The following is a 72,089-nucleotide window of genomic DNA, read 5'->3' as shown; positions in this document are numbered from 1 at the left end:
ATTATGCAGTGATATTTTACATTTTAATTTTTTTGTTTTACGTTTGATTACTTTTAGATTTCTTTTGTAGCTATTACTTACCTGAACATTAATGTTAGTAGACCTTCATGGAAAAATGAAAGCACTGTTTATTTCATTTCAGTTAATTTGTATATTTGTTTTATTGTATTTGTTGGTTTGTTTTACTTTGTTTCTTTGTTCATGTTCTTACTGTATCTTATGTATATAAAACACTAAAAATGCCTGCACACTGGTGCATTTACAAATTGATGTTTTATATTAATTTAATTAAATATTTATTTTACATTTCAGAATATAAAGCAATGTTAATCCAGCTCCTAATCTGTCTCATTCATATATATATATATATATATATATATATATATATATATAAAACTAAAAGTACCGATAAGAATACCGTTAAAGTACCGGATCGATAAGCAGTATCAGTAAGAGTAGTAATACCGTTAATACCTTAACGATACCCATCCCTACGCACAACGCTGTACCACCCAATGGGTAACGGGAGCGTAGAACGCTTCAACAGAACCCTTGGAAATATGATCCGAGTTTTGTCACCAGATGTGAAAAGAGATTGGCCTAGATGGTTACAGACGCTCTCATTTCTGTACAACTGCACTATCAATGAAACGACTGGTTATGCTCCCTTTTATTTGATGTTTGGCCGTGTGCCTTGTCTGCCCATTGATATTCTTTTTCATTCAGTTTTGAATAATCCTGCTGTAACAAGCTGTGATACGTTTGTGACCACTCTGGTCAAAGATTTGAAAGAGGCATCCCTGATTGCACAAGAGCATGCTACAAAAGAGCAAAAAAGACATGCAGAGTTGTACAACCAAAGAGTGAAAGGATTGGTCATTGAAATAGGTGATCAAGTGCTCCTGGTGAACAAAACAGAAAGGGGAAAAAAGAAAGTCGCTGACAGGTGGGAGTCGACAGTTTATACTGTTGTGGATCATAAACCAGACACTCATACTTACAGGATCAGTAATCCTTCTACTGGTCAGGAAAAAGTGGTTCATCGTAACCTGCTGATGTTGGTAAATTTCCAAACTGTGAATGTGGAGAGCCCCCTGTCTGATCAGCTTTCTGTCGTATCCAACTCTTGTCAGAGGTCACCTTCAGTCCTTTCCTTGTGTGCGGTGGAGGATGAATCTTTGGGAAGAGATGCAGGAGTGTCTGAGCATGAGGAGGACAGCTACAGTAGTGTTACAATGGATGGATCAGTGATGACGAGAGGCAAGGCATCATTCACATGTGACGATGCTGGCAATGACTGTGAGATTGATTCTATGTCAGTTCAAGAATCTGGTGCCAGGGACAGAACCATTTGTTGGGTTACGGACCTGCCTGAAAAATGTGTCCAAAATTAGTCTGATCAAACCCCTAGTGGAATTCCGACAGATCCCTTGAATAGGGTCAATCCTGTTGCACCAGAAAGTCACACATCTGAATTGTCCAAAGATGCAAGAATGTCTGTTTCTGGTGACAATGCAAGTGGCAGTTCTGATTTGCATGATTCCGAGACAGTCCTGTCTGCCCAGCCACACTCACAGGCACCTGCCAACACACATGCAGCTGACGCTGAGAATGTACCACTAAGTTCTAGCTCAGTCACACAGGTTAGGACACGTTTTGGTCGCATCATTAGACCTGTCGACAGATTAATACATGTTATGTCAGCACAGGCTCTGGTTACCCACTGCGCAAAGACACGTCCAAACGACGTCTTTTGTACGTCGTTTTTGAACGTCCAATTTTGGTCCCCTGAAGGTGCAGACTATGACGCCAGATGACGTCTTTTTTCCAACGTCTACTGAACGTCCAGTATTGACGTCCACAGGACCTCTGTATAAGGGCTAATTGTAGGCCAAATGTGGTCGTTGTGGACGTCTTTTCTACATCAAACTTAAACTCATTTTAGATATAATTTTATACTACTTATAGCCTCTGTACATAATTGAAGTCCCATTTCAGAAGGTGGCATACTGTTCAAATTCATTTTCCTATAGCTTCATTTGATTGTCTCAGCAGCAGATGATAAATGGAAAAGGTGTAATGCATTTCCAATTCAATCCTGCTGCTGAGCCAAACGAAGCTACAGGAAAATTAACTGCTACAGGAAACAGGTCCTTCACCTTCTGGAAACATGGGTACTACAGTTATAAACAGAGGTTTACAAATAAATCACAACTCAATCACCACTCACTTATTTCCATCTTTATTGTTTTTAACGGGCACAAACGTCACTAATAAGCTTTGACTAGTTAAATTTCCTGCCAACTACCATTAAAATCTAAGAACATCAATTTAATGGCTTGCATACATTACTTCAATGTTGTGCATCGTAACCTAAAAACTTTCTAAAATCAACACTGGTGGTAAAATACAAAAAAAGTAAAAAATAAAATAATAATAATAAAGTTGCACAGCCCACCTTGCGTGGGTCTGTACCACAACAACAAATGTACAACAATAAAAATTAAAGTGCTTAACCGAATGTGTTTTGTGGGTCGGAACTGGGCCACTTAATTTCTTTATTAATTCCTCTGGATAAAGTTAATGTGTTAATATGCAAAATCATCTTTCAAACCACTCCAACTCTTAAGTTAAAATGTTTTTTGGGTTTTTTATTTGGAAACCTGTACCTGACCTATTTTGATGATTTTATGTGGTGCTCAATACATTTTAAATTACATGATAAAATATTGTGTAAAATAACTGTGAAGAAAATGACTTCAACTCAATCTCTAAATCACATTTTTTATTGGGTAAAACAAAATATTAAACAAAAATAGATAAAAACACTTGAATAGATCAGGATAAAATGATATTCCTAGGCCTGTGCAGACTCCTCAGATTCATACCTAAAAACAGTAAAGAAAAAAACAGAGAAAAGGCATTTATTTTAAAATACTACTAAACATTTACAAGAGCATTAAAGGGATAGTTCACCCAAAAATTAAAATTCTGTAATCATTTACTCACCCTCAAGTAGTTCCAAACCTGTATGAATTTCTTTGTTCTGCCCGAACACAAAGAAAGATATTTTGATGAAAGTTTGTAACCAGGCTGTTTTCCATAGTAGGGGAAAAAAAATACTATGGAAGTCAATGGTGCCCCAGAACTGCTCTGTTTCCCACATTCTTCAGAATATCGTCCTTTGTGTTCAGCCGAACAAAGACATTCATACAGGTTTGGAACTACTTGAGGGTGAGTAAATGATGACAGAATTTTCATTTTAGGGTGAACTATCCCTTTAAAAGGCGTGCGTGGTTATAATTAAGCCGTGCCAGTACTTTTTCCTATGTGACAAAACTGTCACTTAAAGGGATAGTTATTACTAAAGTTAATATGAACAAGTTAAAGGTGACACTATTCAGTTAAGAAATGTAATTATGTGCTAGGAGCTATTTTTGTTGTAAAATAGCCTACATGATAATGCAACAGTTTGATTTCAAAAGAGTGTATAATTTATATTTATATTTCCGATAAATGCTGTTCTTGAACTTTTTATTCATCAAAGAAACCTGAACAAAAATTCTACTCTGCTGTTTTCACATGAATAAAACTGCTTTTGCTGTATTTTGGATCAAATAAATGCAGGCTTGGTGAGCAGAAGATTCTTTAAAAATATTAAAAATCTTACTGTTCAAAAACTTTTGACTGGTAGTGTAGCCTAAAAGTTAAATCACTGTTAACAACACATTGTGCCAGTGGAAAATAAATGTATTAAATAAGAATAAAAGTTTGAAGAGTTAAAGCAACCAATTTTTTGTTTGTTTGTTTTTTTTTAAATGAGAAGGGGCGGGAAGACACGCACGCCAATCTTGGCCTGACACAATGACTGCATAACAAGTGATTTTAGATTATAAGAAAAAAAAAACTTGAGTAGGCCTACTTTTTTGGAGATGCTTATAAATAAATAAAATGAAATTATTCCTAAAATAAATGGTCATGGATTGTTGTAGCCTATATACAGTACATTATGATATAATTCTATGATATAATATGACATAATTGCATACAAATAAATCAACTGCAAAAAAACTAAATTTTTGTAACTATAAATATAGCCTAATATAGCCCAAATGTGGCCCATGTGGGACCCACAAATAAACAATAATGGGCAACCTAACTGGGGCCCACTCTGAGCCCATACCCAGTTGACACCCATATAGCCCAGATAAATCCCACGTGGGGCCCACATGGACATGTTGGCTGGGCATGTACTCAATAAATAAATAATTAAATAACAAGTTATGTTTCATCACAAATAACCTATATATTCATTAACCATGTTGATGATAACAATGTTGATATTTGTCTTAAATAAAATAAATATTACATTCATTAATAATGTCAATTTTCTGCACATGTCTTCGACGTCCAAAAAAGTTACCTAGTCTGACGTTCAAATGTTGAACTGCATATTGACGTCCAAATAGCAGACCTAGTTTGCACGTCGTGCAGACGTGCAGAATTGGTCTTGGACCGACGGACGCAATATAGACATAATGTGCACGTCCGTCAGACGTCTAATGTTTAGTGGGTAAAGACACAAAACACAATGTTCAGGCTGTTTGTAAGTCAGTGTTTAGGGCCTTCTCTGCTTAGAAGTCATATTTTATTTCATGTCCCTTTGTATATTAGTTGGAAATGTGTTTTATTAGTCTTGTCAGTTTCAAACTGAAAACAACGGATCAGAAAGACACATACCTGATGAAAGGTGTGCCTTCGCAAACTCTAATGAGATTCTACACCTTTTCTCTTTATTTTTTAAATTTTTTTATTTTTCTTTAGCATTGTAATGCGAAGTTAAGAATGGAAGGATATTGTGGAATGTATGTAGATGTTCTACGGTCAGTAGCTGGTGGGAGAGCTCAGCGCTACTCTCCCATCACTTCATCCTAACGGGATAATTGTATATTTGACTCACCTTTAATAGGAAATCCTTTCGTATTGTGTAGTTCTTTACTGAGAACTAAAGAGACAATAGTCTGTTGATGATACTCCACTTGTCATGCATTTATTTTATGTAATTCAGTGGGGGTGGATGTAACAGGGTTAAAAAGAACATTTAATTTAAAGAGTAAAGATGTGTGAATTTCATAAAATAAGGGATTTGTTTGTATTTGTTCGAAGGCTCCCCTCCTGTGGCTGTTAATGGTATTGCAGATGTTTTCGACGCAATTGATTGAATTGACATATTTGAACATGATATAACGTATTTAACACGGTTGTTGAGGCCATTTTAAATGTAGTGAATTTCCTTGTGCATTCATGAGTGGGAACGAGTGCATTTCATGTGGTCATCGTGTCTGTCTTAAAATTTCTGATAAATTGTAATATGAGTCGAGTGAAAGTGTCATTTCTATTTTTCTAGTCATATGTATATCTGCAGTATATTGTTTCCTTCAGCCAACCTGATTTGTACCCGTTTTTCTATCAAAAAGGTATGTTGCTTTCATGTTTATGATGTTATAAATTAACAAATGCTGTTTAGAAATGAAGTTATCATCTACAGTTTATTGGCCAGTATTATTACACGGTTACTATTTACAGGTGTACCGTTACAGTTTTCAAGTATCTAATTGTTATGTGTTTTATAGCAGCAGATTTGAGTGTCGCTGCTGTGGTCATATGTATATCTGCAGTATATTGTTTCCTTCAGCCAACCTGATTTGTACCCGTTTTTCTATCAAAAAGATAAATCAAAGCTGAAGAAATCCCATGTGTGAGTGTGTCCTTTCACATCCGTTACATAAGGTCTTATATAGACAGGTGTGTGGCTTTCCTAATCAAGTCCAATCAGTATAATCAAACACAGCTGGACTCAAATGAAGGTGTAGAACCATCTCAAGGATGATCAGAAGAAATGGACAGCACCTGAGTTAAATATATGAGTGTCACAGCAAAGGGTCTGAATACTTAGGACCATGTAATATTTCAGTTTTTCTTTTGTAATAAATCTGCAAAAATGTCAACAATTCTGTGTTTTTCTGTCAATATGGGGTGCTGTGTGTACATTAATGAGGGAAAAAAATTAACAAATGATTTTAGCAAATGGCTGCAATATAACAAAGAGTGAAAAATTTAAGGGGGTCTGAATACTTTCCATACCCACTGTATATGTGAGGGCACTGCAGTTTTTGTGTACACCAGCCTCCTCTGTGCCCTGTGAGAGAGTGTTCTCAAAGGCAGGGGAACCCAGTGGGCATTTGATGTCAAAAAGACGTCAAATTGACGTCAAAAAACGTAAATCAAATTGACGTCAAAAACTGGACGTCAATTTGACATCAAACGTTGACGTCAATTTGACATCAAACGTTGACGTCAAAAAACAGGTCAAAAATGCAAATCAAATTGACGTCAAAAACTTGATGTCAATTTGACGTCCACACATTGATGTCCTATTCTAGACCACCAAAATAATGACACAACAGTAATAAATGTAAGAAAGTTTTATTCATCAAGCAACAATTCAAAAATACAAATGTAAACTGGGTTTTGTATCCCCTGAATAGAAAGGACTAAAGTACAGTACACGTAAATCAGAGGTTAAAAACACTATGGATGATAATAAATTACAGTTCAACATTGTAAAAAAAAAAAAAAATTGAATTGAAGGGAAATATCCCAGCATTAATTTTTGTGCACAATTTTTACAGAATGAGCGTTAAAAATTGTATCAATATAGTAGGATTCATATTGAGTAATTTCCAAAAACAGTATTATTTTTTAAAATTTTGCTATAAGTTTGATCACAACATATAATCATTGCTGTTAATAGTGTTCACCGTCTGTTTGATTACATGACATTAACTAACTGCCGTAGTTAGTTTTTACTGTACATTTCTGCCATATGGACATCAACTTGAGACAGTCACCACTGTAATAGTAATAAGCTATTACTAAATATAAAATGTGGAAACTTAAACACCGTGTCCTAACTACACACGACAAAAGGTATCTTTTCCATGTTAATCAGAGTTTTTGTCCTAACTAGCCGCGACACGCAAAATTTCTAATTTAGAAACGATTTCTATTTCCGCGACGTCGTGGAAAAACAACATACAAACTATATGACAGTAGATAATCTCAGGTGATTATATGCTTTATTCAAAGTTAAACGTGTCTAATATGAGTTTAAATATCATATTGCGTGACCCATACTGAAAGCAACAACAGATAGTTTACCTCAGAAAAATAAATTAAATCAAAAGATGACCGTTAAAACTGTGAACTCACTGCGAACCAACGAGTGTACTCCATAACAAAGATGTTATCAGTCACTCAGTATGTATATTTAATGTTAAAAAGCTTTAAAATTTATGAATTAGATTATAAACGTATCCATTTCGTTGCAAGAGCAGTGCGCTTTCAGAGAGAGCCCGCCCACACACACTTCTGATTGGCTGAGATATTTGATTGATTCTGTCGCGTCGCGGTGTTGCGTCGCGTGTAGTTAGGACATGGTGTAAAGCTGCTTTGAAACGATTTGCATCGTGAATACAAATAAACTTGAATTGAATTATTTTTACTGTAACATTCATACCATTAACATTTTATCACATAAATTGGGCAATTTCACTTTTTCCAAAATTAGTACTGCATGTTTCATTTTAAATGTACAATTCAAGCATTCATGAGAATCACAATTTATCAACAACAGAGCATGTGTCAAGAGCCTGAAAGTCCAACTCCTGATTTAATTATACTCTATTCAGTTTCAACACATGGAAATATAAAGCATAAGACACTGAATTCAAAAGCTTACCACACAGACATCATATGGCTTTGACAAGGAAGGTATCTGGTCACATCATTGAATACACATTACACTGAATATCCAAGGCATTCACAGGAGGATGCATCTTCAATGGCAACAAGTTCAAATGCACAAACAATTCTCCTGATCTGACCTTACTTTTTTTTGTGGTGACCACATTGATATACCACATAGATATTCTGTCAAGACCCATTCATACCAGGAAAAATAACTATAACCATAACATTTTAATTGACCATATGCACGATTACTTCCTGGTTTTAGATAAGTCAGCTCAGTCATTTCCGGTCAACTGCACTGTGCCGAAAGGAGAGCGTCCTTTGCGCCCGTTTCTCTTCATAATCCATTCACAATTTGGAGAAAAGTTTTATTTGTCTAAGAGGACCAAATGTCCACGTATACTGCTTCAGGAATGACAAATTCGCTTACGCGAGTTAAATTATGCAGCGAGTCATTGCTATGATTGACAGTGGCAACAGAATGAATCATCTGACGAGCCGATTTCAAAATAGAGCTTTGCATTAAGTGATTCAGACTAAATTCAGACTAACAAAACTACAGCAGCAAGTGTTGTGGATAAAACTTAAACTATGTAGTTATTAAATTAAATCTTTCAAAATATTGAATGCATTATTGTTATACCAACTTATTTATTTTGTATTTAGGTATTTAAATAATGCAGCATTATAGGTTGTCGTCTGGCCTTATTTATATATTTCTTTAAATGACAAGTGACTTTGTGACTTCCTGCACTTGCTATACTTTATACTTAAAGTGCGATAAAGTACTAAATTCGTTATAATATTTATTTTATAATAAATCAGAAGACGTGAAAAAACTAGGCAGTTGAAATGGCAGCTGGAGCCAACGATTGATCATACTGCCATCTCCTGGTAATAACTGTAATTTCATTTTCTTCTTAAAAAGTCTTTATTTTTCGCCGAGACACGTTTTTGGCACATTTCTTCATGTCGTCTTCATGAATGAAAAGTGAACCTTTAATAATGTGAATTTTACTGCACAGAGTTGAGAAATAATAAAGGCTTTAAATTGTATAAGATTTAAAAAATGTGTTCATGGCTATGAAGGTAAGATATTGATTATCGAGAATACCATTAAGACGTCGTTTAAGAGATTAGCCTAACTGCCTAAACAGTTACGATAGTGTTTATTTGTCAGCATTTAAATGTACAGTTACGTTTCTGGGTACTTTCCTGGGATTACAAGACTCTGCATATAAAATTATAAGTTCTTTATTAACATGAAACTGTACGTTAATGCCGCTGTCATTATTTACGGTGTTGCAATAATTAATGAAATGTTGCAGAATAATAATTCTGATAAGAATGAGGCAGGAGAAGTTTCTGTGAGATTCTCTACCTATATATAGCACGTATAAAATGAGCTTCACCGGAAGATTATGAGCTGGCTTATCTTTATCCGGAAGTTCTAAAAAACGCTCCGTGCATATGGTCAATTGCCCCAGCTATAGTGACTATGATTTCTCTATTACTGAACAATACAAACACTAAAGAGGTCAAGCATTTAAAACAGCATATTATTTAACTGCAGCAACCACTTAGAATAAACAATGTTAACATCCCTTTTTGTGGATGCTAAAATATTTGGCATTAGTCATTGTTGAAAGAGTGGGACTTCAGGACAGGTTAGAGAAGCTCTGTGCTAATGTATAGGAATACACTTACACCTAACATAGATCTGGGACAGGATCCTGGGGTTTCTTGAGACAGCATCATTCTCCTTGCTCATTGAGAACTAGAGGTGCAGCTCCGCTTTGAATTTGTGTTTTAGGAACTGGTACCATGACTGCAAACATGAGGTGCGTTTACATGTACACTTTTTTGTCATTCCGATTAAAATCATTCCGATTGAAAGATTCGATGAACTGTTTACATGAGACGTTATCTAATCCGATATGGTGTTTACATGTGCCTGTGCTTTCGATTTTAGGATATGCTAATAGCCTACAGTGACAACAAAAACAAGTCACCAGAGGAAAAAACGCCCATATTTACGTTAATATTTTTAATATCTGTTTGCACTTGCTTAGAATAAACGGTTAATATTTGAATCCGTTGCGTTCATTCGAGCGCTCAGTCATATGACCAGAACGCGATCATAGAAATCATATGTCCCTCTGTAATGCAGCTGAGATTAATTGTACTCTGATACTACAAAGTTGTACTGTACTTAAATGGAACAAATACACGATTTCTTACCAAGAATTGCTGAACAATGAATCAAAGGAGCATTGCTTTATCACAATCGTGTTTCGTACAACATTCATGGTGTAAGCACGTATAAATTCAAGCAGATCGGAAATTATGAATCTGTCATCTATACAAATACAAATGACAAAGGCAACTTTTGGTCAAGTTGTTTATTTTCATTGAGCTACTTTCACTATCATCACTGTGTTGTTTCTAAGCTGAAAAGCAGAAAATTGTGCTTCATTTCAGATCTGTTTTTCACTCCGGACATGAGAGCAGTCTGTCACACAGCAAGCATTCTCCTTTCTAATGTGTTTTAACTGTATAATTGAAATTTTAACTTTATACCTCCACTATTACCCAGTCTCTACTGTAGTGTCGGTGTCCCCAAATCACAGAATGTACCGTTGCCGACATCATCACGTTCACGCTCTGACGACCCGACCTCTGGACGTGATGACATAGACACAAAGTAATCGGTTTAAAGTGTTTACATGGCAGGATTTTAATTTTGTTCGGTTTATAGAAAGGTTTATCCCACCCCTCTCAAACCGATTACAATTTCATTCGGTTTGGGCATTTTTATTCCGATTGAGGTGTTTATATGGAGCATTTTCATTCGGATTGGACTTTTAAACCGATTACAATGCTCCATGTAAACGCACCTATGGAGAGTAAAAACAGATCAGATCAAATGGAAAACCTCCAATTATAAAAATGTGTAAAAACAGAAATGACTTCTGATCATTAGATCTTCTGAGATATCTTACACATGTAAGGTCATTTCACATGAAATGTAAGTCTGTAAAGTAACTTACGTAGCCATTTCCTTCCAGATTCATAAGGAAAGGAATATTTCACAAGAAAAAAATCTACACATATTCTGCTTTGGTAAGAAGAACCTAAAAGATAAAATAAAAAAAAAAAAAAAGTTAGCCATAAAAAAAACTAAGATGTAATCAATTTGTAAACAACATTGCTTTTATTACTTCTAAAGTACTGTATATTTTAAATGTATATAAGTGAAGCAAGGGTGAACAAATTACAAACAAGTTCATGAAACTGACTTACACGTGTCCTATTCTTGGAGATTTCTGACGTTTCTTTATCGGAGTCTGGTCAGAGGATTTCTGGGAAAGAAGGAATGACAAAACCAGCATGCAGTGAATTCAACCTGAATTATTATATTTACCAATGTACCTATTAAGACATATTACTTAAAGTTAAACATACATTTCGTTTGTTGAAGGCTGCTGATGGCATTCTGTTCAAGAGTAACCACCTCCATCTCACTAAACTTTATCCCCATCCACCTCATTATATGAAGGACAATTGAAGACTACATTTCAGCAACACAAATAAAATGTTTAGTTTAATAAAAATATACATACATACACATACATATAAAATAATTCTGTGTCAAACAGACTGTGAGACGCATTAAAAATTCAAAGCTCATGTAAGTGTGACACGCCTCTTACATCTCATACAAAAATAAAGGCATTCAGAACAGGAACATTAAATACAGGCATGAACTCACCAGAGAGGGACCAGCACCATCACACCATCTGGCTGTGTTTGAGGACAGTTAGTTGTTTGGACTGTCAAACATCTCTTTGACCTTAATAATGGACACAATACTTAAATTATGTTGTGTATTATATTTTGCCATAGTAACACTATGCTTTATTTGGAATTTTTAATATTAACTAGGAAAATATAATACATACTCATATTTGTATGCTTACTTTTCTAATATTAAAGTTTCATTATGTACAAATCAAAACACATACTTGTAGTTTTGATTCGTGAAAGAGCTTTTACTGGCTTTAGGACATAAAGGACACTCTCTTGTACGTGGTTCAAATTCGACAGGGTTATGATATGAAAAACATTTCACTGAAAAAGAATTATCACAATTTTTGAATGAGCAACTTAACCTCGCATTTTGAAATGTGAGATTTCATTTGACACATCTTTCAAATCAATCAACATTGTTTTACAATTAAAACGTTCACATGTAAAGGATCCCTGTAGTGGCTCACACAGTGACACAGCGATGACTGCCAGTAAACATGACATTTAAAAACACTGTTGTTAGATATAATGAGATATATATCTTAAACATCTCTAATTTTTACCTTTTTAGCTTCCCCTTGATAACAGCAATTCACATAACTTATCTGCAGAGAGAGACAAAAACAAGCCTGTGAGTGCATGGGACATGATAATTAAAAATTCTACAAAAATCCAAAGAAATATTACACCATAAATTTACATAAATCCTAATTAATCATACTAATAATTGATGTCAATGTGATGTCAATATAACATCAATTGGACGTTTAAAACTTGACGTTGATTTGACGTAAACTGAACATCAAATATATTGGCCTACATATATATTAAACCAATTTCAGTGTGGGATAACTTCCTATTTTAACCCAATTAGCCACCAGAAGAAATTGCCGTCCAAGCTGAATTTAAAATGATGCTATATAGCATCTTGATCAAACCTTGACTAATATTTGACGTCAAATTGACATCAAGGTGCCCGCTGGGTAATACGTTCATGTTTAATGATTCCTGAATAATTACATACATAAAGAAATAGGCTATATTTTGTGTTGGATCAGTTAATATTACCTGTGTCGGCAGTGCGCAGCAGGCACACCCACCTAAACCATTTAAATATATTGCTTATCCTGCCCAAAAAGACCATAAACATTGCAGATAACATCTGAAGTAAAAATGAATTCACATACACATAACATAAAAACTAATCCCGTTTGACTGATTCGCTTCGAATCGGGTGATTTTAGGTCATCGGTTTGCATGTGACTCAATGGTGCTCTCCATAGATATATATATAAACACTAGATCTCTTAAGGCGGAGTCACTTCCGGCATCATAGGGCGGCCATCTTGCCACAGGGAAGCTTTCTGGCAAGTTCTGAGGTATCTGAGGTAAGATGAGTGATCAGCACGAACATAAATCTTCTTATCTCGCTGAAATCTTGACGGATTTACAAACGGTTTGGTTTCTTACAAACGTTATTAACGTGGCTATAATTCTGAATGCTGTAACATGTTGAAATTGCAGATTTTCTTTTCGAAAAACGACTTAATCGTGCAGCATAGTTGTGTATCACGGCTAACGTTACTTGCGCGCAAGTTATCAAGGCAGAGATCACAATCGTGCTGTTCGATTATAAAGTATTTACTGACACCAATAATGATTTTACTAATCTCTTTTGTCAAAAGTACAATATTTGTTGATGTGTTTGTAGTTAGTTGCTGGCCAATAACAATAAGCTTAGCTAACGTTTTCTTTTAAATATAACTCAAGTTGCACATGATTTTCAATCAGGTTGGTTAGTTAAAAACATCTTGCATTATGATACAGGATTATTAGAGAAGATGCCAGACTTTTGTACAGCCTACGGATGCTCCAATGAACGCGGAATCGAAACGAGAGCCCGTGGGATCACCTTTCACCTGTAAGATATGACAATATTATGATTATATTTGAGATAATCGTTATTTACTTAGTGTATGTATGTACAATACAGGTCCTGTTACACAGTAACATCAGGGCTATGACATAATAGTTTTGTTTTTGACCCAAAACTTTTTAAAGTTTGTTTACACAATCGCTGAATGTTTCTTTTGCACATCTTTTTATAACTTGTTTAGTGTGGTTTTCTTATTAAGTAAGTTACATACACGTACACATACATAGACTACATACAATTACCCTAAACATATGATAAGTTAGGTGTGTATTTTTGTCCTTACCCTTAATGTTGAAAGAAGGAAAAGGGGTTGGAAATGTAGACAATAATTTATATTTCTGGGTACATTTCTCACGTTTTTAAGGTTTCCCAAAACTGGACCGATAAGGAGGCAATGGGAACTTGCCCTGAGAAGGGACGGATTTGTTGCCTCTAAGAGGACACTGCTCTGCAGTGAACACTTCAGGAGCGAGGACTTTGACAGGACGGGGCAGACTGTCCGGCTTAAAGGTGGTGTTGTGCCAAGTATTTTCGATTTTCCAGCTCCTCTTCAAAGGGTATGTGTATCATTGGCCAACAATAATTCAAGGTGTATAAGATTGATATATCAATTTGTGATTAAATGTCACTTTAGTTTTTTTATATAATGTGTAGTTTATTACAACACATTTTAGACACTCAAAACTTCTTTACTTTATTTCAGCTGGTGGCAACAAGAAGCACAACCACCTCTAGAAGAGCGGAAGACAACCTGCCAATGGACTTGTCTCAGGATGTACCTCAACCTGATGTTGTGAGTGTTTGCATGTGGAATGTCAAACAAATGAGATCCTCATATGGCTTGTTGCAAACAAGTGAGAACATCATGTGTCTTTTTTTAATAAATCCATTATCTTGGTGGTACCCAGAAAGACATATGTTGTTAGTAGTCTAAGAGCCCAATATTATTTGAGGTGGTACTCTGTGTAAAAAGTTTGAGAACTAATGGCTATCTCACTTGCTTGCCGCTTCAACATTTAATTTCTTAAATGTATGCTGTTGTGTTTTCTGTTGGGGAATTGGAGAACCTAAACATGTATTAAGGCTCACATCATCTAAAAGTGAAGATTGAATTGTTAAAGTAACTTATTAATTTCCATATATAATTTGTATTTTTGGAAAAACAACAGGGAGAGAGGAGTTTGAACCATAAGCGGCAGGCCACTGACCACTTGTATTCATTGCCTGCTTGCCCTAAGGCTATAAAGGCCAAACTTGAAAAAGCCTCGGTGAGAGTGAGGAAACTGCAGCGGGAGAAGAGTAATGCCTTGAGGAGAGAAAAGAGGGCCAAGATGAACATGCGGGCTCTTCTGGAAGAACTGAAGGAGAAAAATCTCATCAACGAAGAGCTGAAAGACAACCTTGAATGCTACTCAGGTAAAATAAAAATATTATATTGAATATTTTGTGTATTTTATGTTCTTTGTTGACTTCCTAGGATACCTACTGACTCACTTTTGCTAATTGAATTTCAGATCTTCCGGTTCATCTCCTGTCAAGGCAGGGTGTAGAGTACACCAAGGCCCAGAGAGATTTTGCCCTTACGCTCCATCTGCATGGTCCAAAGGCATATCATTACCTGAGAGATACCTTGCATATTCACTTGCCACATCCCAGTTCATTGCAAAGGTATTCTACATGATGTCTAATTTTATACTGAATTACATTAAGCACTCCAGACAATATTATCCTGAATGGTTAAACTTACTGATCTAACAGCTCATGTCTCATGCTGATACATGTTGATATTTTAGCTATTTTTTGTATGTCCAGGGTCCACAATAGGGATGCTTGGGTTAGTGGTTAAATGTCTACTTTTTAATTTTACTAAGGTGGCTGAGCTCTCTTGATGCCAGACCTGGTCTCAATAAAATGATGTTGGACATGCTGGAAAGACGGTGTCAGGAAGATGAGGTCAAGTACGGATGTGTCACTCTGATGCTGGATTCCATGTCCATCAAAAATCACGTCCAGTATGATCCTCAGACACAAACCATGTTCGGATATGTGGACATGGGGGATCGATTAAATGAGACTGACGTGGCTTCCGAAGTTCTTGTGTTTATGGTGGTTGGGCTTCAAGGTTATTGGAAAGCTCCAATTGCGTATTATTTGACCAGGTCCCTCACACCACAATCACAGAAAGTCTTAGTAGAGCATGCATTAGAAGAGCTTCATCGTCGACAGATAAAAGTGGTGTGCATGACAATGGATGGTCATGCATCAAATCTCAGTATGTGCACTCAACTCGGGTGTGATCTAAAAGCAGACCCATGTGAGCCCTTGAAGACCCATTTCCCACATCCAGTAACCCATGAAGATGTTTTTGTCATGATGGACGCTTGCCACATGCTGAAGCTGACACGCAATATGTTGCAGGTACATGCTCATTGTTGCTTACATTTATGTGCATATTTGCTCAGGACTCTGTTCTGCTTTTTATACATTTTGATTTGTATTTATATAATTGTCTAGAATATGGTGCTTTACATTTTTGACATGTGCAGTGAAAAAAATTAATCTGATTCTGCAGGCATACAGCCCAATTAGAAGCATAATGGGCAGTATCAATTGGAAGTACATAGTTCATCTGAACAATGTACAAAAGAGAAGTGGACTACATGCTGCCAACAGAGTCACAGATAAGCATGTGAACTTTGCTAATCAGAAGATGAAGGTATGTTTGTATGATGATTAATGTAGAGGTTGCAATAGTAATGGAATAGTTCTAGGGCTTTATTGTGTTTTTTATTTTATTTTATTTTTTTACTTTTTTTATGATGTTTGTTGTATCTTGTAGCACTAGTGTGCACTTCATTTCTCCTTAACTCAATCAAGGTCTCCCTGGCTACTCAGACTTTGAATAGCTCTGTGGCAGTGGCGCTCCGCACGTTGCAAGAGTTGGGCTATGCAGAGTTCAACGATTGTGAGGCTACTTCAGAATTCATTGAGGTAATGCAGCTAGGGATTTGCATTATTGACGAAAATCATTTCTAACATTTGAGTGATTATTTGCTTTAACCCCTTTAACGTTAAAATGTGAATGCCACCAGGATTAACCCTTTATATTTTCTTTTCTTTTTTTCAATTTGGGCAATCAGGAATTATTCAACAGTATGCAAGAACTTGGATAAAACTGTTTATACCTACCAGATTCTTGCCTTAGAAGCACCCTTATTGTCACATCTCAAATTTTCAGGTTTAAAGCAGTGCAGCAATTTCATTTTAAAAAGCATAGCCACAGAGGAAATGGAGAGAAATCAACCTTTGTCTCATACTTGGTGTTTACTATCTGATACCTGTTGACACTGTTATAGTGATGATTTAAATGCTTCCAGTTAATTTAGATATTTGTTTATAGATGACAGACAGGCTGTTTGACATCTTGAACAGTCGCAATCCCAGAGCCAAAGGGTTCAAAGCTCCCCTTGGTTCTAGGAATTGGACAAGCACCAGGGAGTTCTTGTCAAAAGCCAGGGGGTACTTGCTCACTTTGAAGATGGAAGATGGCAAACCCCTTTTTTATTAGTGATGCAGTGAAACCATTTGTAGTTGCCAATACCCAGTACAAATTCTTTATTATAATTAATCAGAATGAGACTGCTGATTTATAAAACATAGGTTTATTTTATTCTTTGTTAGATGTATACAAGTAGTCAATTTACAAATCTTTAAATTATCTAAGGTAAAACTCTACTGGTTTCAGTGCATCCCTCAAGTTCATAATATAAGTTCATAAGATGCTCTGTTCTCTTTGTTTATCTATTTTCTGCATCGAGTTCAGATGCGCTGTCCTCCTATCTGCATCAAGATCATAAGATGCTCTTTCCTGTAAGATGTTCGGTTCTGTCTGCATCGAGTTCATAAGATGCTCTTTTCTGTCTACGCCAAGTTCATGGTGTGGTACGTATTATTATGATACTCCCTTGCTCCAATTTGTTTGCTGTCTGCAAATTTGTTTCAGTTCCAATTCTCTTGTATTCAGTTTTTTTTCTCCCCAGATGCCGGTGTCAAAATGGTATGTATTGGATGTTCTGCATGTTATGTTGTCAATTGATTCAAGTAGGTTTAGTGTCCTAAAAGTAATTTTAAGGATCCTAAACCTCACACTGATTATACTTGTAAGGTCAGGGATGCAAACTAGTCAGCTTTACTAGTCACCCTATACCATTAGTTTGCATTCCTGTTTTGGCAGGATCATCATAGTAATACAGTATCTGCTTTTGAAGGTTCCTCTCTGTCCTGGGCTTTATCATAAACATTGACACTTTGATGTCGTTGGTTCCTGTGCTGCTTGAAGGACAGCAATATGTCCTAACCTACACGTTCAGCCAGGACCACTTGGAGCTTCTCTTCAACTCCATCAGAGCATCTGGTAGGGTTCATAATTTATATGATATATTTAGGTAAAATGTGTTTTCTGAAGACATACACAGTACCTGGAAGTGTCACAAACCATTTTGAGTATTTAGTAAAATGCATGTGTGTTTGACTATTTGTAGAATTTATCACTGATACAGTCTGAATTGTATGATAATGCCATTAAACTTATTTTATGTTTAAAGATCATTCAGGGGTGGCTAGTTCTAATTTATTTTTATTTTAAGCATAAAACATTTTAAAGCATGTATTGAATATCTGTGTACTATACTCATATCTTTTATTTTTTTAAGGTGGCTGGAATAAAAACCCTAATGCCAGCCAGTTCAAGTACATCTTCAGGAAGCTGATGGCCCGGTGTGGGGTTGTTAAACCATGCAGAGGCAATGTGACGGCGCAGGATGACACCGAGTCCCTACCAGCTGTCATCGACACCACCTCTACAAGCCTGTCAACTGTAGAAATGTCCTCTGCAGCAGGAGAAGATGATCTTCCGTCCCCGTTTGCAGACATTCCTGCCCTTGTACATGACCACAGCTACCTTCCTGTCCGCTTCGATGGTCTTGTGGACAACGCTCTAGTGTACATTTCAGGTAAAGGCTAACTGAAAGTCAATTTTCCCTATAACCGAAAGTGCCAATAGTCAAAATCTGGGGGGAAACAATCTCATAATAGTCCAAAAAGTCTTCCCTTAATTTCCCCGTGCTTATTAATGATTATATTTATAAGTTATGATATTACTATATTAACTCAAATTTCAGGATTTGTTGTGCGACGGGCTCTGAAGAAGCTGTCCTGTGATGTCTGCCGTGCCAGCCTGGTGACACATGCTTCATCTGCCATCAAGGACCAGAGCTACCACCTGCTTGCTTTAAAAAACAATGGAGGTCTGGTGATTCCTTCAGAGGGAACCGTGAAGGTTGTCAGGGCAGCAGAGTGGGTCATTCGGCAGGCATCAGGCAGTACCAAAGATCACAGCCCATCAAACTGCTTGAGGTCGTTTACATTGTCCGAAAAAGGATCGGTCTAGAGGATGTGTTTGTGCTAGGGAGCACATTGGCGAGACACAGTATGGGATAGACAGCCACCACCATATGCTTTTAAAATTAATTGTGTCCCTGTTTTTGAAGCTAAGGCTGCACCATATCGCCAAAGTTACAAACCTCAGATTGCAGAGCAACAACATGCGACAGAAACATAATAAAACTGTCCTTTTTAAAGGGCATTAGCCAGTGTGTTTTCAAAGTTACTGTCCACTTTAACAGTAGTGTAGTTCTCTCTACAGTATTTCTTTTTTGTATATTTGTAAATATTTTGCAACTAAATTACACTTTTTATAATGGTTTACAAATAGAGACTTTTGTGCAATTATTCCATATTTTGTGTATTCATTCTATTTTATATATCAGAACCCCTTAGATACAATCCAAATAGTGTACAAGTAACATCAGAGTGTTACCTTTGATTTAATTTCATTATGATTCTACACGAAGAGGTTGCCAAACAGTAAGCCTTTTATTGTCAGTATGCATTTTGGGTAACCAAAAGTCCTATATGGGGAGTTTCCATTGGGCATTTTACAATACGCATGACCATTCCTTGGCAAATAATGGTCTAAAGTACTCATTTTCATTCTGTGTTGATCTGCTTTTGCACACAGCTTTACAAGACCTGGTACTAGGGCTCAGTTGTGTTTCTAAAGTCATATCAAGTAACTTAGAGGGTTGAAATGTGGTCAGTTCAGAGATGCTTGTTATCCGGCAGAAAGAGAAAACATAATAATTTAATTATAATAGTTTTATTATAATAGTAATATTCATGTTACAAAAGTGTGTGTGTGTGTATATAAGTCATGTCGCCATTCTGTACACTTAGTTTTATTAGCCTATATATTTATTTAACTTATACTTTATGTGTGTAATATTCATTGCACCTAACTGGTTCGGTGCAAGGATATTTTCATATGGAAGTCTATTGTTATAATTATTCATATGTATGCAGTGTCATAACTACATCTCTGACGTTGATAACAAATCAAACCGTTTGAAAATCGGTAGATAATTGAGCAAGTTATGGTTATTTAAAAAGTACATGCTTCATACAACACAATGTTACGAGTGAGCGAGCACCCTGTGGCAAGATGGCCGCCGTGTGCGGACGTCGACCTCCATTGGCCAACAGCGCGTACGAGGTATCTAGTGTTTATATATATATATATATATATATCTATGGTGCTCTCTGCTGGTAGGGAATAGTAAGATGGCGGATCGAACACTTCCGGTGGCTTCACTGCCTGTCGGCAGTTTAGAGCGCAACGAGCGATCTAGTCATTATATATAGATCAGTGGCTATACTGAGTCCAGCCGCCTGGAGGCGCTCGAGACGCTCTGCTTCACTCTGCAGCGCTCGTGAGGATCACTCGGTGTGCGCATGCGCGAGAGACTGAGAGCTGTACGGTGAGAGCGAGTCCTCTTTTTCTTCTCTTTCTTATCTATTATTTGCTTTTTGGTGTCGTGCATGGATTATTTTGCGTAATTAAGTTTGAGGGCAGCAGGAATGTGAGGTAAATGTCAGCTTCTCGTATGAATAGCGCTGGAGTGATTTACTTAACGTGTTTAGTCTGTGCAGAAAGAGACTTTTACTCCAGAAATGCCCTTCGTTCAACTGTTAAAAACGATCATATTGTGTATAATGTTCCTCCGTTCATAAAAGATGAGTTGAATACGGAGTTGTTCAGGACAAATAGTTTCACAAATGAGGGAAGACATGACTAGTAAACTGTGAGGAGGCTTTTGTTACCACAGATCTGTGTCCAGGTCAAACTGAAGACTCGTGAATGAACGGAGCAGTAGGCATGTCATCGGAGACCTGATTTCTGTCTATCACTGGTGCTGGCAAGTTGTACGGGAAACGATTAAGTAATGTAATTAATTAGTTTGTCTGCGTCTCATTAGATTAGATGGAGGGGGCGGGGTTTGTGACCTATACTGAGTCCAGCCGCCTGGAGGCGCTCGAGTAGGGCTGGGAATCGATTCCGAGGCGTTGGGAATAGAGAGTCGATTCCAACCCCATCAAGAGGAATCGACTCCTTATTCAGAGCCTTTTTCAGTTCAACAAAGCTTATCTATGGGTGCCTCTCAAATGGAAGGCTGCACACATTTAAATTCACGAAAATAAACTGAAAGAAAACGAGTCGGTACTGAGATCATCAGAATTTGAGGCTTCTGTTTGAGAAGCACCATTCGCCTCCCTCATGCTCGATAAAATCCGTAATTACGAGAGTTGTGAGATAAAAGATCATTCTTTTTATGTATAAAAGATCTATTTCATTTTTATGTTTTTATTGCCCTTCGCCTCATGCTCGCTTAAAGTGATTAGAAGTCTCATTCGTTTCCACGAAAAGGTTCTTTCGGATAGATATTTTTAATGAGTCAGTTCAAAAAAAACAAAAAAACACCGAATCAGAGGTTATTTTACGGTGGATCTGGCTTATGTTGTCCACAATTTTGAGCGCTGCACGACAGAATAGATTGAGGGTCTTGATCTTATTTCCATCAAAAATACTATTTTTTATTTCTATCAGCCAATGATAATTCTAAAAGAAAATGTCACGATCAGTGGCCGAGAGCGCATCTGATTGACAGATAAACCACGAGCTCTTTCAGTGTTATTTTTAATGTTCTGGTTATTTTGTTTGTTAATTTTAATTTTTTAAACAGTGAGCTATGACTAATTTCACGGGCAAAGCAGACAAAATTACAATTTAAAAATCAATCAGAGCTATAAAAATGTATAGTCATTTTTTTACAAATAAAGCTTCATATTATGAGAAGGATACTTTCTACGACCTTTATATCCTGCAGTCATGGCGAGATTAGGTTCCTTCAATCTAAAAAAACAAGAATCGAAAACAACAGAGGAATCAATTCTTGGAATCGAATCCCATCGATTCCAGAACCAGGAGTCGGAATCGGACTTGATTCCAAAAATTTCGGAATCTTACAGCCCTACGCTCGAGACACTCTGCTTCACTCTGCAGCGCTCGTGAGGATCACTCGGTGTGCGCATGCTCGAGTGACAGAGCTGTACAGTGAGGGTGAGTCCTTTTTTTCTCTTCTTTCTCTGTACACCCAAAGCACTTCACAATCATGTGGGGGGAGGGGGTCTCTCCACCTGGATGATGCGACAGCAGCCACAGTACAACCGTGCCAGTGCGCTCACCACACACCAGCTACAGGTGGAGAGGAGAGAGTGATAGAGCCAATCAAGTGGATGGGGATTATTAGGAGGCCATGATTGATAAGGGCCAGTGGAGGGAATTTGGCCAGGACACCGGGGTTACAGCCCTACTCCTTTATGAGAAGTGCCATGGGATTTTTAATGACCACAGAGAGTCAGGACCTCGGTTTGACGTCTCATCCGAAAGACGGTGCTTTTTGCCAGTATAGTGTCCCCGTCACTATATTGGGGCATTAGGACCCACACAGACTGCAGGGTGAGCACCTCTTCCAACAGCAACCTAGGTTTCCCAGGAGGTCTCCCATCCAGGTACTGACCAGCTCAACCCTGCTTAGCTTCAGTGGGCAACCGGTCTTGGGCTGCAGGGTGATATGGCTGTGGAACTTTTGGTGTCATGCATGGATTATTTTGCGTAATTAAGTTTGAGGGCAGCAGGAATGTGAGGTAAATGTCAGCTTCTCGTATGAATAGCGCTGGAGTGATTTACTTAACGTGTTTAGTCTGTGCAGAAAGAGACTTTTACTCCAGAAATGCCCTTCATTCAACTGTTAAAAATGATCATATTGTGTCTAATATTCCTCTGTTCATAAAAGATGAGTTGAATATGGAGTTGTTCAGGACAAACAGTTTCACATATGAGGAAAATACATCCACCTTACTTAAACTTGTAGTGACAACATTTTGGTGAATTAATGTTACAATTTTTTTTTTTTATTTCCAGTGGTAATTGAGGTAAAGTATTCAAGTATTGTGGTTGTGTACTTTGTACATATTAGTATTTTTTTCTTAAAGTCTCACCTGTAGTAAGACATTCTGTGTGTTTTAAAATTATTTTTAAATTCATTCTGTGAAAACATTTGAACAAAATGAAGATGTGTACATTTTTCTTATTTTGCCTATATATCATTTTTTTTTTCATTTAGTACTGCCCTTCAGAGGGTACTGAAGATAGTTACATGATTCCCAGAACTCAAAATAAGTTCAAATTCAAAAGTCCCCCACTGTAAGCTAGGCTGGTAGTTTGCTTTTTCCACAGACGAGGATAGAGGAGAGGGCCACGGTTCAAAAGTCACGGTTCACTACTGTAGTATAATATAGTAATGTAAGGATTTACAAAGAGACAACACTTAATGCCTCTTTGATTTATTGTTGATTTTGACAAATCTGCTTCTTCCACACAGAAATTCATGTTCAGTGAAACCCACAACAATCACACACTCAGCTATACAGCAATAAATGCTGGAATATTCCCATCAGTTTACGAGTGAAGACGAGCATCAGAGCATCAGGAAGAGCTGAAATCTGCAGAGACTGAGTTTATTAAAGAGGACAGAGAGAAGATGAGAGATCCAGAACCCTGCAGAATCAAACACACTGAAGATACTGAACAACAAACAGGTTGGTGTTTATTCTTCATTCATTTATTAATAATGCTGACAGTTAAAAAACTTCAGGCAGTTTTAGATTTGGGCTTGAAAAATATCTAGAGCTGTTGAATAATTTTGCTGAAGAATCAAATAATAGGGAACACTTCCTATGAACTGGGTACTTTATATTTTTCAACAAAATGTATGTTAGATCGAGTCCAGATAGTTAAGATCCAGTCCCTGATGCCAGATCTTGTCAGAAAATATCTATTTTTTTTCTGATATCTGAACAAATAGTCAGCAGGGTAGTTGATACCCAAAACTCATTAACATCAAGACTTGTCTGGTACTAAAACTGTATTAAAAGTCTTGCATCAACCAAGAAGTTGACTGAGCAAAGCCAGAGAAGAGCAGAAGCAGGAGACGAAGTGATGATGATAAAAAGGAGCAAAGTTTATTGAATAATCTTAGTTGTGTGTGTTTCAATGCTCAGACTTCATCTGACGAACACAAATCCAACAAGTAGTGTTTTACCAAACACAACAACATCCCATAATACACCTTGAGTTTCCATAAACATTCCATTTTATCTCTTATTTACAAAACAGTTAATGAAACCTCACAATCATCAGATTAAACAACGTAAATACATAAGCAAGGACAATAATAAGAAATATAAAAACATGAAATAATAAATGAATTAATTATCAAATAATACAATTATATAAATGGTAAATGATACAGTAAATTAATACATTACATAATTGACTAATGGTTATAAATGATTATATGAATAAATTACTATAAATTAATAAAAACAAGAAAAGAAAAACATAACACAAATGTATGGTTGCTCTCTTGATGCAACACACAGTTTGTATTTGTGGATCCTCAGATCCTTCATGTAGTTGATCAAACATACACTGAACAAAATTATAAACGCAACACTTTTGTTTTTGCCCCCATTTTTCATGAGCTGAACTCAAAGATCTAAGACTTTTTCTATGTACACAAAAGGCCTATTTCTCTCAAATATTGTTCACAAATCTGTCTAAATCTGTGTTAGTGAGCACTTCTCCTTTGCCAAGATACTCCATCCACCTCACAGGTGTGGCATATCAAGATGCTGATTAGACAGCATGATTATTGCACAGGTGTGCCTTAGGCTGGCCACAATAAAAGGCCACTCTAAAATGTGCAGTTTTATAATACAGCACAATGCCACAGATGTCGCAAGTTTTGAGGCATGCTGACTGCAGGAATGTCCACTGTCTCCAAAGGCGTTTCAGAGAATTTGGCAGTACTGTACATCCAACCGGCCTCACAACCGCAGACCACGTGTAACCACACCAGCCCAGGACCTCCACATCCAGCATCTTCACCTCCAAGATCGTCTTAGACCAGCCACCTGGACAGCTGCTGCAACAATCGGTTTGCATAACCAAAGTATTTCACTGTACAGGGCAGATGGCAGACAGCGTGTATGGCGTCGTGTGGGTGAGCGGTTTGCTGATGTCAGCGTTGTGGGTCGAGTGGCCCATGGTGACGGTGGGGTTATGGTATGGGCAGGTGTATGTTATGGACAACAAACACAGGTGCATATTATTGATGGCATTTTGAATGCACAGAGATACCGTGACGAGATCCTGAGGCCCATTGTTGTGCCATTCATCCACGGCCATCACCTCATATTGCAGCATGATAATGCACAGCCCCATGTTGCAAGGATCTGTACACAATTCCTGGAAGCTGAAAACATCCCAGTTCTTGCATGGCCAGCATACTCACCGGACATGTCACCCATTGAGCATGTTTGGGATGCTCTGGATCGGCGTATACGACAGCGTGTTCCAGTTCCTGCCAATATCCAGCAACTTCGCACAGCCATTGAAGAGGAGTGGACCAACATTCACAGGCCACAATCAACAACCTGATCAACTCTATGTGAAGGAGATGTGTTGCACTGCGTGAGGCAAATGGTGGTCACACCAGATACTGACTGGTTATCGGACCCCCACCAATACAGTTAAACTGCACATTTTAGAGTGGCCTTTTATTGTGGCCAGCCTAAGGCACACCTGTGCAATAATAATGCTGTCTAATCAGCATCTTGATATGCCACACCTGTGAGGTGGATGGAGTATCTCGGCAAAGGAGAAGTGCTCACTGACACAGATTTAGACAGATTTGTGAATAATATTTGAGAGAAATAGGCCTTTTGTGTACATAGAAAAAGTCTTAGATCTTTGAGTTCAGCTCATGAAAGTGTTGCGTTTTATAATTTTGTTCAGTGTGTTTAATAGTTCTCCCTATCCACAAGTTTCCGGGGGCGCTACTGTAAAAAAAAGAACGTGGGTAAAACTTCCGGTGAGGCGGCGGAAGTAGTATACCAATGGTATTTTGTGTGCTAATTAACGAAGAGGCTACATGTTTTTCGGGTCTTTTCCACTTCACTACAACCCGCCCTTTACACGCCTCTCGGGAACAATGACACGCAACCCCATCATTTCACCAACAAAGAGATGTTATCAGAAATAATTCACTGGAACTAGCGAGATCACAAAACGAACGCGATAAAAGCGGCCGTTTGTTTGCATGTTTTATTGTTTTCTTAAAGATTTAAAACCAAAGCATTTTACCAGTTTTACAATAATAAGTGTTGATTAATTAGTTTGTGTCAGCATTGATAATTAGTCACAGAAATAAAGTGGTATTTACCATATTTCACAAAAGAAAGACACGTAGCCTATTATTCAGTCGCGTCTGTTTCTGTTTTATTTTTAGCCACAGACAGTTTAGGTCTACATCACATTTAGAAAGAATGATAATTTCTTATTATTTTCCATAAAAAAATACGACCATGAGTAGCATTAGCACTCTCTCCAGTCCCAATACACTGTTATATTTTCAGTCAGAAAAACAGAGGGAGCTCCCGAACAAAAATTAGGACAGCAGAGCTGTATCTGAACATCGGGTATAAAGATAGATTTATTGACAGATAAAATATGTAAATAAATAAATACATCACTTGTCTGATTTTTTTCAAGCGGTCATGTTTATATGTTTACCATGGTAATGCGTGCATATTTCTGCTTTGTTGATAATCTACATTGGATCTCAAACAGAAGTTATTTCAAACACTCGCTAAAGTCTGAAAGTGAGTTTTGAGCTAAAATTATGTTACAAGTCTTTAATGTTTATGTTAGCTGGTAACTATATGAAATGATCCGCGGCGCTGACACTCTCCAGACACGGAGAAACTCCGAAAGTCCCACTTGTTTACTTCGAATCGGAAGACACTCCCACTTTTGACACAAGGCCTCATGGGGCGTAGGAAACTTGTGGATAGAAACATGAGGTTTGTGCCTATAATAGTTTAAAAATAATAATTTGAAGATCAGTGTACCTCATTGATGGAAAGTTTCAGGGATGTATAATTTATAAAATTGCATCAAAATGATACATTTTTTGATGCAGTTGTCTACTTTCTGCTGTTCTGAGTTACTGACAAATTTACTGTTTTTACTTTTGTTTCAGAGTTCATTGAAGATAATGAGGACAAAGACGAATTGAGTGAAGTTGAGGAGAAAAATCATGTCAGAAGTATAGAAAAACCCAAACAGAAAGATTTAAAGAAAAGAAGGGCCAAAAAATCTTTCACCTGCACTCAGTGTGGAACAAGTTTCACATACAAACAACATCTCGAGCTTCATATTAGAGTTCATACTGGAGAGAAACCATTCACTTGTGATCAGTGCGGGAAGAGTTTCACACGATCAGCACACCTTAAGGATCACATGAACATCCACACTAGAGAGAAACTGCACACATGTGATCAATGCGGCAAAACATTTTTGAGAGCTTCATACCTGAAGAAACACCTGAGAGTTCATACAAAGGAGAAGCCACATTCATGTCATTTGTGTGGAAAGAGTTTTTCGCAGCCAGACCATTTAAAAGAACATCAGAAAATACATACTGGTGTGGGAGAGTACATGTGCTTTGAGTGTGAAAAGACTTTTATTTCAGAGAAATATTTAAAACAGCACCAGAGGATTCACACTGGAGAAAAACCTTACAAGTGTTCACACTGCGACAAGAGATTCAGTGTGTCATCAAATCTGAAAACACATGAGATGATCCACACTGGAGAGAAACTGCACACATGTGATCAATGCGGCAAAACATTTTTGAGAGCTTCATACCTGAAGAAACACCTGGGAGTTCATACAAAGGAGAAGCCACATTCATGTCTTTTGTGTGGAAAGAGTTTTTCGCATCCAGAACATTTAAAAGAACATCAGAAAATGCATACTGCTGTGGGAGAGTACATGTGCTTTGAGTGTGAAAAGACTTTTATTTCAGAGAAATATTTAAAACAGCACCAGAGGATTCACACTGGAGAGAAACCTTATACATGTTCACACTGCGACAAGAGATTCAGTCGGTCCTCAAATCTGAAAAGACATGAGGTGATCCACACTGGAGAGAAACCGCACACATGTGATCAGTGCGGGAAGAGTTTCACAATAAAAGGACACCTTATGTCACACATGAGAGTTCACACTGGAGAGAAACTTTTCACTTGTGATCAGTGCGGGAAGAGTTTCACACAATCATCAAGCCTTAAGGATCACATGAACATCCACACTAGAGAGAAACTGTACACATGTGATCACTGTGAGAAAACATTTTTGAGAGCTTCATACCTGAAGCAGCACCTGACAGTTCATACAAAGGAGAAGCCACATTCATGTCTTTCGTGTGGAAAGAGTTTTTCATTACTACATAATTTGAAAGAACATCAGAAAATACATACTGGTGTGAGAGAGTACATGTGCTTTGAGTGTGAAAAAACTTTTATTTCAGCAAAGTGTTTAAAAGTGCATGAGAGGATTCACACTGGAGAGAGACCATACAAGTGTTCACACTGCGACAAGAGATTCAGTCAGTCAGCAAATCTGAAAAAACATGAGAGGATTCACACTGGAGAGAAACCGCACACATGTGATCAATGCGGGAAGAGTTTTGCAATAAAAGGACACCTTATGTCACATATGAGAGTTCATACTGGAGAGAAACCGTTCACTTGTGATCAGTGCGGGAAGAGTTTCTCACAATCATCAACCCTTAAGCATCACATGGACATCCACACTAGCGAAAAACCATTAAAACCTTACAGATATCCATCCATACTTATAAGTCAGTAGGAAAGAGATCCAGCTCATTAGTTTTCACTTTTACTTAGCTAATTTTTGTAGTTACCGATTAAATGTTGATTAAATGTAATTATTGATCAAATGTTACCTTTTTTATTAATACATTGTTATCTTTACTTTTTATATTTTATCAACAATTTGTATTGTCTGCTGTTTGTATTTAAATCAGGAAAAAGTAATTTTATAATTTTAGTTTTAATATCTAAAACCAAAAAGTATTATAATAGCTTTTTGGGCTTTTAAGTTTCTCAATAAAGCTTTTATTTTCCTAATAAACTATATTTTACTCCACACATGAGTGATATTGAATGAGTTTGTCTACATTAGTAACCCTTCTTCTTCTAGTGGTGGGCAGATTGATCCTAATATTGATAGTATCGATACAAACGTTGATATTGGTATCGGATCAATACGGGAAAAAAAACAAGTAATTCTAATCTAATCCCTGAAGTGCATTCTCTAAGTACAGTACATAATTTCTCATGAAATACAGATTTTACAGAGGGTGGTCTATACACTCCAATAAGAATGAAAGACATTTGTGGTGACAGCATGACGTCGAAATACATTTCTTCAAGGTACTTCTATTATAAATGCTTACATACATTTCATACAATTTCTATTTGTGGGGATTAAAGGGTTAGTTCATCCAAACATATAAATTAAGTCATTATTTACTCACCTCCACACTGTCCAATCCTTGTGTTTTTTTTTTTTCTGAACACAAAAGGTGATTTGGTCAAGTTTGTCCAGCTGGATTCTATTCATACTATATCAGTCAATGGGGCCTGACTTTCAGAAGCTTCACGACATTATTTGATGATGCTTTTGAAGCACCATCCAGTCCAGATGAGGCAGTAAGGTCAGGTGGAGTGATGGAGATGGTACTGGACCATTTCCAGGATGCTGCTGTGGACTTCTCCATCCTCACTGCTCACACCAGTCTGCAGACATTTCAGATCCTGCAAAGATGCACAAACACAATACAAAAGCAGTCATTTTAACAGCACAATGTCATTTGATTTCTGTGTCGGAAGTAACAAACCCAGATAGCAAAATTCCTGAGGCCCAGATCAGGCCCACACCTGACACTTTCATCTGGCCCACATACCGTATGGAATGATGGCACCTAGGCGGTCCGCTCCTGTTTGCCAGATTTGGGCCACAAGTAAGCCAAAGGAAGGCCCAATGTCAGCCATGAATAAGCCAAATCTGGGCCACATTTATTTTAATTCGGTCCCAGTTTCAGCACCTTGCTCCGGCCCACATACAGTGAAGAATGATGGCACTTGGGCAGTCTGCTCGCGTTTGCCAGATTTGGGATTAGCATTACTGCATGTAAGCCAACCAAATAAACCAAAACTAGCCCTAATGCGGGCCACAGTTGATTTTTATTCTAATCCTTTTTAGTCTTCCCCATATTCCTCATGTGGCCCACATGCTGCATGGAGTGCTGACATTTTGGCAGTGGTCCACAAGCAGGCCACTGCACAGCCACATTTTAGCTAATAATGAACCAAATAAACCATAAATAAACATTATCTGGGACACACTAAGCCTTAAGTGAGTTACGCATCAACAATACTCAACATATTGTAAAGAAAAATTAAAAAATATTGTCTCTAAATGTTCAAATAAGTTCCAGAAATGTGTCCTATTTGGTAAAAACATCCTGACCCAGGTTTTGCACAAGCAGCAATTCAAATGTCACAGATAAATATTTAAAGACACATTCCAATACTTTAAGTCCTTCACAAGTTTGAACCTAAATGCTTCTCACTCAGACAATAAGTCTATAAGTGTCACAGCTATGTTGTCTAAAAAAGAGCGCACAATGAAGATGAAAAGTTATGGCCTGGTTTCACAGACAGGGCTTAGACTAAGCCAGGATTAGGCCATAGTTCAATTAGGACATTTAAGTAATTTTTATAAACATGCTTAGAAAAAATTACTGGGGTGCATCTTGAGACAAAACAAAGGCACTAATATATTTGATGATCAGTCAGTGCAAGTTTATTTCAGATGAAACAGCTCAGACTTATATTTTAGTCTATGACTAGGCTTAAGCCTTGTCTGTGAAACCATGGGTATGTGATTTAAGTCTTTAATCCAACAAGAGTAAATCCAAACACAATGTAGACATGTAGACGTAAGACCAGACAAACTCAAAGTGAACATAATACTCAGACCAAACAAGGACAATTAACTAGGTACACCTGAACAGAATAATACAATCAACACAACAAGAGAAATGGTGCAAAAGGAAAACAAAGTTCAAATTAACAGGAACCGTGACAGTAAGAGCTACTGTATCATTATAGTTCTGTTTTTATGCTGCACAGTACACATATAAAAAAAATTACTGGATATGTAGCCTTCTTAAGACGCATGTCTAGATCACCCAGCATCAGTTAACTGTGTTGCATCCTACTAAAAGAAGCCAAATTCTGTTAGGCCATATTTACAATTTCAAACTTCCATTTCAATTAGCCAGTGTCAAGTGCAACATCCAAACCAGAAGTGGCCCTCATGATGATCTGACTCAATTTTGATGAAAATCGGACAAACGGTTAAGGGGGAGTTTAAAAAAGTAGGTTTTCAACATAAATCAAAATGGCAGACAGGAAGTTTGGCTGACTATGGCAACATTGGTATCACTGTTCTCAGCATGACCCAAGGAATCTATTACCAGTCTCATTACAATTGGCAAAATTCACAGAAAGCTATTAGCATTTATTTTATATTTCATTATAACTTTTGACCACAAGGTGGCACTGTCTCAAAACTTTTTAAGTACTTTCAGGTCATGGTCTCGATGGTACAAACAAAGTTTCGTAATGGTACACCAACACATTTGAAAAATATAACATTTTATATCATAATACTCTATTGTAGTCAATGGTAATTTCATGTTTTGTTCAATTATAATGCCACCAAGAGGCACAATCCCACCAAATTGTGTATGTGTCCTTAGAGTGTGCCCATACATATGTGTGTCAAGTTTGGTGAAAATATCTCATTTTGTTTTGGAGTTATAGATATTTTTATATAGGAGAAGAGAAGAAATGACTGATGGCCGACTTTGTTTGCAATTTTGTGCCACTTACTATCAAAATTTTGGCAATTGGGCATTAGCATGTAGCCGGCATGCTATGTTTTCGAATTTCCTACAGTGGTTTTGTGTCGATCGAAGTAACGGTTTCTAAGACATTGGCAAATGTTTTTTAAGCGCTAAAATGCAACGTTGCACAAACCATAAGGCAAAACCTGGCAAGTCTGGTATCGCTGGACTCGGTCAGGAGTCTAAAAAGCTGACTCCCGTGAAAATAAGTTGACCACACCCAAAGTTATAAGCATGTGAATATTTGATTTGAAAGATGTTTATCAATGCAAGCAAGTGTCATTTGGTCAGTATTTGTCTTTTGAATACCTAGGTATTGCCTAAAGGTGCTCCACACATTCTGTTTATCATTATTTACAGGCCTCCAAGATACTCCCCAGCCTTTGTTGAAGAGTTCACAGAACTGTTATCAATGATTATCAATGGTTTGACTGTTTTACTATTGCAGGGGATTTTAATATTCACATAGATAATGCAGTAATCAAAACTGCAAAAGAAATGATAACTGTTTTAAACACTTTTGATCTGATCCAGCATGTGTATGGACCCACACACAATCGTGGACACACTCTAGATTTACTCATCAGTAGAGGTTTAAACATTTCATCCATTGTTATTAAGGATGTAGCACTATCTGATCACTTCTGTATTTTCTTTGATATATTGATCTCTGTTACCACTGAATCTACATCTGTCTCTGTCAGAAAGAGATGCATTAACGAGAACACTATGCGCTATTTATGAAGGCTATATCTTTAACACCAAGCATTTCTACAGACTCTGTTGATCTTCTCCTAGATTCTTTTAACTCAAAAGTTAAGAATGTTATTGATGATATTGCTCCGGCAAGGAATGAATGGCAGACAAAAATCACCATGGAGAAAATCAACAGCAGCTCAGAGTATGAAAAGACAATGCAGAAAAGCTGAGCGGATGTGGCGGAAGACAAAACTTGAAATTCACTATAGCATCTATAAAGACAGCCTTCATGCTTTCAATGTGGAACTAGCCACAGCTAGACAGACCTTCTTCTCAAACCTAATAAACAGTAACTTAAACAAATCTCGCACTCTTTTTGCTACTGTGAAAATGCTCTCCGATAGCAAATGCAATGAGTTTGCTTCCTTCTTTTCTAAGAAGATCAATAATATCAGAAAGGAGATTGGCATATCTAGTTTTGCAGAGGTCACACAGATTCAACCACAATTTCAAAAAGAAGTGACTATGTCTGTTTTTGAAGCAATTGATAGCAACATTTTGAAAGAAATAGTACAGCACCTTACATCGTCAACATGCTATCTTGACACTTCCCACATCTTTTTTCAAAAGTGTGCTCACTTCTTTCTGGGACTTTTCCAAACTCCCTGAAAACTGCAGTTGTTAAGCCCCTTCTGAAAAAGCGCAATCTTGATAACACCATGTTGAACAACTATAGACCAATATCAAATTTCCCTTTATAGGTAGGATTATTGAAAAGGTCGTTTTTAATCAGCTGAACAACTACTTAAACTCAAATGGATACCTGGACAATTTTCAATCTGGTTTCCGAGCACATCATAGCACAGAGACCGTGCTTATTAAGATAATAAATGATATTCGCTTCAATTCTGATTCTGGCAAAATATCAGTGCTGGTACTACTAGATCTTAGTGCTGCGTTTGACACTGTTGATCATAACATACTTCTAGAGAGACTGGAAAACTGGATCGGGCTTTCTGGGATGGTACTCAAATGGTTCAGGTCATACTTAGAAGAGAGAGGTTATTATGTGAGTATAGGAGAGCATAAGTCTAAGTGGACGTCCATGACATGCGGAGTCCCACAAGGCTCAATTATTGCACCGCTCTTGTTTAGCCTGTATATGCTCCCACTAAGTCAAATAATAGAAAGAACCAAATTGCCTATCACAGCTATGCTGATGATACCCAGATTTACCTAGCCTTATCTCCAAATGACTATAGCCCCACTCTGCCAATGCATTGATGAAATAAACTGTTGGATGTGCCAGAACTTTCTTCAGTTAAACAAGGAGAAAATGGAAGTCCTTGCATTTAGAAACAAAGATGAAGTTCTCAAGGTGAATGCATACCTTGACTCTAGGGTTCAAACAACTAAAAACCAAGTCAAAAATTTTGGGGTGATTCTGGACACAGACCTTAGTTTTAGTAGTCATATCAAAGCAGTAACTAAATCAGCATACTATCTTCTCAAAAACATTGCAAGAATTAGATGTTTTGTTTCCAGTCAAGATTTGGAGAAACTTCTTCATGCCTTTATCACCAGCAGGGTGGATTATTGTAATGGTCTCCTTCCAAAGAAGACCATTAGACGGCTGCAGCTCATCCAGAACGCTGCTGCCAGGATTCTGACTAGAACCAGAAAATTTGAGCATATTACACCAGTCCTCAGGTCCTTACACTGGCTTCCAGTTACATTTAGGATTGATTTTAAAGTACTTTTACTCGTTTATAAATCTCTCAATGGCCTAGGACCTAAATACATTGCAGATATGCTCACTGAATATAAACCTAACAGACCACTCAGATCATTAGGATCGAGTCAGTTAGAAATACCAAGGGTTCACACAAAACAAGGGGAGTCTGCTTTTAGCTATTATGCCGCCCGCAGTTGGAACCAGCTTCCAGAAGAGATCAGATGTGCTAAAACATTAACCACATTTAAATCCAGACTCAAAACTCATCTGTTTAGCTGTGCATTTGTTGAATGAGCACTGTGCTACGTCCGAACTGATTGCACTATGTATAATCATTTTCTATTCTTAAATTTTAAAAATTCTTTTTAAATCAATTTTTAAATCACTTTGTTTTTATTGTTGTGATTATTATTATTTTTATTATTATTTTTAATGACTATTTCACTTCCTTTTATGTAAAGCACTTTGAATTATCACTGTGTATGAAATGTGCTATATAAATAAACTTGCCTTGCCTTGCCTTGATTTTACCACTAGGTGGCGCTGGCTCGAAACTTCTCAGGCTCCTTCAGGGCATTGTGCTGATGAACCATACCATGTTTCGTAACGATACGTCAATGCATTCGTAAAATATTGCATTTGACTACAAAATTCAAAATGGCTGACGCCCAAAATGGCTGACATGGGAAAATCAGATATGGTTCGACTCAACATGATGCACCAAATCTAAAGAGACCAGTTTTGTGATTTTTGGCCAAACCACTGAGAAGTTATAAGCAAAAATATGCAAAAGTATGTATTTTCATATCTCCTGAATATGTGGCACAGCACGGAAACACTGCAGGTAGTCTCAGGTCATAACTCACATAACAAACAGCCTCAGATCCACTTTTAGATCATTAGTAGAATTCATTCACATGTTATTCGAGAACGGTTTGACTAATCGACTTGAATTCCATAACTTTTTGCCAGCATGGTCTGTAGATGATCTGAGCTAATTTTAGTGAAAATCTGACTAACTGTTTAGGACGAGTTTGAAAAAGTAAGTTTTACGAACAATTGAAAATAGTGAAAAAACTAAACTTTATGATTTTTGAATGTTGGTGTCGACTCGGATTGAGCCAAGGATTCAGCAGCAAAAATAATTTTCCTTCTGTGCCTTACGGTTCAAGTTATTAGCATAAACATGAGTAAAACTTTGCACAAATGGTGGTGCTAGAGAGTTTGAGTTGGAGACTCCAAACTTGCTGTGGTTAGTACTGAGACTGTCCTCTATCAGTGTGACAAATTTCACACAAATTTCCCGCAAGCGGTTCTATGGGCTGCCATAGACTCAAGAGCGGAAGAAAAAGAATGCCAGCGGATACAATAGGTGCCATTGCACCTTCGGTGCTTGGCCCCTAATAAACAACAGCCTAAGATTTAAAAGATGTTTTATTGATGTCTGTAGTGTACTCACTGAGAGCCTTCGATGGCAGACATACGCACTTTTTATTGTCGGAGTACTGCAGGTTTTTGAAAATGTAAGCTGTTCTTGCAGCTCACTGTTCTAAATTATGATGATTGATTATATTTTATATGTTAATGACATTAATTAGGAGTCATTTACAAGGCAGAGAGTTGAAACCATTCAATTGTGCGCAAGTTTAAGATAATTTGCGATTCATTGATTTCACATCTGAAAGAGAGGGATACGCGCGATTTCTGTTCATAGGTTCATTCTATGAATCGCTCGTACGCAAATCTAAGAAATTATCGTAAGATCAAATTTAGGATGGTTTCTGCGCAACATTTTATAAATGAGGCCCCAGTAGTTCATAAATCATAAAAGCCGTGAAAATGAACCCTAAAAGACGTGTCTGTAAAATCACCAACAACTTCCAGAAAGCTGGGGCGATGCTCTGACAATCTACTGTCCTCAGGAGACTTTGACACAGAATTACAGATGCTACACAGCAAGATACAAACCTCTGACCAGCTCCAAAAATAGAAAGGCAAGATTAGAGTTTGCAAAAAAGCACAAAGGTGAGCCAGAAGAGTTTTGGAACTGTGTTTATGGACCGACGAGACAATGATGAACCTTTATCTAAGCGATGGGAAGGCAAAAATGTGGAGAAAAAAGGGAACTGCAATGATCCCAAGCATACAGCCTCATCTGTAAAGCATGGTGGAGGTGGTGTCATGGCATGGGCATGCATGGCTGCCTCTGGAACAGGCCTCTCAACTTTACTGATGACTTAATGTATGATGACAGTAGCAGAATGAATTTGGAAGGGTACAAAACCATCTTGCCTACCAATATTCAAGAAAATGCCACCAGATTCATTGGGAAGTGCTTCATATTGCATCAGGACAATGACCCAAAACACCCTGCCAGTTCAGTCAAGGAATTTATAAGGGCAAAGAAATGGAAAGTCTTAGATTGCCCAAGTCAATCTCCAGATTTAAATCCGATTGAACATGAATTTCAGCAGCTGGAGAGGAGAGTAAAGGCAGAAACTCCCCAAAACAAGCAACAATTGGAATTGGCTGCATTAAAGGCTGGGAAAAGTATTTCAAAGGATGAGACCAAGAGTCTGGTGATGTCTATGGGTCACTGACTTATTGCTGTGATTGTGCGCAAGGGATCTGCAACTAAATAATAGCTTTTAATCTTTTATATCTGCCTTATGTTCAACTGTCCCAATACTTATGCTCACATCAATGAGTGGGATGAACTCTAAAAGTGCTGTTCTTTTTATTTAGTAAAACATGTATGTGTTGAAACAGCTAATAATAAAATGTGACATTCTGTAGTTTTGTCTCATATTCATCTTTTCATCATATTTGCAAATGTCTTGACTCCACAGCCAACAGAGCAATTTTGTCTTCACTGTTCCAATACTTTTGGAGGACACTGTAGATTCAGCCCTAATTAAACACACCTGATCCAGCTAATCAAGTCCTTCAGGCTTATTTGAAAAGTGCATGGTTTGTGTGTTGGTGCAAGTTGGAACTAAACTCTGCAGAGCTGAGGCCTCCAGGAACTGAGCTTGACACCCCTGGCTTAGAATTTCTTTAAATAAAAAAAACAAACAAAAAAAAAACAGGCAGATCATTCCACCAGGAGGGAACATTTAATTTATTTGCAGAACGCAAACTCCTAGAGGCACATAGGTCTGAAGTAATGAATTTAGGTAAAATGACGCAGAGCCAGAGATGGTTTTGTAGGCAAACATTAATGCCTGGAATTTTATGCGAGCAGCTATTGGTAGCCAGTGCAAATTGATAAACAGAGGTGTGACATGCATTCTTTTCGGCTCATTAAAGATTAATCGTGCTGCCGCGTTCTGGATTAATTGTAAAGGTTTGATAGAACTGGTTGGAAGACCTGCCAAGAGAGCATTGCAATAGTCCAGCCTGGACAGAACAAGAGCTTGAACAAGGAGTTGTGAAGCATGTTCCGAGAGAAAGGGCCTGATCTTCTTGATGTTGTATAAAGCAAATCTGCAGGACCGGGCAGTTTTAGCAATGTGATCTGAGAAAGTCAGCTGATCATCAATCACAACTCCAAGGTTTCTGGCTGTTTTTGAAGGAGTTATGGTTGATGAGCCTAACTGGATGGTGAAAGTGTGAAGGGTTTGATGACAAGCAGTTCTGTCTTGGCAAGGTTGAGTTGAAGGTGATGGTCCATCATCCAGCAAGAAATGTCTGTTAGGCAAGCTGAGATGCGAGCAGTTATCGTCGGATCATCAGGATGGAATGAGAGGTAGAGTTGAGTGTCATCAACACAGCAGTGATATGAAAAGCCATGTTTCTGAATGACAGAACCTAGTGATGCCATGTAGACAGAGAAGTGGTCCAAGAACTGAGCCCTGAGGCACCCCAGTAGTTAGATTATCGTCGATTTGATTGCAGATAATATTTAAACTAAACTGAGCTAACAATGACATCTCTGAATTCAATAATGAAATGCCTTTAACTGAAAATTGAGTGTTTAATCTTATCATTATACATTACTGACACTCTATCCTCCAATTTGATACTGTTAAGTGCTTTGACACAATCTGTATTGTTAAAAGTGCTATATAAATAAAGGTGACTTGACTTAGATGTTGTGACTTGGAAACCTCACCCCTACAAGATACCTTGAAGGACTTTTAAATGCACTTATAAATGTGGCCCACTTCATGCTGATATAAGAAATACATCCACGCAGAAGAGAAAATTGAGTTTTAACTTCAAGTTATGATTTGTGTAACACACTTTCTGATTGTGATCAGAAACATCAAAACTAATAAAAACTGCCAGATAAAATGACATTGATTGATGGGGGGACATTATTATTGAGCTTCGGTTCAAGTCTGTGAACCCAAAGGAGTGAAAACTTAAGCATATATGTTATAATTGTATTGTGTTAAATGAACTGCACACAAACACAAGATGGTTCTTCAACGGCATCTGCAGTTTTATTACAAAAAAAAATTCAGAAAATGTAGAAATTCAGACAAACACGTGAACGCAAGAGTGAGAGCAGAAAGAGTGCATGTGACGGAGCTGCAGAGAGAGTTATTACAATTAGATATTAAAACACAACCAGAAACTTTAGATTAAATTATTAAAAACAGCAAATAATACACGCTCATTTTCAATGCTTTTTCTGCATTAACAGCTCATTGCTGATCATGTGCTCTCATAATAAAAGTCACGCTGTCATATATTCAAAAATAAAGAATAAAGACAAACTACCAAAGCAAAATAAAACAAACATCAGAAACTAAATCTGAAGTAATTGCACATGATGAAGCGTTAAGGTCGTCATGTGAAATAATAATTATATAATACCCTCGTGTGTCTCACTAGCGCTAGAAGACTTTGGTCTTTAAGACACAGTTCTGTACAACATGCGTGTGTGTGTTTGTGTGTGTGTGTTTGTGAGGTAGCTGCAGACACATGAGCAGTTTATTTACTAGCTGTTGCAGTAGATCTAAATGAACCGTGTGTGTGTGTGTGCGTGTGCGTGTGCGAGTATTCAGGATGAACTAATATACACCTAATATTAACATGATCATGACTAACATACAGCTGAAGAAGATTCAGTAAGTGTGTGTGTGTGTGTTATGTGGCCGCGATGGTAGTTCCTCCTCCGAGCTGCAGCAGTATCTGTGTGTGTGTTATGTGGCCGCGATGGTAGTTCCTCCTCCGAGCTGCAGCAGTATCTGTGTGTGTGTTATGTGGCCGCGATGGTAGTTCCTCCTCCGAGCTGCAGCAGTATCTGTGTGTGTGTTATGTGGCCGCGATGGTAGTTCCTCCACCGAGCTGCAGCAGTATCTCTGTGTGTGTGTGTGTGTGTGTGTGTGTTATGTGGCAGCGATGGTGGTTCCTCCTCCGAGCCGCAGCAGTATCTGCTGGCAATCCTGCAGGGATCTGCGGTCTCCGACTCGCTCCAGCGTGCGTTTGGCTTCAGCCAGAAGGCGAGCTCTGTGACCCGGTGGCGTTAGCAGTGGCAGAGGCAGGTGACGACACGCTAGCAGAATAGCATGAGCCCTCTCGCGCTCGCCTGGAGCACAGTCACCGTCTGCAACACAAACACAGCGTCAGCGCAACATACTGAACACACAGCAGCAGCTGCTACAGAAAGTGTGTGTGTGCGCGTTTTTGTGAAAAGTCAGGACATAGATGTGTATAATAACAAAGGTATGACAGGTATTACAAGGTGAAGGTGACATCTCAGGACATTGACCCATGTCCCCACTTTTCAAAACGCTTATAAATCATACAGAGTGGAGTGTATTGAAAATCTGAAATAGCAGAAAGTCTCCTGTAAGGGGTAGGTTTAGGTGTAGGGTTGGTGTAGGGCAATAGCACATACAGTAAGTACAGTATAAAAACCATTACGCCTATGGGATGTCAGCTGGTGTGTGTGTGTGTGTGTATTTACCTGTGCTGTAGTTGTGTGTTCGGTGTCGCAGCAGCTGGTGTGTGCGTGTTGGGCTGGCTCCTGCCATCAGTCGGACCGTCGTCTCGTGCAGGAACAGCTAAAAATCATACACACACACCGTTAATAGCATGTGAAGGTCAAGTGCAGAGGTCAGCTGCAGGCTGGGGTCAAAGGTCACCTTGTGCTGGGCCTGCCTGTGGGCCTGTCCCAGCTTCCGCAGAGAGCTCAGGTCCCTCTGGAATCCAGCCAGCTGAGATCCGGGGGCGGGGCCTGGCTCCCCATTAGACCCGCCTCCACGCTGCCATAGGCTGGTCCTCAGAGTCAGCAGGAGGTCACACACCAGAAGCTCCACCCCCTGAGAGAGTCAGAGAAGACGATTGGATCGAGAGAAACACCCGTGTGAGTGCAGTGACAGTGTGTACGTGTGTGTGAGTGCAGTGTGTGTGTGTAAGTAAGTGCAGTGTGTGTGTGTGTATGTGTGTGTGTGAGAGTGCAGTGAGAGTGTGTGTTTGCGCAGTGAGAGTGCAGTGAGTGTGCAAGTGTGTGTATTTAAGTGTAAGTGAGTGTGTGAGTGCAGTGCAGGTGTGTACCTTGTGCAGCCAGGTGTTGTTGTGTGACTGACACACACTGTAGTGCAGGTGAGCGCTGGAGCGCTGGCAGTGACTGAGGCAGCTGACCACTCCCTCGCCCTTCTGCGGACTCACACTCATCTGTACAGCCTTACACAGCGCCAGAACGGCCTTCGGCAGCGGGTGACTGACACATGCACACGCACGCACACACACACACACACACACACACACACACACACACACACACACACACACAGGCACAGGCACAGGCACACACACGCACGCATGTGGTTAGACTGGAGTTTGGTGACTATGAACACACACTCAGACGGGTGAACACTCACTCCAGTGTGTGCAGCGCTCTGGGCATCCGCTCCGCCTCCGCCAGCAGTGACCTCACCGACGCATCATCACCCTGCAGCCAATGAACCGCAGCCTTCAGCACTGACGCCCACCAGCGGCACACGGGGTCCCTCACTGCAGAGACGAGACAGAACCACACATCAGTGTGTGAGGACGCATTAACACACACCGCTGAGGCACTGACACACACCTGGTGCTGAGCTCTGATTGGCCAGCGCGGGGAAGGGGGCGGTGCAGGGGGCGGAGTCTTCAGTACAGCTGTTCAACAACTGCAGGAACTCCAAAACACCCGTGAACTCCCTGCAAAGAAACACGATGGCATAAAGATTACTCTCATCACTTATAAAAAATATTATAGTCGACGATTTAAATCTTTAACGAGACTCAAATTGACACAGGCAGAGTGGAAGACTTCATTTTTCTTTTTTCGATGAGGTAGGGTACAACAAGTGATTTCAAAATGTTTCACTGCAGGTGCTGGGTGATCTGAGGGGTGCATGGGGAGTACATTCTTTCTTATTCATTTTCTTAAAATTAGCTAAATTTCTGACAATTTCATGTGTCGCACTTTATTAGTGTCTGTGGTGTTATGTTGATATATTGCAGATTTGACACATTTTAATCAAAATTTTGATAAATACATTTATTTCCAAAATGTCCCCTGATCTTATAAATGGTGAGGAGAGAATTCTTCAAAAAACATTAAAAATCTTGCTGTTCAAAAACTGTTGACTGGTAGTGTATTCCCTTGGCAGATGTAGTTAGTTGTGGACTAAGTTAGGTGTGTGTTTTTTATCCAGCATGTGAACAGGTATGTGTGTGTGTGTGTTTTTACCCAGCATCCTCAGCATGTTTGCTGCTCTGCGGCTCAATCAGTGTGTGCACGGCTCTCTCCAGGAGCTTCTCACAGAAGCAGCGGTGCAGCTGCGCGATGGGATCCGCTAGAGACACACACACACGTGTTAGTCCTGTGTCCAGACGCTCAGACGGCCAGCACTCAGTCGCTCGGTCTTACCTTCATCTCTCTGAGACGTGAAGATCTGCTCGCTGCTCTCTGGCCTCACTGACCAATCACAGCTCAGGAAGAACTGGCGGCCCAGCGGCGTGAAGATCCAGCGCAGGCAATCTGGGAGGAGCTTAGAGTCTGATTGACAGGTCAGAGCCTCAGCACAGCTCAGCAGGTAACCCTGACAACACAGATTACCGAGACGAGTGAGACAGTGTGTGTGTGTGTGTGGGTGGGTGTGTACCTGTTTTTCTATTCAGGTGGGGACTTAAACCTGAATACACACAGACTCATGGTGACTCATGTCACGGTGGGGACCTAAATTGAGGTCCCCATGGGTAAACAAGCTAATAAATCACACGGAATTAAGTTTTTTGAAAATATAAAAGTGCAGAAAGTTTCCTGTAAGGGGTAGGTTTAGGTGTACGGTTGGTGTGGGGCAATAGAATATACGGTCTGTACAGTAGAAAAAGCATTACGCCTATGGAGAGTCCCCACAAGGATAGCAAACCAGACGTGTGTGTGTGTGTGTGTGTGTGATGCTCACAGGCAGACAGGTGAGGTGTTTCCCCAGCGCAAATCTCAGACTGATGGCTGCTGTCACAAAGATCTGGATCCGCTGAGCGACCGGCATCTTCCCCTCCGCGCTCTCGCTCAGATTCACAGCGCTCAGAGACACACACACACCCCAGAGCGGACGCTGCTCCAGCTTACCTGAAACACACACACACATTATAACACACACTCACTACAGGCGAGGCAAGTTTATTTATATAGCACATTTCATACACTATGGTAATTCAAAGTGCTTTATATTTTTTTATGATTATTTTTCTTCATTTTATGTAATCACAACAAAAAAAACAAACAAGGAATTTAAAAACTTTTAAAATGAATTAAAACTGTTAAGAATAGAAAATGATTATACATAAAATACAGTGCAGTCAGTTCGGACGCAGCACAGTGGTCATTCAACAAAGTCAATCTTTCCTAATTTTACTATGTTTGTGCAGTCTTTTAGTCCTCACAAAGTAGTAAAAGCAAGTTCACACAAACACACAGACACACACACACACACCTGTGAGCTGCAGCTGGTTGAGCTGGTGGTACACCAGTGCTGCGTCACGTGAGCTGGTCTGTGACTCCTCCCCCTCGTGTCTTCCTCCAACCAGACGCACCAGCCAGCCCAGGGGGGCGGGTTTCCGCAGACAGTAGCGAATCAGGTTCCAGGAGAGCGAGCAGATGATGTCGAGGGTGGAGGAGGGCAGCACTCTGGACAAGACGGACAGACAGGTGTGCAGACTGACCGTGGCCGCCGCGTAATCACCCTGAGACACACACACACACAAGATCAGTACAGTGTGTGTGTGTGTATATGAGTGTGTGTCATATAGTATGTGTGTGAGTGTATGTGTGTGTGTGTGTGTGTGTTATATAGTGTGTGTGTGTTTACCCGGTAGAGCTGCAGCTCTGCTTGTTTCCGGTGTCTCCAGAATCTGACCGATGTTGGCGAGTGAAGGGGCGTGACCGGCTCCCACAGGTACAGCACTCGGACACACCCCCAGACCACACCCACTCCGCTCAGGACCCACACCAGGAACCATGGCAACACGCACCACAGCCACGCCCCTGACAGACACATACACACACACACAGGTGAGGTTAGCGGCAGAGCGGCTGGCCGGCTCGTGTGATTGGTGCGAGCGGGTCACGTGACTCACCGAAGCTCTGCGTCTGCGCAGGCAGAGAGAAGAGCGAGCGCGAGGAACCGTGCGCAGCCGCCAGCCCGACGCTCTCCTCGGACCCCAGCAGAGACGGAAGAGGGTTGAGCGACAGACAGAGGAAGGTGAGTGTGCAGAGCAGCAGACGAGAGCGGTCCATCACTCCCACCGACGCCGGAGAGTCCGGCTCGCTCTTCACCTGCAACACACACACAGATCAGATTCATGACTGCGCTCATATTACAGCATGTGGGCGGAGCCTGTGCCATGAATCATAGCCCTGCCCTGACATGAATATGAAGTAAGGGGGCGGAGTCTGTGCTGCGACATGAATATGGAATAAGGGTGTGGAATCTGTGCTCGGATTAGTTTATGAATTGAAAAGGTGGAGCCTGTGTTTGAATTTTAAAGCCTCTCATATTCAAATCCAAGCACAGGCTCCACCCTCTCAATTCATAAGGTGGTCTGATATGCATATGAAATGAGGAGCTGGAGCCTGTGCTCTTATTTGTATATGACATGAGAAGGTGGACTGTGCACTGTTTTGATTATGTAGTAAGGGGGCGGGATCTGTGGAGCCTGTGGTCTTGTTTGAATATGAAAAGAGGGTGGAGTCTGTGCTCTGACATGAATATGAAATGAGGGGATTGAGTCTGTGCTGTTTTGAATATGAAACGAGGGGGTGGGGCCTGTATCAGATCAGACTGACGCCTGTGCTCTGTTTTGAATATGAAACGAGGGGGCGGGGCCTGTGTCTCTCACCGTCTCGTGCTCCAGCAGCGGGCTGCCCGGCTCCGAGTCGATGCAGAAGGGCGAGAGCTGAGGAGGAGAGCTGGAGCCAGAATCTGACGGAGGAGGAGAAATAAAGGCCATCTCCGGCTTCAGATCCACATCATCAGAGAGGCACACCGACTCTACGAGAGACAGACAGATACAGGACACAACCGTGAAACCAGCCATCAAAACCAAGTTTAGTGCACAAAGCAAGATTAATATTAATAAGGTAATTATTTGATGCAAGTTAAATAATTATTAATAATAACTTCATTTAACTAATAAAACGTATACCTTAAAACAATGCAAGTCACTTTGGAAAATGCATAAATGCATTCATTTGTGACCCTGGACCACAAAACCAGTCATAAGGGTATTTGAGAAAGCTGAATAAATAAGCTTTCCATTGATGTATGGTTTGTTAGGATCGGACAATATTTGTCTGAGATACAACTATTTGAAAATCTGGAATCTGAGGGTGCAAAAAAATCAAAATATTGAGAAAATCACCTTTAAAGTTGTCCAAATTAAGTTCTTAGCAATGCGTATTACTAATCAAAAATTAAGTTTTTATACATTTACGGTAAGACATTTATAAAATATCTTCATGGAACATGATCTTTACTTAATATCCTGATTATTTCTGGCATAAAAGAAAAATCTATAATTTTGACCCACACAATGTATTTTTGGCTATTGCTACAAATATACCCCCGCGACTTAAGACTGGTTTTGTGGTCCTGGGTCACATTTTATAAATTACTTATTAAATTTGAATACATTTATAAATCAAACATAAGGTTGAACAATTAAATCAAACTCAAATTGCAACATGAATATTATTAACAATGAATTTTTAATAGTATATAATAATAGTACATTAAAATATTTTATTTATGGTTATCACAAGATTTTTATCCATGTTTTGACTTACAAAACCTCTGTTGTCCAGCATTTGATTTGATCACATTTAAAAATATAAAATAAATTGATAAGATTTTAAGATTTTATATTAAGTCAAAAACACAAATTAAAACAGGCAACACAGAATTTAGGGGAAAATAAAAAATATTATTAAAACTGTAATAAACTAATACATTGTAATATAAATTGTAATACATTATTAAATTCTAACAGTTTTAATAACTAAATAAATTATACATGCTTTTTGATGATTAAAATTTAATTGAACCAAAATAAATGTAAAACAATAATAATAACAATAAAACTTTAATTAAAATTAAAGTGAAAACAGATAGGTAATAGAAACTATTTAAAAAAAGCTATTACAAAAATATAACAGTGTATCAATTATATTAAAATAACACTACTTTAAATTGAAAACAGAATTTCGGAAAAAAAAATCTATTAACATTTGAGGAAAAAATAATTTCATAAGTATTTCTTATTGTTAATTTTTTTTTTAAATAAATTATTAAATTATTAAAGGGATATGATGCGATTTCAAGTTTTGCTTTCTCTTTGGAGTGTTACAAGCTGATTGTACATAGATAAGATCCCTGAAGTTGCAAAGACTAAAGTCTCAAAATCAAAGAGATATTCTTTATAAAGTTAAGACTCTGCCACGCCCCCCTAAAACGGCTCATTCAAACATGCCCCCACGTCTACGTCACGATGTGGAAATATTTGCGTAACACCGCCCAAATGTTCACAGAAAGAAAGAAGGCGTGGTTTCAGTAACCGCAGTAGTGTTGATGCAGCCGCGTCAGGGAGACGCTAGGCAAAATCTGAATCATTAAGATTACTTAATCATTAAGGGCAGTCGTGGCCTAATGGTTAGAGAGTCGGACTTGTAACCCAAAGGTTGCAGGTTCGAGTCTCAGGTCCGGCATGAATTGTACAGCGCTCTCTCCACCTTCAATAACACGACTGAGGTGAGACCCTTGAGCAAGGCACCGAACCCCCAACTGCTCCCCGGGCTGTGTGTGTGTGCACTTAGGATGGGATAAATGCAGAGCAATTATGTGACACCATACTTGGCCACACAACCCAGATGTTCGAATTTGTGCAATGCATTTTATGGACGACCGTTTCGTGAACCTAGGAGAGGAGGTAATTCTGATTTTGCTATGACGATCTGGTGCTTCTGAATCAGCGACTGTAAGTATGATTTGTTATTAGTTTAAGTATTTGCTATTGACTGTTCAAATGCGGAGTTTTGCGCGTTGTGTGTGTGAGAGAGAGAGAGAGAGGGTCACATGTAGGGCTGGGTAAAAAAATATCGATATGTCGATATTAATCGATTCTCATTTTTACGTAACGATATCGATTCTTAAATCCCAAGAATCGATTAGTCTAGTCTGTTTTCAGTTAATGGACGGAACGCTGAAGGGCACCTCCCATCCAATATATCGCAATAAGCATTGTGCTTTGGTACTTTTAATATGGAACAAAGTCTCAGATTTCAAATTATGTCCATTAAATTGCAGTATTCAATCAATAAATGCCGTTTTGGCGCTGTTTAATGTGGAGTGACCGATCACTAGAGCGCCTCAGTTCAACAGACACGGCAGCGTGTAGCGTATGTGACCTGATCATCTCCTCCGCTTTAATACCAGTTTCAGCACAAAATAAACATGACCAAACATCCGAAGGTAAGTTAAAAGAAAGAGTACAACTTTACAATCCGTATCCTGTCTCATGTAATCGCTCAATCAGTGTTTCAGTGTTTGAGAGAGGCGGGACATAGAGGACCCACAATAATGTACAGTATTTGAAAAATAATGTGTTTTTTGAACATTAAAGCATGTCAAGATATTCTGTTACACCAAATACACAAAATAATGATCTTTAAAAAAATCATCATATGATCCCTTTAAAGTTTCATGAATTCAATTGATTAGACTTGCTTTTTAATTATTAAACTTCTTAAAAAGACTACACTGAATTTAAGAAAAACAAAGTTGAGCTGGGAAAAGAAGCAGAGGCGTCTGATTGGGCGGCCGGGGAGGTCATGTGACTCACTGTTCTTGTGATTGGCCATCTTGAGCGTTAGGTTCTCCTGCCGGAGTTTGTGGTTCACCTGCTGCAGGTATTTGATGTAGTCGATGGCTTTGCGCAGAACGCCAGACTTGTGCATCTGTCAATCACATCACATCAAACAGACCGTCAGACAGTCGCCTGAGCTCCAGGTGTCCCAGCATGCAGTGCGGCGCACTCACCTTGGCGTCGCTGCCCATCACCAGGTCGCGCAGCTCCAGGATCTTGTCGTTGATCGACGATCGGTAGCGCTTCTCGATGATGTTGTGTGTTGTTCGTCTCTCGCCCTCCTTCACGACTCCTCCCGTTCCCGTGGTAATGGCCAAGCTCTGCTCCATGCTCACCCTGGCCCCGCCCCCCGTGTGGGCGGTGCCTGAGGAGAGCTGTTTGATTGGCAGCTTGTCTCCGCCCCCCATCACCATGGGAACGGTGGTCAGAATGTTGCTGCTCATTAGCGTCTGTGTAAGAGAGTGATATATTAATGCATAAAAATATTTTTAGAAAATATGTTTTAAGGGCTATTATCATGGCAAATATCCTAATGATTTTTGGCATAAAAGAAAAATGTATTTTTGGCTATTGCTACAAATACAGGGTCACATATTATGATAATAAAATATAGCAATTGTGAGATCTTTCAGAACAATATTTTACTGAAAATCTAAACACTTCATGAAATTTTATATTAAATAATTTAATGAAATGTTATACTAAAATATATTTAAGGAAATTTCCTATACTTTAATAAATGAGTTTATTTACTTGCTTACTTAATGCCATATAAGCAGCAAATGCTTATCAATATTTTGAGTAGATATTGAAATAATCATAACATAAACTTCAATGAATAAAACTATATATCACTATTTAATAGTATTTTTAAAATTTGTACCAATATAAAAAACTATACAAGCTCTTTCAGTTTAATATTTGACAAAGTCACATATCGTCTCCTGCATTAATGAAACTTTTCTATGATGTTTCTGTCAGTGTATCCTGATTGGTTGATGTGTGTGTGTGTGTGTGTGTGTGTGTGTGTGTGTGTGTGTGTGTGTGTGTGTGTGTGTGTGTGTGTGTGTGTGTGTGTGTGTGTGTGTGTGTGTGTGTGTGTGTGTGTGTGTGTGTGTGTGTGTGTGTGTGTGTGTGTGTGTGTGTGTGTGTGTGTGTGTGTGTGTGTGTGTGACTCACAGGGACCTGCAGCGCAGTGGTCTGGATGGGTGTCGTGAGTGTGGTGATGCCCGGCGGGTTCTGGACAGTGGACAGCACCTGTGTCCCGTCCGGTTTGAGCGTGGTCAGAACCAGAGAGTCCGTCTTCAGGATCTGTGGCTGGTGCACCAGCACCTGAGGACCAATCAGAGCGCAGCGTCACACGTGACACCCACGCCTGGTTTACGTGCCAGAGAAATCTGACCCAGTTCTGATGTTTCGCTCATATGTGACACAGTTCTAGTGCTGCCAAACGATTAATCACATGCAAAATAAAAGTTTTTGTTCACATAATATAGGAGTGTGTACTGTGTATATTTAATATGTATATATAAATATATACACATGCATGTATATATTTAAGCAAAAATATTTGGTTTATATATTAAATATATTTATTTATAATATAAATTATGTGAATATAAATGTAAATATTTTCAAAATATATACTGTATGTGTGTGTATTTATATATACACATAATAAATGTACACAGTACACACATATTATGTGAACAAAAACATTTATTTTGGATGTGATTAATCGTTTGACAGCACTAATAAAAACTCTTATACAATGCTGCTAGGAATACGAAAATACAAAAGAATACAACCATCAACATATTTCATAATGTTACTTTATTGTAAAATATGTCATAAATTTTTATATTAGTGCTACCAGTCTTACAACATCAATATTGTAACTTATTTGTAAAATTTGAACTTTTATTTTAGTTCAATATTTTGTCATTGCAACATTTTAGTGCAGCTTTCACTAACAACTGCAACTGGATTGACATTGTAAACCTGAATTCACCATTATCCCACCGGTCACAAGATGTTTACTCATTCTATGACCACACTCAACAAAACTGAATATATGTGAATTCATATATTAATACTAGACACCTTAAAGATAATGTGTACCAAAAATATTTGTCATATCTTTATGTTAACATACTTTACTAGCCTTTTGCAGTCATCATCTTCTCGAGGTGCAAACTGTAAATAAACTGCTCTGGTCATGTGACAATCTGCACTAATCATGTGACACTGCGCATATTTAATTGAGACCCTTTATTTTTTCCATAATTGCAGGAAGTGCACTAAAACATCAGTCAGCAAGGTTTTTAGAGCTTTATAAATCAACATCTGTACGGACCGGCGGGATTTTAATAGTGTGGCTCTAGTGTGCAGTGTGTGTGTGTGTGTGTGTGTGTGTGAGAGACCTACAGGCACCTGCTGTGATACGGTGTGGACCGGCGCGGTGGACAGTGTCTGGATGGTCTGACCGGACGGAGTCAGCAGACGCTGGTGCTGGATGGTCATCTGCTGCACCTGCGGAGACGCCATGATGCTCTGCACCTGCGGCTGGAGGACTGAGAGAGGCACACACCTGAATCAGTGTGTGTGTGTGTGTGTGTGTGTGCGTCTGTGTGTGTGCAATATCGTCTGCCATAATATTTTAACTGTTGTTTTAAGGATGTGCGATTTGGCATTATCGGGTTTATCGTAAAAACCAAACCTCATTTTGTGATGAAGTCTAGTAGGTTAGACTAGTGCGTGTTCGTTCACTGCATGATTCAGTCTATTAAAATGCATTTAAAATAGGGGTGTAACGCTACACAAACATGACGGTTCAGTATGTACCTCGGTTTTCACGTCACAGTTCAGTATGGTTTTGGTACAGCAGGAGTAAAAAATACTAAACACATACACACATACATATATACATATATATATATATATATATATATGAAGAGTTTATTTGCAAAAACCGATAAACACCACTTTAAAAAAATTATTGCTGTGCATTATTATCCATATATAGCGTGATCTGATCCCTAAACACGATTTGTCAAAAAAAGCCGGTTTTGTCCACTTTCAAGACATCGCAAGTTCACGTTTTACAGCAGAAGCCGACAAGTGCCCTTGTTGTTTGTGAACAGAAGCCGATAAGTCCATTTTAGCGAATCAGTGCGCTGTATTCAGGTCAGGTGACAAGGCTTTCACTTTGATGTGCTAGCTGAGAGGAGTTTCATCAAAGCTGACTAAAAGTGATCGAGGATGGATAATTTCAACGAACTTGATGAACCTGTGATATCTTCTTCAGGGCGTAAAGGAAAATAAAAGCTGAAACAATGGTGAGGGAAAATCTATAAATCTATGATCACAACAACAACGTTTGTCAGGCATCTACATTGTCATCTGAGGAGATTAAAAGTGTTTTTATTTTATTTTTTTTACTCTAAAACATGAAATGTGGAGTTATCTGCTTTTGCTATAAAACAAACTTTTAATATGTAAAAAAAAAAAAACCTTTCAATGAACTTTAATTTAGCAAATTACCTGTATTTTTTTAAAGTTATTACTACTTAAAACAACCCAACTGCAGTTTGATTGATTGATTACTTGGAATGAGCAATAAAAAAAATAAAAAAAACGTGATTTCTGAAAAAAATGTAATAAAATAAAAATGGAGTTATCGGTTTTTGCAAATGAACTCTTCACATATGTGACCCTGCAGCACAAAAGCAGTCATAAGCAGCGCAGGCATATTTGTAGCAATAGCCAACAATACATTGTATGGGTCAAAATTATCCATTTTTCGTTTATGCCAAAAATCATTAGGAAATTAAGTAAAGATGATGTTCCATGAAGATATTTTGTAAATTTACTACCGTAAATACATCAAAACTTTTTTAATAATATGCATTTTTGGTTAGTAATATGCATTGCTAAGAACTTCTTTTGAATAACTTTAAAGGTGATTTTCTCAATATTTTGATTTTTTTTGCACCCTCAGATTCCAGATTTTCAAATAGTTGTATCTCAGACAAATATTGTGCTATTCTAACAAACCATAAATCAATGGAAATATTATTTATTCAGCTTCCAGATGATCTCAATTCAAAATATTGACCCTTATAACTGGTTTTGTGGTCCAGGGTCACATATATAACACACATAATTAAACAATGGTTTACTGAACAAATTGCTTTTTCTTTAAATAAATTCAATTACAATTAAAATTTAAAATGTAACTAAACACATTTATATATATATACCGGTATATATATATTAGTGCTGTCAATCGATTAAAAAAAAATTAACTAATTGATCGCACATTTTTTCTGAAATTAATCACGATTAATCCCATCTAACATTAAAGTTTTTAAATATACTTTTATATGGTACGTACTCAACCGTCATGTTTGTGTAGCGTTACACCCCTATTTTAAATGCATTTTATTAGAAGCTTTAAATATACTTTTATATGCAATAATCAATCTTCAAATTGATGTACAAACAACACAAAGACAGTATATTTTTAATATTTGTTTAATGGCATCTTTTTAATGACTGAAGGCCAGTATCACTGACACCAATACTACTGATGTCTCTATAAAATTGTTTTTTCCCCCTTAAAATTTAACCATTGACTATAGCCATTTAACATTACGGTACAATTGAGAGCTATCAATTTTAACATTTCTTAGACTTAAAAAACACTTCTAATTTAAGTGAACTTAACACAATCTTCACATAAACCCATTATAATAAATGTCATATTTACCTGTGTCCTTCAGCAGAAATAGGCCTATACAGAAATTGAAATTGAAGTTATCAAACACTAAATTCTAAATTAAATATAGATGAATCCTTAAAGCTATAAAAGTCCTCTTTTTCTTTTATTCTTGATGAACAGAATCACAGCAGCTGGTTATTAGGTTGTTTTGGCTGCTATTACTTTAAGAGCTGCTGCTGCTGCTGAACGTGACGCGGATCTGACACGCATCGTATTTTCTCTCAACTTTCTTCACCTTTTCTGACCCACTTCAGGTCGTAAAGTCTCTATTAATGAGCTGACGAGTTGAATCAAGTGTGTTAGATGAGGGAGACAGTGCTGGGCTGCTCCAGGACAGTTTGGAAAACCAGTATAATATATTACATGCACGCACAGTTTTATGGCAGCTTTAATCACATTTTTGGTAACTTCATGACTTAACTGATCACGACATTCCATGCACGCAGTTTATTTAGCGTGTTCATATGAAAACATACAGGCTACAGCGCCTTTGTGCATGCAACTGAAGATCATGCGTCGTGAGCACAGTGCCTGCCACTGAAGTGAAGTAGAGCAGGAGTCGTGAAACATCTGAAGTCTGAAACATCTCTGCTTTGATGTGACTGTAAAGACGTTCTGCGACTGAATAAATGCACTTCTTGTCAAGAGAAAAAGTGACAGAAGCAGCAGTTATGAGTGGGGTGGCCAAACCTAGCTCCGCCCCTGCGTTAATTGCGTAAAATATTTTTAATGCATTAAAATGAAAAAATTAATCGCCTGCATTAACGCGCTAATTTTGACAGCACTAATATCCTAAAAGTGTATGTAGGCACAAAAGCTAGATTTTACATACGCACAAAAGTTTTCAAGTTTAAAAAACCATGCCTACGCCAGAACCTGCGCAAAAATCCCTTTATAAATCCCAGTCAGGGGAAGCTTGTGCGTACGTGCATCTCCACCACGACTCCTCCCTGAAATAACCATACATGGAGCTTACAACGCCTAGTTTTATGATGCATAACCTCATCTGCATATCATTTCTGTGCATATTCGCATCCACGTGACACCATGTTAATGCCATCAAAGCTGCAAGACATTAAGGAAATATGAAATACGGACCATACTGGAAATGCCATCTGTGCCATACATTTATTTTTATTGATAAAATCCAATATCCTTGTTATGTTTTAGAATAAATATATAAAAAAAAAAAAAAAAACCTGTTTAAAATACTGTTTCTCAGATAAATATTTTCGAATAGAGTTGATCACATTCTTTAAGACTGGCCAAATAGTACTGCAATTGTTTTAAACAATTCAAATCAAATGAAATTTATGCAGCTTGGCTGATAAGGTGAACATCATCTATAATATTGTGGTGTAAATACAATTGTCCGACTCGGCACATCACTGATGAAGTATTTAAAAATGGAAACGTGCAAATCTTGTTTTCTTCAAGTTGTATCCTTCTTCACACGACATCAACACCTCCGTGCAGCTGCGGTTTTAACCTATTTAAACCGGACAATGTACCGTCCGAACACTGAATCCAGCAGTGTCCGCCATAATATCAAAGTGATCAATGTTCTTGCTACGAAAATATTTTCTCGTAACATATCACATTAGATCTGCAGTTTAGTTTAAATATGAATTATTGTGCACCTATAGCACTCTTCAAGCACATCCACTACAAATGATGTCTAAATTCATACAGACTGATTTTGGTTTAACTTCTGCGTAATGACTATGTAATTTCAGTGCTTATCTCCACTAATGAGAGTATAATATTTAATGTAAATATGTATATCGGCATGAAAACAGAGTTTAAAATCTTTGTTTACTTTATTAATTTTCTCACTTGAGGAAAAAAAGAGTTCGTATGCATGGGTCAGAATTTGCGTGCAGGTGCGCATATTTTCCAGTCAAGTTTGTTTTAATAAATCCCACCTTTTGCGTAAGAACTCTTTTAGGGCAGGTTTTGTGCATACACAACGGTTATAAATGAACTATAGGGAGCCCTTTTACATTACTGTAAGGTTACAATTAACAACAGAGCCCAAAGTTAAATTCAATTACTATTTATTTTTAACTAAAAGTGAAATATGATGAAGTATATAGTGTAATATTTCTCAAAATTTCTCTAGTAAGTAACGAGCTGCGAACACTGATGACTTGCCTAAGGTAAATGAAATGCTGCGTGACATTTTGTTTACAAGCTGTTTTAATGACGTCTTTCTGCGACTGAAACACTGATTGAGCGATTATGTGAGGCATGATTTGTTCATTCATGTTTAATTTGCATTAAAACTAGAAGTAAAGATGAAGGGATGATCGTGCTCCGCGCTGTCGTTAGAACTGAGGCTTCTATACGGCGATCTGTCTCGCCTCAAATAGCGGCAAAATGGCATTTATTGTTTGAATTTCCTGGAAATAGTGGATCGATTTAAGACCCCTACCGAAAATTTCCGGTATGAATACGTGTACAGTTACACCCCTAATTTAAAATGATCACAAAATTCAAGATATGGGGCAGAGAATGTATATATTTCATATTCAGTCAAAACAAAAATTATTCAGACATAGTTCATAAATGTAAGTGAGGAAGCAAAATAAAGTGAACTGTGACATATTATACCCAAAAAATCTCCATTCAGTGGACTAGCAGTAAAATTTGGGATCAAAAATTATTATTATTATTAATTACTTAAGTGTTTTTCTTTAATTGCTAATGCAACCTTTTTACACCACAGACTGAACAAAATTAAGCATTGCTTGGTGATTGGTTGAGCTAAATTGGTATTATCTAATTGTGTATTTAAATTTAACAGCTGACAGCTACTCAACTGAATTCATTACATACCTTTCTATCAAAGTTATCTGACATTATCAAAATATATGATCTGACACAGTTTAACTCTGAGTTCGTGTCATATTTTATTACTATCAGCATTACAAATGTGATACTGGTTAATATTAAGAGACTTATGATTTAGACACCATATTGCCTGTTTTTGCTCTATTTCGCCAACAAGAATAATTAACACTTATTAACAGTGACTTGCTGCCACCTGCAGGTGGTTTTAATTTCACATTTAAAGTATCTTTTAATGTTCTTTGTAATTTCAAATATCAATGTTGAATGTTTTAGGTTTAAAATATCAAAACATTATTTATGCATTTATACTTGCAGGTTAAATGCATTCATGTCCTGCATTAAACAGTGTGTAAATACATCTAAATGCCACTTCAGACACAGCTTCTGTGTTTCCTCTGCATTTTTGTTGATACTGATTTTAATTGCTTGGTAACAGCTCAAATGTATAAAAAAGGTAAAAATCAAAAGGTATAAAAGGAAAAAAATAAATAAAAATATCAGCACAATAACACACTCAGCTAAATATCATAAGTATTGTTACTGATAAAATCTCAGAAAACATGGAGATATCATTTTTTGTCCATATGTCAGTGTGTGTGTGCACGAGTCTCACCCTGGAAGCCGGCGCCGGGGTTCTGTTGACAGATCACCTGGTTCTGGATGAATCGGTGTGACGGCGTGGTGGTCATCATCACCGTCTGCGGCTGCGCTGGAGTCTGCACCGCCAGCGTCTGCATGGGGAACGTCTGCGTCTGCGTCAGGAGTGACTGAGTCAAACCAAAATATGCATAAAATCACCGAATCCAGACACACAAGGGGGTGTGATTAAAGCCTGTGAGCATGGTCAGTGCAAGGGGTGTGGCCAAAGAGTGAGGGGGTGTGGTCAGAACGTGAGGGGGCATTGTCAGAGTGTGTGTTCAGAGTAAGGGGTGTGGTCATGAGTAAGAGGGTGTGGTCAGAGCATGAGGGGGTGTTGTCAGAAGGTGTGTTCGACTTCATGCAGCGCCGCTTGCAGTCGGGGGCGGAATTGAAAGCGGAGACTTTCTGCTCCTGGTAGTGATGCTCTCGCAGTGTTTGCATACTCTTAAATCACAGATGAAGTGAATAACATGCTATATTTGTCAAATGCACAGACGTTTCAGAAATGTTTTCATGAGCAACAGAAACACTTTTTATATGCTGCTTAATACAGGGCCATCTGTTCAAGAATAAAGTTCAACATAAACATATACTATTTAAATACCAATAAAGTGGGGGTATATTTGCTTTTATCAGTGTTTTTTTATTAAATGTGACTCAATATAACATTGTGACTATACAGTAAAAAAGCTTTTATTGTTCTAAAAACAGATTTGTGGGCAGTATTTGTTTTTATTATTATGCAAAACTTATATACAAAGGTTTGTACAAGCATATACAACTCACAACAAGTACAAAAACAAATAAACATTCATGAGAATATGTAAAGTGAAACAATTCATGCCAGGGGTAAAATTACAACAATTTAAAGTAACAAAAAGCTTCATAGGTCTTTCTTGCTTTTTTGTTCTTAATTTTATCTAAAGTAGTACCATATTGTTTAATCTCTTTTATAAAATGTTCAAAGTTTGGCTTAGCTCTAGTCCATTGTTTCACACGATTGTGATATTTTCCCAGTAAAATAATATTTGTGAGCTGTATTGGAATTGAAGATGTTAGAAACACACGTCATTGTTGTCATGTGGTGAATTTGGCCAATCGTGAAACAGCTGTGTGGTCATCAGCGCTCCCGCAGTCGCTCTGGAGAAACTGCTCCAGCTGAGTCAGCCGGCTGCTCTCCAAAGGCTATCGCGGTACTTTGATGTCACATGTGACAGTGACGTGGCGTCGGCGCCGGTTCAAGTCGGACAAGTTTTTAACCGGCATGCACTGCTTCAAGTCAGCCGCCGATCGGTTTTCATGGCGCCACATGAAGTCGAACACACCTATAGTGTGTTTTCAGAGTGAGAGGTGCGGTCGTAAGGGTGCGGTCAAAGCATGAGGGGGTGTTGTCAGAGTGTGTGTTCAGAGGGTTTGTGATGATTCGTGGTCAGAGCGTGATGGGTGTGTTCGTGTGGGGGTGTGGTCATGTGTAAGGGGGTGTGGTCAGGCTCACCTGTGTGATTGGCTGGGGTCGCGGCTGCAGCAGCGGCGGTGTGCGTGTCTGTGTCTGCATCTGTGTCTGCGTCTGCATCTGCGTGTGACTGCTGGTCTGTACGGGCGTGTGTGGGGGCGTCAGTATGGCGCTGGGGGCCGTCTGTGGGAGGGGCTTCACTGGAGCCACGGCTCCGCCCCCCATCTGATCCTCAAAGAGATCCGGGAAATCCACCTGATTACTGACGAACTGCAGCATCTCTGAATGACACACAGAAACGCACACAGATGTGAAGGTTAACGTCTGAATATGACCGAGATTAATAACTCCAGCGGTGTGTTGATGAGCAGATCCCGTCAGGGTCAATCGAACACACTGACCTTCAAAACAGCAGCAATCAGAGTTCATCACGTCACATTACAAACCACTGATAATCACACTCACGGACATCCAGTTTATTATTACAGGACGCTGTATAAAGTTGAAAGGGGCGGGGCTTAGAAGAAGGTCAACTGCTGTCTGGCAGCAACTAACACAGTCCTGACCCTGACCTTTGACCTGTGATAATGCGATGAAGGTCAGAGCGGAGAGATAAAGTCTGATAACACACACTCGTATCAGACACCGGTGTGTCGGTTTGACGGGTTTATTGTGTAATTACAGTAATGACAATAAAGTCACACCTGCAGCAGATGAAACCAGTCTACGCTTGCACCAGACCAAACCAACCAGTAATACCACAACAGTGACCTAATTCACCACGAAACCTTGGGACAACACATCTTAAACATGATTCAGATAGGTCTGCATAATGAAGATCAGTTTCAGATCTGACACACACACACACGCTCCACCCTCTCAATTCATATAATAATTTTACTTTTAATGCCAAAAAGAAACTTGTAGAAGCTACCTTCCTAACTGTGCTTGATTACGGTGATATATTATACATGCATGAGGCCCCGTTTATCTAACAAACCTTGATTCAGTGCACCATGCTTCATTACGTTTTATTACAAATGCAAAATCCCGTACTCATCATTGCATTCTATATGAGAGGACGGGCTGGACATCACTAGCTATATGCAGAAAACAGCACTGGTATATTTTTATTTATAAAGCAATGTTAGATAAACTTCCAGCTCATCTCTGCACTCGTCTTTGTTCTGGCAATTACCAGCCATGCTCTTCCTAGTGTTTGCTTTTTAACGTACCTCGAGTTCGTACAGAACTGGGGAAAACTGCACCCTGCGCATGGAATAGTTTGTAAAAAGATCTAAAACTAGATAAATGCGTGTCTGCTGGTGAATTTAAAGGCAGCATTAAAGAGAGTGGCATTGGAAGCGTGTGACTGTTTTTGTTCAGAGGATGTGTTTAAATATTGTGAACTTGTATTTTAGGATTGTCTTACTGTATGGTTGCTACCTTGGCCAGGTTTCTCTTGGAAAATATTTTAAATCTCAATGAAACTTCCTGATTAAGTAAAAGGTAAAATAAAAATAAATAAAACACACACAAGTGCATCAGCTCCAGCGTCTGTCTGTCTGTCTGTGTGTATTTGTCATGTGTTGACAGAGAGGATTGCTGTGAGATCAGATCAGCTCATCTCAGGACGGCTTCATTGACTGATGGTTCACAAATCGATCACGGCTCTCTGGTTTGTGTTTGTCTGAATGATTGAGATTTCATCTGATGACCGATGGACTGTCAGCATGTGTGTTTCTGATCTGCTGTACAACTGACACAACAACAACACTAAAAACACCAATAACAACAACACTCAGACAAACAAAAACACAAATTAGTAACACCAATAGCAGCACAAATAAAACTACTAAAACACTAATAACAACACTCAGACTAACAAAAACACAAATAACCCTAGAAACACCAATAACAGCACAAATAAGACTATTAAAACACTAATAACACAATAACAAAACACTGCTAATAAAAGCAATAAAGCGACCACTAATAACAACAATAAAGACACCAATAAGAGCACTAATAATAACTACACTGGTGTTATCAGGCTAACGTTACATTCCTTCATTTATTACAGTGATGTTCAAACTGACACACTTATGATAATACCAGTGATGAAATCATCTCAATCACATGCATCTTTACAGTAAACCCACTCTAGTTTATCTACACTCTGAACTAAACTATCCGAGCTGAATCTGGTTCCTGAAGCCGTTAGGAGCTAGTATTCATAATAGCAGTGTATTATGAGTTCCTACAGACAGCACAATAACACTGAGCTCTGCTCTGATCAAACACGCTCAGTATCATAAACACACAGGCAGCACATCGGTGTTGTTTATGTGTTTATGAGCCTCATCCTCATCCTCATCTTCCTCATCGCTCACCGTCGATGTCTCCCAGCGTGAACTCGTCGCCCAGCTCGGACAGGCTCGGGTCCATAGTGTCCATGAACTCTGCGGCGTCCATTCTCTCTGTCGCGGTAAATGTCTCACAGCATCCGCCGTTTCTCCGGTTCCGGTGTCGCTCGAGCGCTTTACCGACCGAACGCGGCCATCTTGCGCTCCGGCATTGACGTCATTCGCAAACAGCGCTCGCTCCTCTGATTGGTTCGCGCTCGGCGACGGCCGTCGTAAGATCGGGCGCTGTCGACCAATCAGAGCGCTCGCTTGAGCGTGGCCTGATTGTACGTCGATGAGCAGAGGCGCTTCGCTCATTTGCATTTGACCCGCCCCTCGGAGTAAACCCCGCCCAGGCCGCTCCGCGTGAATGGAGACGGCTAATGAATATTTAATGAGCGGGCAGATGAATATGTAAATATGACTGAAGAGTGTCTTTGTTGTTGAAGTTACATCATCTTTATCTTCATCTTCACACACTGCGGGCCAAACGTGTCGCTTTATTCGCCACTGCTTCTACCTTCAGATATATAACGTGTATTCCTGACAAATCAGTATTGTTATGCTATCAAACTGACATTTTGTTTTGTAATCAGTTGTCAGATTAGGAAAAGTTATGAAACGACTACTTCCTATTTTAAATATGCTACAGCTAATCATAAACCATAATGTCAATTTGATAACATACAATGCAAACAATAAATGTCCCTCAACAGGACATGAATGTTGACATTTGGAGGATAACTTTTATTGTTATATTAGTAATAGATTACCTATTTTATAAGAATTTATACTATAACTTAGATTCTAGGTTGTTTTCTGCGTTATAAACCATGACAATATTAAAAGTAGTCCTTTCAAAACATCTCTGTAGACTCTGTCAGGAAATATCTTATCTTGAAAATAAATCAACATTTTTCTAAAACAAAGTGTGTAAAAAACATGCATACTTAATACATATTGTAATATATTTATTGTATTAAATATCAATTTAATTAACTTTAAATAGTTAAAAATATATATAATGTTTAATCACTTGATTAAGTTAAACTGAGCTATGCTGTGTTCTCTTATAAATGTGAAATATAACTAATATTCTGTAATAATAATGAAAAATCGTACTTTGCATTTCCTCTGTAGCTAAATAACAAACATAAATCTCGTTATAATGTCACATTAAACATACTTGTGGCTGATGAAATAATAGCAGATGTTTGAGACTGAAGTGCTGAGTCATAAATCAAAACAAGTCTGAGATAATTCATGTGTTTATTTTGGTTCAACGGCTTCAGAAAACAAACACACAGTGTTCAGTGAATCTCACACGTGTACTGATCTCCAGAAACCAGTCCGAACTCAATCTTCACACACACGTCAGGATCCATTTAAACACAGCAATGCTGAGCAGGTCAGTTTTAAGAGCACTAAATGTTTGTTCAATAAACAGCATGTTTAACTGTAAACGAGCTTCGTAACTGTGCAGGTAAAAACTAGTAAAAAACTCCAAACACATCAAATAAACTTTATGTCGTATAAATCTGAATGAAAAGCATTAGTCACTCAATGACGATAAGTGCTGATGTAGGAGGCAATAATCATTGCAGGATTTGAAGTCGGTATACGATTAAACTCTTACAGCGCAATCGTAAACGTTAGCACTGCGCTCCGCATCGCTCACTTGTTCCAGTGGATCTCGTAGGAGCTGCGTTCAGTGAAGCCGTTTTCTGAAGCGGACCGAACTTTCTCCTTCACCACTCGGATCACCAGTCCTCCGGCCACCGCGATTCCCGCCGCAGCTCTTCCGATCTCGCCGACGGCGCTCAGGATGCGCGCGGTTGTTCCGATGCCGGCGTTACCCGCGGCAACCACCGCATTTGATGCAACCGTTTCGCCTGCAGTTATTGCTCCTCCCTGTAGCACTGCCCCCAACACTGCCCCGCCCCAACGGCTCCGCCCACTCCTGCAGCCACGCCCACCACTGCAGCGCCGACCACGCCCACCTGCTGCACTGCTTCCAACGCGGCTTCTCTCGTTCCTGCAGCCTCCGCGCCCGCTAGCGCTCCCACCGATCCTCCCAAAACGCCGCCTGTCGCCGCTCCCAGAGCCATCGCGCTCTTTCCGGTCGCCGCCGCTATTATTGCGCTTCCTGCCACCGATCCGCCGCCCATCATGGAGGCTCCCGCTGCGGCCGCCAGAGGAGCTGCGGCTCCAAAAACGGCTCCTACCGCCATACCAGTGGCTCCGGCTGCGACTAGCGCTTTCACGCGCTCTAGAACTTTCCCAGAGAGCGCGACTTCGCTTCGGACGTGACTGAGCGCGGATCGCAGGGCCTGACGTCTGCTGCGACCGCGCCGCCGCTGCTCGTCACGTATCGCGTGATCGGCGTGCAGGAACACGCTGTTGGTGTAACAAGCTCCGCCCATGCTATCCACCATCGTTAGCAGCGCGTTCACTTGCGCGCGGTTTTCCGGCGCTCGGTTGTTGAAGACGCAGTAGCGTCCACCGCAGACGCGCAGAAGGATCCTCAGTCGCTCCGGAGCCGATTCGAGGAAACTCTCGATCCCGCCGTCGTCCAGTTCGTCTCCATGCGTGAACAGCACCACCGTGTGGCGGAGCGCCTCCTCTCCGAACACACGCAGCATTTGTGCGACGGCCTGATCTTCGTCCGCCGTGTATCGTCCGAGCGGGATCACCAGCAGGAAGGCATGTGGCCCAGGAGCCGTGAGCGCAATGCATTTTGCGATCTCTGCGTGAACGTGATTCACATCGAAACGAGTGTCGCCGAATCCTGGCAGGTCCACGACGAGAACGCTCTTCATCTCTTCGTCCGTGCGGCCGCATTCACACACGTGGGTCACTGAACCCGCCCTCAGCGCAGACAGGAAGTGGCGTCGTCCTAGGATGGTGTTTCCTGTGGCGCTCTTGCCTGAGCCTGTGCGGCCAATGAGAACAAGTCTCAGCTCCGCTCTGTCGCGCTCTTCCTCTGCCTCCGATCCGAACGCCTCCTCTCCACTCGACTGATCTACAATCAGAACCAGAGCTCACTTCATCATTATCTTTACTTCAACATGCCAAAGAATATAATGGGATCTCACAAACAATTTAAAAAAAAAAGTTTAAAACGCTGTGTTGAAAGTTACCTTCAAATATTCTTACGTTTATTGAAGTGTTGCACTTTAAAGGAAACTGAATTTTGAAATACACAATACAACACACAAAAAAACTATAAGTAGGCTACTTATCTTGATACTAAAAATAAAGAAGTCTCTGAACAGAGAATAAGGATTAAAACAAAAAATAAAATGCTAAATAAAATGTTATAATTATGAGTGTAAATAAAATAATAATTGTATTTTATTATAGCCTATTTAATATATTACTAATATCTGACTTATTTCTACAGAAACGTACTATACAATATACTAAATTCAATGTGGTTTTCAAAACCGCAACGTAAACATAAACCACTGTAGTTCTGTCAAAACTCCTTGCTAAAGATTAAATTAAGATCTTATTACCTTTATTGACAAGTCGACTTTCATAATCTTATCACAGAACTGATAATAAACATCATTTGATAACACTCATAATAAACAGAATCAGACTCACAACAGGCCAAAAAATAAAACATATCTCTCTGGATCTTATGTACGTACTAACTAACTAACTAAATAAATGCTTAAAATGAGAAAATCATTATTAATAACATGTCAGAAACAATATAATAATAAGATAAATAATATAATAATATATTTTTTACAGAAATGTATACTATATATATACTATAATTTAAATGTGTTTTTCTGCTTTATAAGACAGAATAGAACGAAGAATATAAAGGAAACTCAGAGCATACATTACAGTTCTTTTAAAATGCCTTGCTAGAAATAAATAAATAACTTCTAGAATGTTTTTCTAGATATTTGATAGTACTCATAATCAGTTTTATAATAGGCAAAAAAAAAAAATCATAAAAAAATAAATAACTCATGAGATTTTTTACAAATATTTGTAAAAACAAATGGTCACACTTTATATTAGGTGGCTTTAACTACTATGGACTTACACCAAATAATAAGTACAATGTACTTTTTGTGTTCATACTGTATTGCAAAACACATAAAACCACTGCTGCTATTGAGGTGGGATACGGGTAAGGGATGGGTCAACAGTGTAATTATAAATGTAATTACAGATGTAATTACATATAGCTATTTTTAACAAACATAAGTACAATGTAAACACATGTATGTACACAATAAGTGCATTGTACCAAATGACTAATTTCAATTTAAGTACATAGTAGTTAAGGCCACCTAATATAAAGTGGGACCAAAAAAATTGATGTAAGTTACTTACAATACTTTTTATTTTATTTTATTAATTACATAATTTAAAACGCGTGTTCTATGTTGTTTTTTTGTCTAACATTCAATAAAGCAGAAAATAACTGACTGCAGATCTCATCAACACATCAGTATGTAGTATATAGTTGATGTTTGGTTATTTTATGTAACGATTTATCGGTTATAACCGTAAACTACTGTTTCCAGACAGCTGCAGGATGATGTTGTGTTACAGAATGTTTTCTATAATGTAATTATTCATAATCATAAGCTCATGTTATCAAGGACACAAGTTCATAAACACACTGCTAATAAAGTTTAGCTGTTTAGACGTAAACAAACACAAGGTTTACACACAGAAACACGAACAGCGTAACTAATGAGTGATATACTGATAAGTACACACCAGGAAAAGGGTTTCCAGACATGATGCTGGAGTCAGATCCACTCTAACGGAGCTTTTGTCGAGTTTTGCTGGTTTTGTTATTGTTTCGATATCAGTTCTAGCTCGCGCCGCCCGGAAGCGGAAGATCAAACATCACCAGAGAGAGTTTGAGCGCGGATCTGGCGCCTCCTTCCGGTGAACATCAACACAAGACAACTACAAACTATTTACATTTTTACATTTTTTATTTACTGCTTACATTAACATCTAATCTGTTTTACAATCAGGCTGTTTCTTCACTCAAATGACTGTGACAGTGACAAATAACTCCTTGTGTCATTAGTAACCATTTGAAATTATCACTACTACTAATAATAATAATAGTTATTATTATTGTAATTTTTTGGAAAAGTGTGTGAGACATTGTGTTTTATGGTTGGTCACAATTGTGACTGGTAAAATAATGTACTGAATTAACATATTTCTCAGCCCAGCTATTTTAAACTCTGTTTTGTCACATTCTAGGGTTACTATTATGCATAAATACAACACTGATCATAGTAGATAAAATACAAAATCAATATTGTAACTTATTAGTAACATTTGAACTTTTATTTTAGTGCAATATTTTGTCATTGCAACATTTTAGTGCAGCTTTCACTAACAACTGTAATTAGATTTATATTGTAAACCTAAGTTCACCGTTATCCCACCGGTCACTATTGTGACCATCAACGTGTTTACTCATTCTATGAGCACACTCAACAAAACTGAATATATGTGAATGCATATATTAATACTAGACACCTTAAAGATAATGTGTACCAAAAATCTTTGTCATATCTTTATGTTAACATGCTTTACTAGCCTTTTGCAGTCATCATCTTCTCGAGGTGCAAACTGTAAATAAACTGCTCTGGTCATGTGACAATCTGCACTGATCATGTGACACTGCACATATTTAATTGAGACCTTTTATTTATCCCATATTTGCAGAAAAAAAAAATGCTCTAAAACACCAGTCAGGTGTTTTTTTAGAGCTTTATAAATGAAAACCTTCTTTACGGTCATTATTGTGACCGGTGGGATTAAATGGGTTAATTATCACCTTTTGCATGACAAAAAAGAAAAAAAGATATAGGCTATTGAAGCATGCACACGTGTGCTATGTGCAGGTTTTTAGTCATAACATGAGAATAAGTGACCGTTGAGCTGCTGCTCTTTAAACCTGAACAGGTTTTCCCATTTGAGCTTGAAGAAGTCAAATTCACAGAATAATTCAGAAGGAAGTGAATTAAAGTCATTGATCTGTCATCATTCACTCGCCCTCATGTCCTTCAAACCTGAGTGATTTCATCGTCAAACACAAAAGCAGCACTGATCTTCTTTTGAGTGTTTCGGAGTAATCCAAGTAATAGGAAACTAGTGAAAAAACAACATTAAAAACATTTACATTTATTCAGAGGACGTTTAATCAGTTCAAGAAGCAAATCTCCAGCAGTTCACAGAGACAATAATATTCATACACATAAAGCTGAGGTGAAATGCAGTGTAAAGGTACAAAAAATTACAAAATTACCGTTTGTCACGGTTTGCAGTGGGGAAAAAGAAATAAAACAAAGCAGTAAACAGCTTATTTTTTTCTGGTGGTTTACTGAACAAATTATGTTCAGTAATTACTAAAGTAAAACCAGCATTTAGTAAAATTCTGACACATATTCTCCCAAATTAATAAAAATATTACACATTTCCATTAAGGTGCATCATTTAGAAATTGAACAGCTGGTATTATTGATCTCAAGATGCTGTTTTAGTGAAGTCTTTCTGCAGCTGAATCACTGATTGATGGATTCTGTGATTCATGAGTGATTTTAGCGAGTTGTTCTGATACTTCTGATGTTCGTTCATGTTTATTTGCTGCTGTAACTAGTAGTAAAGAGGAAGAGAGCATCGCTTCACTACACATTAAAGAGCAGCAAAAACACATTTACTGTTTGAATCTCATAAACCTGACAGAATCTGAAAGCTTGAGATAGAGATCAAGATGATAATGCTGACTGTAATTAAGGTTTCTAAAGCTGCGTTTGTGCGATATACATGCATGCCAAATTGAAAATGTTTGGTAAAAAATATCTTCAGTTCTGTAACGGTACAGATAAGTTTTTGTTTTAAGAATTTTCTTGATTTAAGACTGTGGGTCAGTGAAGCGCATGCAGAATAAGTGTCTTGAACTGCCTCCTGAAGGTCATGAGAGTCTCAGCAGATCGTCTGGAGGTCGACAGAGAGGAACAGAGACGGTGAAGGGTCTGGAAATAGACTTTCTGCTTCAATGTGAAGGAAAAAAAAAAAAGGTATCGCTTGTTCTGTTTGAACAGATATTAAAATGACCCATGATGTTGATTCAAACCATCAGATGGTGATCATCCTCTGGACACAGAACTGATTCACTTAACCGATTCCTGGATGATCAGATCTGATGGTCACCAGATCCCTGTGTGAAACACACACAGTTACACAACAGCAAACACCGATTCAACAATTTACAACATCATCCGTCTGATTCAGCTCTTAAATGATCATGTGATTCAGTAAATCAGTTCAATTATCAGTTTGATTCACTCACGTGCTGTCTGGAGCTTTGCGCTGATGGATGAACTGGGCTTTCCTCTGAAAACACCTGAAAACAGACGGACACTTGTTATTGCATGTTGCCTGTTTATTCAGAGAGATTTGAGATCAAATTAATTAAATAATCTGTTGAAGATAAAATAAATGAAAATGATTGGTGATGACATGAGCTCTTGTGATTGTGACTGAAGACTCATGTTAGGATCAGCCTCGACTCACCTGAAGATCCTTTTCCGCAGCAAGAAACAGATCAAAACCAGGAAAACAATGACAATAAGAGCAGAAATCCACCACCACTGATCTTTACATGTGAGAGACAATAAATTCAACTGAATGACTGAATACATAAACTGATCAATAAAAATGATAAATATTAAAACAGAAGCACAGGAGTTTACCTGGGAGCTGGAGATCTGGAGTCACTTCATTCAGAACATCTTTACAAACACATGAAGATCACAAATATGAGTCAATATGAGAGAGAAGACTGAAAGTGGATTGAGTGTGAATCAGATCTGCAGTGTTTCATTAGTGAATAATCAGATGTTTATCAGACGAAACTCACCTGGGTTTGGAGTCGCTGCAGTTTGATTCCTCGCTGAAAAACACATTCACAATCATCATGATTCACAGAAGATTCAGTTCAACACAGAGTTTACTAAAGCGTTTCTCTCACCTCTGAAGATGGTCTCCAGTCTGAACTGTGCTGACAGAAATATTCATTAGAGCAGCATTAATAGTGTTCATGAAGGATTAAATATAAAAACAGATAAACATGATGTTGAAGGAGAAATCATTTACTCCTGAAGTAGTGCAGTGGATCTCGTGACGAAGTTCATTCACACAGTGAGACGTGACGAGACGATCAGATGAGACAGAAATAACAGGATCAATCAGTTTCTGAGGATCTGATGGGTCTGCTATCAGACGATCATCCTGAACAAAGCATTATTAAGAGTTTAATTGTGAATAACAGTATAGTTTGAGGACAGAAACCCTGTGTGTGTGTATAATGGTGTGGTTTGAGGACAGAAACACACTCTCACCTGTGAGTACCAGAGCGGTTCACAGTCAGACTGATGGACGTGAATGAATCTATCAGCAGGAACTCTGAACTCAAACCCGTCTGTGATCTGAATCTCTGAACACGTCACATTCACGCTGCTCTCCATCATCCAACACTGACAGAGAGAGGGATTTCTGTGTCAAATAACCTGTCAGTTATTGCACAACTGTTTTTTTTTAAATGCACATTTAAAAATGATTGAAAAATGTGTAGATGCATGATGCAAAAAAACTCCAAGAAAACATGGTTATTGATATGCATTATGGCACTTGATTCACTGATTCAAAAGACCAGCGAATACATACAAAGATGGCTGCTTTTGTGTTCCACAGAAGAAATAAAGTGATGAGGAAATGATAAAAATGTTTCATTTTTAGGTGAATGATCATGCAAAGGCAAAAAGAACCTCATGCAAACTTTTTCATGTTTCATTTTTAACCGTGAATCCCCCATTTAGAAGCGGAATAGAACTATATCCGTACACGTGAAACTAAAGCACACAGACACAAACACGTGGTGATAGTTTTATACACCATTCATACAGTAAACAAGCGGTTATCCTCTGATCAGGATCAAGATCTCTCGTCTGATGTGAAATAACTGTGAGTCTGAGAAAACAATTCTTAGAAAGTTGAAATTCAGCAGAAAGATGTGGTAAAAGTAAAATCATTGAGCCCTTCCGCACAGATTTACGTCGCACGGATCACAAGTCCAAAATAAAACAAAACATTAATAAACTTTTAACCACTCTTTGTATAAAACACTTCACATTGAGATCTCTTTTCAGGAAGCGTCCATGTGGTTTTCCTGTCTCACCCACAACATTAGTCATTATCACACATTATCTAAAAAAAAATCCCTGATGCTTTCATTCTTGTAATTCCGCCTCACTCTCACACACTGTTCTAATGAAAGACGGCACAGAATCCAGATTTACATTTACAAACAGATTTGATCATAAGACTAAAAAATCTCGCACTAGTTCAAAAGAGTAACTCAAACATTTCAACATACTTTCCTCCTCTTATAATCGTTTTAAAAAACCTGCTAATCAGACATAGCTACATATTTAAGAGTAACATGTAATTCGTACCTGTGGAAAGAAGCTTGGACGTCCTAACACAGTGTGAGCCTTTTACAACAGCCTTTAACACATGATGGTGTCTTAGTTCCGGGATCAGTCTGAAACACACAGAAACAGGCACAGGATGGGTTTCCAACTAAACCTTGCAGATGAAATGACCGATACATTAGTTTAACACGGCAGGGGTTAGTATTCATTATGCATTAATTAGTTTAATACAGCATTTAATGTAGAGATCAGAAAAAAGCAAAGGCGGGAACAGCTAAAAATGGCGTCATGGTGTCACGTGTGTTGCATTTCCAGTGAATTGCAGACGTGACTTCCGAAGAAGCAGGACTCTGAGGTGACTCACTCTGGTCGATCATGAACCACAAGAAGCTTTATCAGATTTTGAATCTCTATTAGGAGCTTTTCGAGGCTTTGAGGGACAACAATTATGTAATTTGTTGCATAGGTCGTTCAAGGTATTTTAGCTGAAGTATGCTTTAATTTTACCGTTTAGCCTATTAGTTCAAATTAGGATTGACAGGATTAGATAGGATTTTTAACACCATTTGCTTAAAGTTGTGTTTGATGAGAAATAAAAGCAGTATTTGAAGATCATTCACATTCACTTGTGAAACTAAAACAAATTCCGGTAACACTTTACAACAAGGTTTCATTAGTTAATGATAGTTAACATTAGTTAAAGCACTGTGAATTAACATAAACTAACAGTGAACGACTGTGTTTCCATTAACTAACATTAGCAAAGATTAATAAATAGTACAATACATGTATTATTCATTGTTTGTTCATGATAGTTAAACAAACACAACTTGTGATTTTAACTAATGTACCTTATTGTTAAGTAAAGTAATCAAGTAAAATTATTCAAGTATTTTACACCTCTGGTAGTCCTAGGACAAGCGTGGGTCTTCGATCGGCGAACAATATCCAATAGGGCAAGGCAGAGAGATAATCCAGGTACACAAGCAGTAGTCCAAGAGAGGTGCAAACAGAGTCCGAAAGGGAAGGCAAAGGGTAAATCCAGGAAACACGGGCAAGAATCAAAACACTAGAAAACACAAAAGGCAAGACTATGACAACAAACTGGGCTCCGTAGAGTAGCTATCGCTCGGAGAGTGATAAATGCTATACAATACTCGGCAGTGAGGGAGAGAAAGTCCATGGCTTAAGTAAGGCGTGCAAATGGGAATCAGCTGTGTGTGATCAATGCAATCAGCTGTGTGTGTCCCGTCAGTGCAATGGATGAGAACTGTAGTCTGGAGGTGACGTGCAACGGTTAGTGTAGTGCAACAGTCAATGTGGTGAGTGAGTTGACCTCTGGTAGTGAGTGAATGGAAGTTCATAGACCGGATTCGTGACACCTTCCTTTTTTTTTTTTACACGCCTGCTCCTCTAGTACTCTGGTCGGCTCTCTGCCTTGGCTTTTCTCTGCTCGTATGCCCGTCTCTTCACGGAAATCCCTCCCGATTCCCCTCTGCTCGCGCCCAGCGCCTCCTCTGGATTTCAGGGGCGGCATATTGCCTTTCTCGCCGCCGCTCTGCCCCGCTGGCTCGGGTGAAGCCGGTCTGATCTTCGCACTGTGCAAGTGGACTATTTGCTGGCGGTTTATGCCACCCGGCTGTATTTTTATTTTTTATTTTTTTTTTGTGGGACTGAGCATTTTTCTGTTTTCACTGTTTCAATAAATTTAGTTATTTACTTGCTGTTGGATCCCAGTCTCATTTCTGACAAAAAATAAGAACAAAGATACACATAATATACAAATAAAACAAACTGTGCTTTATTTTCAGGTACGATAGGTATATTTAGCATTCAAGAAATTTAATGAACAAATATAAAAATGAAAGAAAACACTATATAGATTGATTCCTATTAAAGCAACTGTATTAAAGTTTTTCAGGCAAGAGTAGTGAGTGATCTTTCTCTTTGTGTTTTGTTGTTTTAATAAGATTAAGGGGATAGTTTATCCGAAAATGAAAACTGTCATCTGTCTGAAATTAAGAAATTAATGCAGGTTTGGGACAACATGTTAGTGAGTAAATAATGACAAAAATTAAATTTCTCTCCACCTTCGATACCATGACTAAGGTGCCCTTGAGCAAGGCACCGAACCCCTAATTGCTCCCCCTGCTCCGGGTGTGTGTTCACTGTGTGTGTGTGTTCACTACTCACTGCTGTGTGTGTTCACTTGGATGGGTTAAATGCAGAGCACCATTTCGAGTATGGGTCACCATACTTGACAATACGTCACGACTTAACTTAACTTAACTTACAGTGCGACCATTTCAGTCACATTTGCGACTGAAAACTACTGCGTGCAACTGACCCGATCAGCATATTTGTGTTTGCGCTGAAGGAGCTTCAAAGGTTTCTAACACACTTACGTGTTTTTGCAGCGTTGAGTAATGTATCACAGAGTATTCTCTCATTATAACAAACAGAGTGTAAATAAGAGATTCACTGTGCAGTGTAGAGAGCTGCGTTGATTATACTGGAGTTTTGTGAGATCGTGATGAACTAAGGAGAGTGACAGCTTGAAAATGTGATATTGATTTAATGCAACAGTTCATTAAACAAGAAGTTAATATTAAGTGACTTATATTGTCTGACTACAACACTATTGCCTTATTTTGCTCTATTTCGTCAATGAAAATAGTTTCAGACAAAGTCACATCTGAGCCGCTGCGCATCTCCATTCAAACACAGGTGTTTCGTT

General features: G+C 38.6%; 3 protein-coding genes across 11 annotated transcripts; 1 reads left to right on the top strand and 2 right to left on the bottom strand.

Annotated features, from left to right (window-relative positions):
• Positions 1-20,362: 20,362 nt before the first annotated feature.
• Positions 20,363-29,093, top strand: LOC131536489 (gastrula zinc finger protein XlCGF57.1-like). 4 transcript variants are annotated; one of them, XM_058769449.1, is made up of 4 exons: positions 20,416-20,433; positions 21,841-22,525; positions 23,398-23,614; positions 27,121-29,093. In XM_058769449.1, the coding sequence occupies exons 3-4, from the start codon at positions 23,557-23,559 to the stop codon at positions 28,791-28,793; spliced, it is 1,731 nt and encodes a 576-aa protein (XP_058625432.1). In that variant the 5' UTR covers positions 20,416-20,433; positions 21,841-22,525; positions 23,398-23,556; the 3' UTR covers positions 28,794-29,093. The 4 variants fall into 4 exon arrangements, with proteins under 4 accessions (XP_058625434.1, XP_058625432.1, XP_058625433.1 ...); XM_058769451.1 differs by lacking the exon at positions 21,841-22,525 and having other exon boundaries at positions 20,363-20,433; XM_058769450.1 differs by lacking the exons at positions 20,416-20,433; positions 21,841-22,525 and adding an exon at positions 20,440-20,900.
• A 9,689-nt stretch (positions 29,094-38,782) lies between these two features.
• Positions 38,783-60,060, bottom strand: srebf2 (sterol regulatory element binding transcription factor 2). 6 transcript variants are annotated; one of them, XM_058768904.1, is made up of 21 exons: positions 59,844-60,060; positions 57,493-57,731; positions 55,972-56,125; positions 52,494-52,517; positions 50,150-50,295; positions 48,902-49,054; positions 47,896-48,171; positions 47,699-47,813; positions 44,702-44,853; positions 43,940-44,138; positions 43,672-43,847; positions 43,297-43,546; positions 42,766-42,932; positions 42,228-42,399; positions 42,048-42,153; positions 41,403-41,512; positions 41,194-41,326; positions 40,868-41,033; positions 40,456-40,632; positions 40,278-40,374; positions 38,783-39,914 (listed from the first exon to the last, which is right to left on the bottom strand). In XM_058768904.1, exons 1-21 carry the CDS (start codon positions 59,923-59,925, stop codon positions 39,697-39,699), a joined length of 3,312 nt encoding a protein of 1,103 aa, XP_058624887.1. In that variant the 5' UTR covers positions 59,926-60,060; the 3' UTR covers positions 38,783-39,696. The 6 variants fall into 6 exon arrangements, with proteins under 6 accessions (XP_058624887.1, XP_058624888.1, XP_058624889.1 ...); XM_058768905.1 differs by having other exon boundaries at positions 50,156-50,295; XM_058768906.1 differs by having other exon boundaries at positions 55,972-56,110.
• Positions 60,061-61,107: 1,047 nt separating this feature from the next.
• On the bottom strand, positions 61,108-64,748 carry LOC131536169 (GTPase IMAP family member 4-like). The gene is made up of 2 exons (XM_058768914.1): positions 64,608-64,748; positions 61,108-62,877 (listed from the first exon to the last, which is right to left on the bottom strand). Exons 1-2 carry the CDS (start codon positions 64,627-64,629, stop codon positions 61,754-61,756), a joined length of 1,146 nt encoding a protein of 381 aa, XP_058624897.1. The 5' UTR covers positions 64,630-64,748; the 3' UTR covers positions 61,108-61,753.
• Positions 64,749-72,089: the final 7,341 nt, after the last annotated feature.

This window comes from Onychostoma macrolepis, chromosome 03, assembly GCF_012432095.1.
Source record: "Onychostoma macrolepis isolate SWU-2019 chromosome 03, ASM1243209v1, whole genome shotgun sequence".
Lineage (NCBI taxonomy): Eukaryota > Metazoa > Chordata > Actinopteri > Cypriniformes > Cyprinidae > Onychostoma > Onychostoma macrolepis.
Note: the sequence above shows the minus strand (reverse complement) of the source record. Positions and strands in the feature narration are given on the sequence as shown.

Coding starts and splice junctions, on each gene's coding strand:
- LOC131536489 (XM_058769451.1), top strand. CDS start 23,557: ATGAGAGATCCAGAACCCTGCAGAATCAAACACACTGAAGATACTGAA. Junction 23,615..27,120: donor AGATACTGAACAACAAACAG/GTTGGTGTTTAT, acceptor CTTTTGTTTCAG/AGTTCATTGAAGATAATGAG.
- srebf2 (XM_058768904.1), bottom strand. CDS start 59,925: ATGGACGCCGCAGAGTTCATGGACACTATGGACCCGAGCCTGTCCGAG. Junction 42,400..42,765: donor AACACCTCACCTGTCTGCCT/GTGAGCATCACA, acceptor CTGTGTTGTCAG/GGTTACCTGCTGAGCTGTGC. Junction 42,154..42,227: donor CACGTCTCAGAGAGATGAAG/GTAAGACCGAGC, acceptor GTGTGTCTCTAG/CGGATCCCATCGCGCAGCTG.
- LOC131536169 (XM_058768914.1), bottom strand. CDS start 64,629: ATGTCTGGAAACCCTTTTCCTG. Junction 62,878..64,607: donor GTCTGGAAACCCTTTTCCTG/GTGTGTACTTAT, acceptor TTCTGATTGTAG/ATCAGTCGAGTGGAGAGGAG.